We start from the raw sequence: 61,854 nt of genomic DNA, 5'->3' as shown, positions 1-61,854 counted from the left end.
ATTATTTGTGTTTGATTGAGGATTTGGAATCCAATTCCAATTCAGTTACGCAAATACAAGCCTCAGCCCATCCATGTTCCTGATCGAGGGTCCTACATAAGGTTTGATATCTCTCTGTCTCTCTCTCAATTATGTTCATCTGAGTTGGACAGGACAATGAATCTCACTATATATGACAAAAATATACAGCCTCATGAAGACAAACCTTCATACAAATAACAAAAGAAGTTTGTGGGATTTCAACTACTCTCCCACATGTGTTGTCCTCTCTCTACCTGCAATCTGCACCCCTTCATAATGGTGGAATGGATTGTCGCGCACTGGCACGGGGGAAGTGCTCTGTCCGCTAAAAACCCGGGTCGAGTCCTTGGACATCACCTGCCTGTTTCAGACGCGTTTTAGTCCTTGGCCCGTAAAAAGGGCCCGAAGCAAGCTCGAAACCTAGAGAGAAGGTGACGAGGGGGCTGTGGCCTCTTAAGGCGGTGGAATGAACCACTCACCCTAAATAAATAAAAAAAAAAAAAGGATTGTCTTCTCTCACAGCTATGTTCATACTGCAATGGAGAGGTTAGGCCCCTTTCAATAATTAAGCCCATATTTCATCATATGGCGTCCAGCAACTGCTCTCTTTATAGCTAAGCTATTATAAAAAGCTAGAATGTCACATACTATTTGTTGCCATTAATAATGCAGTACACTAATGTATACGACTCCAATTGAGTACGAACTAATCCTATCGAGAAACCCATCAGCTAAAGTCCTATCAAGTCGCTGTGAGAATAATTCAATGTTAGAAGACAACCAAGTACAATGAGAAATTAAAAAAAAATGTAAAAGGAATTAAGCTTGGTAACTTACTTAAAAGGTTGTTTGGTAGAGAAATACCATGTGAGTATTACACACACACATATATATATATATATATATGTGTGTGTGTACAGAATTCCTCTTACGAAGCATGAGCTATTCAACATCCACTAAAGCTGCCATCAACTAAGCCCAAATCTGCCTACAAAAGTATCTAAATCGAATTGATAGAAGCATTTTGTCTGCATATATATGCTTGTAAGTATATAATTATATGTACATGTAAATAAACTACATATATATATTGAAAATTATCACACCAATATATTAATTCTTAATTGTTCATCCTTGCGTTGTTTAAAATTTTCAAGTACATGGTACAAAAATTAAGCAGGTTGCCATTTCGTTGCAATCTTAGGCCAATTGCTCATGTTAGCAATAACAATTGCAAAGATAATGTTATTATTAGACGCAGCATCCGTTGTTATTTAAAACGCTTAGTTAATATTGATGAAACAAGCTTGGAAAGCAAAGAAACTGTGACGCGATATTGGTGCTTTTGCTATCCTAGACCAATTCATGTAAGAGAATGAATATGATAAATATAAGAAAAAATAATTTAATTATTATTAAAATAGTATATACCATGTCCTAGCTAGATTAATAGGTATTGTGGGTCTTTAAAAAATCGTTATACCAATGTAATAGTTTAAAAAAAAAAAACGTCAAGAGGTGGTTTATGCTTTTTAAGACAAGTAGGGACGTATCACTTAGCAGAGGCCATTGGAACTTCTAACTTCACGGTAAGAAAAATGAATAATTATTAACAGAGAGGAGCATAGAACATATGATTTCTTGCTGGATTATCGTAAGGATGCTAAGTTTGTAAAATTCAATGGTGTTCAAGATGCTAGAAATTATATAATCATGCTTTTGCCTAACATATATCAAGTGAGAAACAATGTGCGCAAACTCATTAACTGAAGACTATTAATTAACTTCTATTGGAATACATTAAGGAAACCCAAATGTAAAATCACAAGCCAAGAAGAAATTTCCTCAAACAAACTGGTTAACTTCTATTGGAATACATTAAGGAAACCCAAAAGTAAAATCACAAACCAAGAAGAAATTCCCTCAAACAAAGTGGTTAACTTCTCTTGGAATATATAAAGAAAACCTAACAGTAAATTCACAAACCAAAGCAAAATGATATGAACCATGTGAAGAAGGATTAATTAATTCCAAATTCAAGATGCGTCAAGGACAAAAAAAATGCAAATAAATTAAATATCAGACTCAATCCAAGTTCTTCCGCCTATTTTTGAAATGATACTGATAAACGGTTGGATCCTTCAAGATATCCTCAAATAAAGAGGAGGGACCTCGAAAACCGGTTTTGATTTCATAAAGTATTGAGCATGATACCAAAGAACACTCTCTAGTTAAAAAGATCAATTCATGATTATGTTGAAGATAAAAGTCTTCAAATTCCTTTGAAACTACGCATCTATCATAGCTCAAGAACAAAGTTTTTATGGCTTGTCTAGGTCACGTTATAGAACTATATGTGCCAGAAGCACCATTGTTCTACATAGATGGCATCTTGCTGACAAAAACATTATTAGACTTTAATTCTGTATCCATTGCTTAATACAAACTTTGTGAGTGTTTCATGAATCTACCCAAGAAATTAAAACTTCATTGAACAGTAGTCTTAGTATCCAATAAACATACATCAATCTTTTAAGCAGATTTATGGGATACTCACAAAGTATTTCTTCTATGAAAGGGTCATTTGGCACCATGAATGTATTTGCCCAAAAAATGGGGCAAATTCATGAAACATTTGTGACATTATTTCATGAATCTGCCTCTGTTTTTTTTTATACATTCATGAGATAATAACAATATGTTATTGTTATCAAACTGTACCTGTGGTGATGTTTGATCACTTTGGATCTGAAAACCAAGTTGATTTGCATGGAATTGAAAACCCGAATAAAAGGGATTTTAAAATCTTGCAATGGGAAGCCACTATTTGTTTAAAATAGTATATTTCTCCCATTGCACATAGTAGATCAACTTCATATTTTAGATGCAAGGTTATCAAAGACTCCCTTAGGAGTTGCATAGCAAATTCAGGTAAGTGTCTGTTAGAATGAAAACTCTCCTCATGGAAAAAGCTGAGGAAAATTCAAACATCTTGAAAGAACTTTTCTTCTCCCAACTTCGTTGACAGAGGGTAGGGAGAAAAGTAAAAGTTGGGTAGCTGGAATTGAACCAATCATACTCTTATGAAGATGACAACATTTTTGCATGATATCTGCACCTTTCAATAGAGGCTCTATTTTTTCAATGGTTATTTTTCATTTTTTCCACAGGTGGTTCTTTTAGTCACACCCTTGTATTTGTGAGAAGGAGATGGCATGAGTGTTTATTGGATCAAGGAAAGAACAGTGGCGGAGCCAGAAAAAATAGCTAGAGGAGTACTTGTTTAAAAATACTCAATAATATATATATATATATGTATATATATATAGTTTAAAATTTTAAAAAATAACTTTTCTGATTTTGATGTCTAATTCTTGAGGTCACTTGGTCGAGGGAATAAAAATTACGTAAATGCCCTTGTAGTTAAGAAATAGGACTTTCCTCGACAAGTGCAGAAATGAAAAAAAAGAAGAAGAAGCAAAGTTACCTTTTATGAAAAAATGATTAACATATTTATTTTGTCCATAAATACATACATGTTCTTCCCCTCACATTTATTCTGATCGAAAGGGGAGAATGGTCAAAACAACTAGCTCTCCTCAATTTTCATCCTCCAAAACTAAGATCCTTAGCTTTATTCACTCAATTTTCGTGATTAAATGTAATCTGAGAAAAAGTGCAACCAATCTTTCAGTAGTAAGGTAAGAGGAGGTAAAAAGTATGAATTTTATTAACAATGTCAAATTTTTTTTATTGTGACAAATGGTAGCATTAAGAAAGAAAATTTCCCTTTATTTTAGCTTAAAAGTGGGTCTATAATCATAAAACTGTGGAAGGGCCAGAACCGAATCAGCTAGAGATTAAAACATTTGACACTGAGACTTGTTTTATTTAAAAAAAAAAACTCTAATATAAGCTTACCTTTGATTATAACATCAAATTGACATATATAATCCCATAATCTCTAATATGAATCTTCACTTGAAGGACCATCTCTTGATTAAAATATTCAATATGCATTCTCTCTTTCCATCTGCATGATATACTTTAACATTACAGCAGGGAGATGAGATATCTTAAAGAGGCTGAAGCCCCTCCTCCCTTCCTCTTATCGTTGGGTCTAGACGTGCTTTATGACCTAAGTAAAATGGAGAATAACACTTGTCACCATTTATAATATAAAAAAGTAGTACCTAAAGGTGTCCATATATTCAATTTGGATCAAATATCTGACTGAACTGTTTTGAAAAAGTCGGACATGAAAAAAAAAATATTTGAATAAGAAATCAGAGTAGATTCACTTCACATATAAGAAATAACTTATGATCAAATTCAGCTTTAATAAATATCTTATATCCAATGCTGTTACATTCTCAAAATTGAGCAGATTCAGTTCAAAGTCAGATTCATATTTGAATATAAATGTAAAAATCATATTCGGATTGTGAATTCAGATCTCAGATTCACATATGACTTTCTTTGTTCGTATTTGAATCTAAATTCAAATCTGAATATTGGAAAAAGCAGATACAGTTAAAGGTATGTCCCATTTGAATTTGATTTGTTCACATTTTTAATGACGCCTATAAAAATTGAATTGATAGTCAAACTTTCACCTACCCACATGCCAGTACGCTGTACCCCTTGAAACTCGAAGGTGATACGGTTTAGTGCAAGAGGGCACGAATGGCGCTTCTCCCTTTGTGATGTGCATACAGGACCTCAAACGACAATCAAGTGGGATTGTGAAGTTAACTGCAGTTAAAGCCTGATATCGTAATTCGTTTCTTTTTTGTGCCGTTTTTCTAGAAAAATCGAAGCACTTCCGTGAGAAAAGAAAAAGTACGAAGCACTTACGCAAAATTCTGATTAAAAGCTGGAGATTGGAAGAAATCTTTATCCACGTTCCGGATTATCGGATCACAAATTGGGCCGTACCCGATCCATTCCTACAGCGCACGCGCTGTGAGTCCAACTGTTCCCCGCTACCACTCCGTCACGATTCGAACACGAGACTTTTTCTTCTCTCCCACCGTTCCAAGCGTCTAAGGACTCGAAGGGGAGTCGCCTCTTTTTGTTCTTCCTCCTCTCCTCCTGAGACCGCGCGGGGGAAGAAGGTACACGATCCAGAGATCCAGAGAGACTCCCTCTTTGTTTGGATTGGCAAGACCCAGAGACTCTCTCTCTTCTCGCTGTGATAGCCGCTCGGTGCATCCGGTTGATCGGATCTGAAGGGGTGGCGGCGGGAAGATGGCGTTGTCCGGGATGAGAGGTCTCTCCGTCTTCATCAGTGACATAAGGAACTGCCAGAACAAGGAACAAGAGCGGCAGAGGGTTGACAAGGAGCTGGGCAACATCCGCACTCGATTCAAGAATGAAAAGGTTAGGACATTCCCCCTTTTCTTTCGAATTTCCCTCTCATTTACACGCTTTATCGTCCTTTTTTCGGAACGGATTTCATCTTGGTTTATGGTTTTTCGCCTGATCTTGTCGCCCGTCAACGATCCGCTTAGCGGGTGGATTGATTGGAAAGGTCGCCTTGGGACCGTCCGACCATTTTCCTCTAGGAGCTCTTTTGCGTCGTATGATGAGATCGACGTGTTTGTAGTTACGGAATTAAGGGCTTATGTTGCGACGGAAACCGAGATCGCAGTTGTCCTGTGGATTGCTGATTTTGAAGGGACAGGGAGGTTTTTGAGCGATTTATGGGCGGGCCTGCCTGATCTTGTTTGGAAATTGAAGGGAAATTCAAACTCATTCAGTGGCTCGTGGTATTCCACAGTTTGTGCTTTCTGCTGAGTGTGAAATTTTGGGGGTTTTCTGTGTACGATCCATGTCATTGCTTTGAGATCCGTGAGGCTGTGCCATGGTGGGATGACTGTCGTGCACTTGTTTTGCTGTCATTCCGGTCAAGGTCTTTGACTTATAACTTTGCTGGCTGGTCCATGAAATGCCCAACTTGGCCTGGGTGGGTCGTTCAAACTACACCAAAGGTTGTATTAGCAGTAATGTCATCTTCTGTTGCAGTGCGATCTTCTGATTTCGCAACTTATATCTGAGTGAATGCTCTCAGAGACGTGTTTAACTCATGCTTATGACCTCACTTTCTAGTACCTGTTTTGCTGATGCACTGAGGCACCAGAACCTGCATTGTGATGGATTAATTCCATAAAAGGAATCACTTTTTTGGCAGGTGTTGAAGCACTGGATGGAGGGGTCAACACCTTTCCTAATGCAAAATTTTTATACCGTGATTTCTTGAGAGTGTGGAGTAGTGGTGTCAGCATGAAAACCAATAGACTCATAGTGCTTTCTAAATGATCTTCAAAAGGAAGGAGGGAAGGAGCTACTTATAAGTTACAGTTTTAACCTTCTTATTTATGATAAAAATGATATTGAGTTAACTGATCATCCAACGTGGTTGCATGAAAATTTACCATCTCAAGTCGTTTGGCTTGGATCCTGAAGCTTGGATTGGACCTGGTACTTGATGTTGTAGTCTACAAATATAAAAGGAATTAGTATGAACGCTGCACAGATTGGAACTTCAACTTTGTTATTAAGAGCATGAGGGCATGGCCACTTCCAATGACATATTCTAACTTCTAAGACGTTGTTGTTGATCGTCTTAGTGGCACATTAGGATTATGGTTAAATGATTGACTATCAGTTATCTGATAGTTTCTAGTCTGTGGCCTGCGAACCTTCTAGAAAGGATATGAATTTTTCTGATACGTAGGCTACTTGATTTGGTGAAAAGTGCATATATTGTCTTCGTAGAGACCTTTTCTATGAGAATCCTGTAAATTTTTAGGGGTGCTGTAGTTTAAGACTGTCTGAAAAGAAGGAATAACATACCTATTTGGCGTAATTACAGATTATAGGAGAGGAGCAAATTCTTTCTGCAATTAATGTTTGCTCGCGACTGGTCTTATCCATGTATGCAAGGTTGTGGTTTAATAGCATGAAAGAAGTTGCCTAGGAGCCTTTTTCATGTGGTATGGAGTGTGAGTAATTTCAAGAAAAATAGTTGGAACCCCCTTGAGGCCATCTTAACCTTTAAAGGCTTTCACAGTAGTACCATGCTTAAGGTTTTACTGAACTGTTTCACTCATCTTTGAATTGAGGATGTGTTGGTGACCTTGAAATATTTTTCAGGTGTTCCGAATGACACTTAAGGTAATTTGTTTTGTGAAAGAAGCACAATGGTGTGTTGTCCAGATTATAGCTCCATTTTTTCAACCCTTATCAGCTGCATTCCTCCATTTAATTGTACATAGTCACTTGTTACTGGGGATATGGCATCCCTTTAGGGGTGGAAAAAGTGAGTGATTGTTTAAGTGAGTTGCAGGAAAAAACTAGCAGGTCAAGAAAGGAGCTAGAAGGCTTGTCGTTATTGAATATAAAATCAGAGAGCATTTTGTTATATCATCTTGAAAAGTTTAGAACCCTGAATTCTTCACCTGCAATGGACCTCAAAAGGAAGGAAGAGGGTGGGGGTGGGGGTGTTGGGGGGAGGGGTTTGTGTTTCTTGATAGAAAATTTGGTTGCCAAAAGGTTCCCTTGGCAGCCTGGCAGCTTGGCCAACCGGCAAAACCCACACAGAGAGAGAGAGAGAGAGGTCCTTTCCCCAACAGCTGCATAGTTCTTCAGCTACGATTGTGTGTGTTTGTGTGTGACACACACAGACACACACAAGAGAGAGAGAGAGAGAGAGAGAGAGAGAGTAAAATGTTTGCTTTGGGATGGCAGGATACATGATTCAGCTAATCATTAGCTGGCCAATGTAATTAAATGGGTACATGAATAAGTGAATGTGCATGTTTGGTTATGCAGGCTACATGTTAAAATTGTTGCTCTTGCTAATAATGCTTTCAGCTTGTATGTATATGACATGCATGATAAATGGTAATAAAAATCCAAGAAAGTGGTGGATGGAAAATAATGATGTAGAATAAAAGGTAAATCAATGAATTAATCCCAACAAATCACATGATTTACATTGTTGATGTACATTACTTCTTCCTCCTCTGCCGTTGTGCCAAGCAAGCATCAATATACCATCCTGTCAATTTACTAGCAACCTTGTCTTTGTTTGCAGGGTTTGACACCGTATGAGAAGAAGAAATACGTATGGAAAATGCTTTACATCTATATGCTCGGATATGATGTAGATTTTGGTCATATGGAGGCTGTTTCTCTGATATCTGCCCCAAAGTATCCAGAAAAACAGGTCAGATTTTGTGTCTGTTGATCGTAACACCCAATGTTGTTATTTTGGTTCTTCAATAGTATATTCTAAGAGATACCTATATGTCATCAACTACTTCTTTTCTTTTTTTTTTGGTTTGTGTGAGGTGTCTTGAAATATAACTTTCCAATAGGAAGCTTATCTGATCTCAATCTGAGCAAAGAAAGGAAATGCCATTAATTTTGCCAAATTGATAATGTGATCCTTCTCAACTTGAGACCAAGTTGTTATAGTTAATCACATTGATGACTGTATGTCTAAGCACTTTAATTTGATGAAAGTGTGCCTTCTAAAGAAGCATTTCTTGCTTTTGATACTTTATAATTTATATATGTATGATTGAGGCCTGGTTTGGAATATGAAATTTGTTTTTAGCCAGGTTTTCAGCGTCATCCAAACTTGTCCTATAATGACTGCAAACCTTGATACCAAAGTTTTGAGTGCATTTTATTTAGGTTCAGCAGAGGCTGGCATGGATCTTTTAGAGAACATCTCTAAGAATTTTCATGCCATGGATAAATTCATGGACTATGACAATCCTATGATAATTAATCATTTCAATTTTTACTATGCCCATTTTGAATCTTTGCATACTTTAGAATGTAATTTGGCATGACAAGTCATAACATTTTGTGATTAGCTTTTCATAAACTATATTTCGAAAAGTTCTAATTGGTGCTCGGCTGCAAAAGTGCCTGGCTTGTGTCCAGGTAAGAGTGCATGACTTGTAGATGATTAGTTCAAAAATTAGGTATTGGAATCTTAGGAAACTTGGGGAAAAAAAAAAGAAATTATCACAACAAAGGAATTGAGAGCTTAATGTTTAACAACTAATGAAGGTGTTTTCTTCTGCACCGTTGCTTACACAAGTTGGTGGTCCTAGGTCCTTGCTTGTGTGTAGGGTAACCAATGAGGCTTACACCACTTCTAGAAATATTCTAGGCCCTTGCTTGCGTGTAGGGAACTGATGAGGCTTACACCAGTTTTAGAAGGCCTTGTGCGGTGAATATTTGTGAAAGAATAGAAAAGTTTGATTGTTGTCTTATTGGGAATGACTTTGTTAGTTACTTTTATGGGCTAGATTCACTCCTTCAAAAAAGAGAACCTGGACTAATTCATGCCTGGCTATATGGATACAAGCATTTGAATTTGGCATTTTCTGCATGCATGGTTGCAAACAAATAACCTCCTTGGAGCCAGTGTTGGTGTTCAGCTGGAAGACAACATAATTCCTCCATAGCGTGTCTTTGTGGCAGACACGAAAGCACATTAGTCTTAGACTCTTAGTTGTGTTACTTATCTTACTGTGCCATGTGTAACCAATGTCACTGATAATGGATTTTTTTATTTCCTTCAAAATTACTGTAGTTCTTAAATAATGTTCATGTGTCTACATGGCTTTCCCTGTTTCCCAATATTTAAAGTGACTATATAATTCAAAATCTAATCCTCTCTAGCATAGTCATCCATTCCATATTTTCCCCTTTACTTCTCTAGGATCATTCTTCTTGTAACTTGCGTGTCCTGTTTTCATGAGATTGTTTGCCTTATATGTACATGCCTTGCTTTAACTCCATTGATTACTTTGTGCAGTTCTCTCTTAGTCATTTATTTTTAGACTAAATCATGGCAAAATAATTTCAGGTGGGCTATATTGTTACGTCATGCTTGCTCAATGAAAATCATGACTTTTTAAGATTGGTCATAAATACAGTTCGTAATGACATAATTGGACGCAACGAAACTTTCCAATGCCTGGCACTGACCATGGTACGTTCTTTAACTTTTCTTTCACTTGTGCAACAGATATTTTTATTTATAACTTTTATTAGTTGTTTTTTGGTTAGGAAGCAGTGATATGCATTCAGATACTGTAGTCAAGGGTTTTCTGATATATTACATCCATTCTACCAAGAAATTTGACTGTTTCACCCCTCTAGAGTTGATTGCAAATGCATGCTCTGTGGTCTTAAATAGAAATATTTCTATCTTCTTCTGTTTCTGGTTCCTCTTCAGTGATTCTCTGTTTGTCATGTGATTGCTGTTAATAACATGAAAAAAATGGAGGATTATCGAGTGGATGAAATTTTTGATGTTTCTTCCTGATTATGTCATTCATTGGAATACATATTTTAAAACATTATCTACTTCATGGGCAATTGCCAGCTTGATAGCATTTTCTTTGTTATGAGAACATGAACAAGACATTATAAGACCTCTTCAGATGCATATCTGCTGACAAGGTGCAACTTATCTTATTCTCCATTTTTTAATAAAATGGACTTAAACTGCTATTTTTTGTTTGAGGTCAATCCTTATTTATTTCTTGTTAAATTATCATAAGGACAATATGGGAAGAATGCATGAGGTGGTGACCTTTCAACTTATGGGTGCATATCTTTTGGTACCATAGTTATCTTAACTTGGCAATCATTAAAAAATTAAGCCATTTTTTTGGTAATATGTATATGTTTACCCATTGTAACCAAGAACCTTCCTTCTTTGTGTTCCTACAGTAATAATTGTGTTCTTACACTCTTACAGTAATAATATGTGTTTAGTTTGAGAAATTGAAATGGAAAGGCAATGGCATTGGGCATCACTGGGTTTAGTCGAGCTAATTGGGCCTTAGATCTCAACTGGCACATCTTAGGGCACAACATGGTTCTGAAGGTTTGATGTGATTTTTTATGAGCCCAGGCCAGGTCAAGACCATCTTATCTCCATAATTGGCCTAGGCTTGGGTAGGGCTATTCACATCTCCTTGTAACTACTTACTGAGTACTCTACATTAAGAGTTAGATATTCTGTGCTGTAGTCGAAGCATCACATAAGGCCCCATGTTTTGCCGCTTGCCTAGGCTATTGTAGTTGTTCCTAGATGACTTCCTAGGCCATTGCGTAGCCAACCAAGTTGCTCCAGTGTCTGGATTTTTTCTTATTGACAACTTAAATTTTTGTCTTTTCCTTATACTTTGTTTCTTCTGCTTTTGGGACTTTTTCCTCCTTTTTCTTCTGTTATTATGTAGTTTTTTTTTTTTGCTTTTTAACTTTTTTTTGGGCATGTGATATGCGTTGAAAAAAGAGTCTTGGTGTGTTTATGTGTATGGACACTTAATACTTAATAGTCACAATTACAATTTATATACTATTACACATTGAACAGTTGTATGTTCCTTTAGGCCCTGTTTGATTGCAAGGAAGAATTTAACGTGGTAAATTTACCACAGTAAATTTTTTTGGAAAAAAACACAGGATGAAATTTTACCCTCTTCCGATTTGAGGCCCTCTTTGATTGCAGGGAAGTTTTTTGCAAGGTGAAATTAACTGTGTTTGATGTACATGGTAGTTTTTTGTAAGGTAAATTTAACTGTGTTTGGTGCACAGGGTAAAAAATAGGAGAGACTTTTTTCCTGACCGTTAGAAATTGTTGTTTTATTGGTTCTCCTCCAATTTCACGTGGGTAGAAATTGAAAGATGATGTAAACAAATTATTGATTAAAGCAAAACTGTTTCCAAATACAGTCAAGTTAATATAACAAAATTCCTGCAATTGTGAGGTCTAGAGGGCCTGTACGCAGTTGAAAGCTCAAGACCCTGGATCAAGTCACAACTTAGCCATTTCCTTCTCTAGTTTTTCTCTAGTGTTGTCTTAGCGAGGCTTGGTGGTTGGACTCACTCTCATCATCCTAAAAAAATGGTGCCATGATAGTGGTGAACGAAGGTGCAGGAATAATGATGGAGATGAAAGAATAGTGTTAATAAGAACTAACAATGGTGATCCTTATGTGGCAGTCATGGCAAAGGAAAAAGGATTTGTATTTGGTGGTGGTGAAACTTGAAAGGATGATCAAGAACGATTGGGCATAATGATGATAATTATCATGATAGACAGATAGAAGTCGAATAGATTCAACTGCCCTTCAAACTGGTGTGCCAGTTGGCATCATCACAGGCATCTATCCATAGGCTACCATATGATACATACACAAGCCTTAAAGGGACTGTATATCGCCAGTCAACATCCCTATCAATGGACAATGCCAATAACCTATGATCTCATAGTAACAATCAACAACTCTTCATAACTCTTCCCCAAAACCTGCTATAGTGCCTCCTGATTCCTGAATTCTCACCCAATTTTCCATATAAAGAAGTCCCCAGTGTAGCTAAGTACAGCAAATTACCTTCTAAATGAATTGAAGTATATGCTCCTTGCAAATGTGGGTTGCAGCTGAACCACACTATTCAACTATTTCAACAAACAATCTAACAAAAGTGGGTTGCAGCTGAACCTAAACAGATCCAGGACTCTAGGCATATATATGTCCGCTTTATACTGAAATAATTGGTAAGAGAACCTAATGATTCAGAACAGACATTATCGAAGGAAGCTATAACTTTATTTAAAGTAGTACCCCAGAAATGATGGAGAAGTATCCTGAATCCCTGATGCAGTGTATCATGATTGTGAAGATCCCATAACCATCAATATGATTTATGACAACCATTTATGCCAAAGGCAACAGGAACAACAAAATGTGGCAGTTAACATGTGACCACTGTATTCTTACTTCTTATTGCCAAAGAAGCAACTAATTGTAATATAAAACATATGATTTCCTCTAATAGGCAAATTGGACCACAATTGATGTTAAGGAACATAAATCAAAAAACTCCATCGGGATTAACAACTTTATTCATAAACATGTGTGATTGCCATTATCTTGCTCCCAAAATGGTGATGTTCAACACCTACCTCCATATATACAAGTCCTCAAAGAAACAGAGACATTGTTATGTACTCAGCTAGACTATAAACTACAACAAAAAGGGCGTTTCTCAGGATAATACACGCTTGAATTGCAGAAAGCACAAAATAAAGATTCAGTGAGAGGCATACCTGAGTAAAGCAGTAGCCAAGAGGGATAAACCCAAATTTCCTGTTGAAGATGGTGCCTAAGTCCTGCGTGTGAAGAGAGAGAGATGGGTTATTGACAGAACGTGTGTGTGAGAGAGCGACAGAGAGACACATAGTGCTCACCTGGGGCTGCAAGCGGGCGACGTTGGGGAAGGAGGGAGCGAGACAGCAGCGAGAGAGGAAGGAGGGGGCGAGAGAGCAGCGAGAGAGGAAGGAGGGAGCGACGTTGGGGAAAGAGGAGAGGAAGGAGGGAGCGAGAGAGCAGCGAGAGAGGAAAGGAGGGAGCGACGGTGGGGAAAGAGGAGAGGAAGGAGGGAGCAAGAGGGCAGCAGAGAGGAGAGGAGCGACAGAGCAGCGAGAGAGGAGAGGAAGGAGAGAGAGGAGAGGGGAATCAGCGCTTCGACGGAGGGGAAAGCAGAGAGAAAAGGAGCGGAACGAGAGACCTCTAACGGCTCTCAAGAAAGTCTGTGGGAAAAAGTCCGACCTCCTGAGGTCGGAATTTTTTGCGGGTGAAGTTTTCCTTCGTCGTACCATTTTACCGGGTGGATTTTAACAGCGTTTGATGCACCAACCACTTACCGAGTGAAATTCTCCCTCGCCGTACATATTTCACTCGATGCACAGGATTTTTCCTGTGCATCAAACATGGCCTTAGGTTTATAACTTTGTTTGTGAATAGGTGTATATTATCTTCGTAATTCGTTTTCTTGTTTATTAGATATATAATAGAAGACAGTTTTGCAAGGAAGAACCTTAACATGAAGTGATTATAGTGAGGATATTTCTTCCTTCCTCTGTTTATAATTAAATTAGTAAATTTAGGTTCTGTTTAAGGATTTTAGTTTTGGAATTTATAATTAAAAAGTTAATAGGAAATGGAAAGATTTTGCATGCTTTGTAACGTTGAATAATTGAAAAAACATTGATATTTACTTGTAAACTTTTCTCCATATGGTATATAACTTGTAAAGTTTGATTGTTCATCTTCTCCTAAATTTGTTTTTTAATTTTTAGTTATATTTGTTATCATGTTACAATATGTGTAATGTGTTTATGTTATCATGCATTTTAATTGTTTCATTATTGTGAATTGGTAGTTATAGATTGTTTATTGAGAAATACTTCAATTTCATTGTTAATTTTAACAATTAGTATTGCATGTTACTGGTTTTCCTTTTTTTCCCAAAAACCACTTAATGTGCCTGCTCATGCCTAGTCTTGCTAGCTGCTAAGCTCATCTAACTGCCTAGGCTGTGCCCTAATGCTTTGAAAGCAGAGCTTTGAGAATGAATGTTGTATTTTTTCCTCCATTATATGAAGTATAAATACTAATCATCTTCACTTCATATGGCCTGAGTTATTTGTGGTAATCAGCTGCTAGTTAGTGTTGGAAGAAGCTATTGTCTGAACATCTATTGTTTAATTGTCCGAGTTTTCAAGATTACTTGGGTGAAACCCAAGGTGCAGTATGCAAATAAAATGGAGCTTGACTGATTCACAAGTGGAAGGAGGGTATGCTAAGAGATGTGGTATTGTTCATGCGGGGTTAAAGAAGGAAGCTGATTGAGATGTATATTTTATTCAAACATGGATCCGACACCAAGCAGAAGAAAGAGAGAGAGGAGATCTGTTGGTGTATTTGTCTTGGAATTTGGAACATAGAATCTATGAGCCTGAAATTTTTATTATTATCATTTCCTTCACCCCTAAACTAATTATAGTACCCCTCTTGCATTGTATGCTGCAGATTTTCAATTGATTTTTTCTACTAGATTTTAAGATTCTCTTCTCAAAAGAAAATATTACAAAATCATAATATAAGGATGGCTGTAGTTTCCGTTCTTTTTTATTCTGCCATGAGGAAAAAGCAGGCTCCATGAAGTGGTGACCTCTAATTTGGGGTGTTTGAGTGGTGAAGTAAACTGTCTCACTACACTGATGTTTGAGATGTGACATCCTTCCATACCATTCTCGGTTAAGCACAGGACTCAGCATCACAAGACATTCAATCTCATTTTCAGCCATTTCGCATTTCAAGTACACCCTCAAAGTATGTTTTGTTTGCTATTCACTGAACGGGCAGGACAGGAGGTCCTGTTTTTGGAAGAAGTGGAAGAAAATGGCCTCGAGTAACAAGCATGACTTGAGGCTTGTGTTCTGTGCATTTTGCATCCAATATTTATATCCATTTCTGTGGAATGGCCCTGTGGCATTCCATTCCAGCACCAGAACAAGTGATTAGACATACCCTTGTTCCCAAAAGGAGGATGAGTAACATATGAGAACTTTCAAAAGCAAAGAAGTACATAAATCATAATATTGCCCTGAAGTGAGAACAATGTCTCAACAATTACTAACTGGACTGTATTTTTTTACTTTTTCTTGGATGATGAATATGCTGGGGTTTCTAACGTTAGTCAAGAGACTCAACAATCGAGTGGCTTTGTCTTTGTGTTCTTATTCATGCTACATGATCTAAAATATTGCCTTTCCTTCACATCTTCCTTCTATCTTCTTTCTTTGCGACAGTAGGAAGATGCCTTTAAAGCTATGAGTGTGTTCTGTCACTTCTGTGTGTGTTCCTGTTTTTAGTAGTTGAGGTATCCTGTTAATAGCCGAGACAGAAAAATCAAAATTGCCTCATTCTTTGAGTACAAATTTTTTCTTTTACATAAAGTTCTTAAAAGACTCTATTTCTGCACTGCTGCAGATTTTCCGGCCGGTTGAACCTAGTCTGCTCATTTATTTTTGTTCATTGGTTTCTATATCTTACTCTGCTCTCCAATTGGACTTGCAGGTTGGAAACATTGGTGGAAGGGAATTTGCTGAATCATTAGCACCTGACGTTCAAAAGTTGCTTGTAAGATATCTCATGTTTATCTTATTCCATGTATTATTTGCAGTAGTACACTAAGTGATTATTGTATCTCCTTTAGATTTCTAGTAGCTGCAGACCACTTGTAAGAAAAAAGGCTGCGTTGTGTCTGCTGCGTCTGTACAGGAAGAATCCAGATGTTGTAAATGTGGATGGATGGTAAGTGGAGGCATACCTCTGTTTTTGCACAATCTTTCTTTTTATGCCAAAATTATGGATTTATACATTTTCTTTGTTTTTTCAGGTCAGACAGAATGACTCAGCTTCTTGATGAACGTGATCTTGGTGTTCTGACATCTGTTATGAGCCTCCTTGTTGCGTTGGTTGCAAACAGCCATGAAGCATATTGGAGCTGCTTGCCAAAATGTGTTAAGGTTTTGGAAAGACTTGCTAGAAATCAAGATGTTCCACCAGAATACACTTACTATGGAATCCCATCTCCATGGCTACAGGTTTGTCACACCGTGTTTTTAGAATTGTTTGGGTTCCATATATGGCCGCAAACCTGGTTTCCTTAGGCTTGCCTTGAAGCTGGTGCAAGTTGGGGATAGGCCATCCTTTTAAAAGCACGGGAAGGCTTTTTCATCTGATATAATGTGCCGCCTTTTCTCAAGGAGAATCAGTTTGTAACCTTGCAATGTTGTTAAAAATGCCATTGTTTTTTTCTAAAATATCATGCTTAAACAAAAAAGTAAAGAAAAATAGAATTGGCTAAAATGGTAGTAAAGTTTTATGTTATTGTTCATGTTTCCGAGCAAAAAAAATTTAATTTATTTTAATTTTTGAGATTTCTTTTAACATTTTAATACATTGTGAATTTTATCAATGTTCTTAGAAAATCATTTGAAAACTCGAAAGTTCATTATTGCTTCTTATCTTTTTTGTATTTCTTTCAATTGTGAGATTTTGATTTTTCCAAGGAAGACAAACTTTTTGGTTATTGCCTGATAAAGAAGCTTCGTCAACAAGAACCTGAAAATATTGTGACAATGCTTAACAAATGTGGTATTTATGTTTTCTAGCCAAGATGACATAAACAAACACTGTTTTTTCATGCACGAGGAACTTTATTTTTGAAAGCCCTCTGTTGTGCTTTTCCTATGGAACAAATGCAGCTACTTTTTCTAGGGTGGCTGTACTTCCATGCAGGAGTCAATATTGAAAGGCATTTTGAGGTCCCACAATTAGGTGATCTGTGATTGTCAAGCATAGGTTTGCTATTGGCCAACCAAACCCTTGCAAGTCTTGTACAATTTTCGAGTTTGAGGGATTCAAAACTTTTTAGAGTGCTTCTTCCATTCCAATCAACTTTTGAGGACAAAATTTTCCCTGCCGAAATGGTGGACTTCTAGATAACATGTATCCTCATATGACTTGTCCGTGAACAGGTGAAGACAATGAGAGCCCTTCAATATTTTCCTACAATTGAAGATCCTAATACAAGGAGGTCCTTATTTGAGGTTTGTCATTGTGTTCTTTAAGTATGTTCAACTACTTTAATATCAGTATTTGGGCATCATATTCTTGATCCTTTTTCAGGTCCTGCAACGTATCTTGATGGGGACTGATGTTGTAAAAAATGTAAACAAAAATAATGCTTCACATGCAGTACTGTTTGAAGCTCTTGCATTGGTGAGCTTTTACATTTGTTTGTTCTTCCAATAGTCTCAGGTGCTGATATTCTTTAATATCATCAGGTTCCTGTTCCCTATTTTTAAGAGCCTACATATTATGTTGCAACTTATACGATTATTTTACTTATCTTGAATTTTTTTTAGTGACACGAAAAAGTAAAATCCAGGGATGGTTAGAAATGGATTCGTGATGGAAACTTCTTATTCATAGTCAAGCCTGCTAGCAATATCAAACTTGCAAACTGTTACTGCTTTAAGTTTTCTGTATTGATCTTAGTCTAAGACTCTAACCAATGTTGTTAAATGCGATGAGGCAAAGCAAGGCATTAAGCCCATCATGAGGGGAGGCGTAAGCCACGATGCATTGGGGCATAAGTTTCAGGATTAATATTCATAAAAATAATGACAAATAACAAAAACCAACTAAAATGACAATATATAAGTAAAGCCCAATGCAAAATTACATTTAACTCTAATTATCTAAATCATCCAAATGTCAGATGGTCTTTAAATAATTTCTATTTTTTCATGCAACAAGTGATAGTCTACTTTGCAATTTGTACAGAATTTAGGTCGCCAAAAAAACTATTAAAAAAATATCATGTCTATTTTTGAAAATTTTAATGTTGCCTGTTTAAGTTTTTTAAAATGCAATTTGTTAAGATAAATTGTTTGGTCATTATTTTTGAAGGTAAAAAATACTCTTATGTAATAATTAACCATAAAAATATGAGTTTTATGAAGAAACAAAAGAAAACTATTAATTTTCTTATTGTAATGGGTTGGCATTTTGCATAAGAAAAGCATAGACAGATTATTTGATTCAAGAGCAAAACATTTTCTTTTAGTGTTTCTATAAACAAAATGTGCAAAGCGTTGGTTTAGCTCAACGTATGTCCTTCTCATTTACCTAAGCTGTGAATTATTGTTTTTATTTGAAAAATGTATCCAAGGCTCCTATTTCATTTAATAATAAAAAAATCTAATCTTTGCAACATGAGTATTTTATCCTATAAATTTTAAGTACTCTTATAGAGTAAAATTTTGAAATACTGATGCTCTTCAATTATATTTAAGTAGTAATTAGATAAGTAGCACTAAATATGTATACAGCAACATTGAAAATGTAATTTGGATGAGGCTAATGAGGAACCAGACTTGTTTTTACGATATATAAGTAAAATTTTTAAAATTGAGTAAATTAAATTGTTAGATCAATTATATGTGATAGGTATCTGTTTTTATTTATCATGAATATTTGTTAGTATAAAAAGTTCAAGTCTGTACAATATTTTGTTTACACAAAAAACATTTTTCTTTGTTTTTCCTCTACAACAAGTTTAGGCTGCCCAAAGGAAAGTTTAGTATTTTAATCTTGGCACTGTAACAGACAAAAATAAGCCATGTGTTCAGTAACATGTGGCTGTTTTTTTGCTGTTGCTGTGAAGTGAGAACGTGATACCACCAGAACATCATCACAGTTTTAATTTTTAATAAAAGATAACATTGCGCCTGACGCATCAGACGTGAAACAGAGTGGGGCGTGTGCTTCAGCCAATGAGGCACACACTCCATGTCGATAGTGCCTCATTGTAATGCTCGTAAGCATTTGTTGTGGTGAAGTGTACTGAGGTGTACTCCTCGTGCTTTTAGTTGTACACCTCTAATAACATTGGGTCTAGCTTTTATTTTGAATCAATTCTTTCACACTATAGGCAGGATTTGATTTGAATTAAAAAAATTTGTTGGAACTGATATTATTGCAAAATATTCTTGCTTTGGGCATAATGTCTGTACTTTATTCCAAAATATTTTCTTTCTAAAATTTATTTTCTTGTAACTGGTTGTCATGCATATGTGGTTGATAAATGATTGACGAAGGCACTTCATATAGTACAAATTTCGTTTGGCTTTTTTGTGTGCTTATTTGCTTTGATTTTGTGTTTTGTACTTGTCATCTGTCTCAGGAGGTACTTTTTATTGTTTCTTGTTCATTGTTTAGTTTGTAATACAAACTGAAGCTTGAGGTACATGTATAAAGCTTAGTCTTCTCACACGTTACTGTCCATGTTGGTCAATTCTAGGTGATGCACCTTGATGCTGAAAAAGAGATGATGTCTCAGTGTGTTGCTTTACTTGGGAAGTTCATTGCAGTACGTGAACCAAATATCCGCTATCTTGGCTTGGTAAGAGCTTTATAATTTCAAATTATTCGCTTTATGCCGAACAGTTAAAACTTAAAAGGCTTTTACTGACAATAGTTTTATGTTGCCAAATCTACAGGAGAACATGACGAGAATGTTAATGGTTACAGATGTACAGGAGAGCATAAAAAGACATCAAGCTCAGATTATCACATCTCTAAAGGATCCTGACATCAGGTAAACCATGGTGGTCTCATTAATTTTAAATTTTTGATGCTCTGAAGTGCATATTTGACTTCGTGAGTCTCTGATTTTGTAAAACTGAAATCTGTGGAAGCATAGGAATAAAAAAATTGTCGCGTTCCTAAAGCAAACACCAGGGCTCATAAATCTTCCTTTTGTTGAGAATGTAACACACCTTTTTCATGTCAGTCATGGAGATGAACAATAGCTATTTTAGTTAAATTCTTATTGCTCCAATTTTTCCTTACCCTTTTTCATGAGGCATATTTGAGATATGGTTTCTCGATTAACTGCTGCAACATGTAACTGTTAAACCTTCTCAAGTATTAGCACAGGCAAGGTTTACTTCTGTTTTGCAGTCCCTGGACTATGAAGGTTGAGCTGATGATTTTAATGCTTGTTCCTCCTATGTTTGGGCACCACCCCATTTATCTATAGGGAATGTAGCACCCCTTTTATCTAATTGTTTTGGAGCAACCATGTCAAGGAAAGGGCTATCTTGGTTGCCAGTATGATTGAAAAGCAAAAAAGGGCTGAATGAAGTGAAACATGTTTGCCATGGAGATAAACAGTATCACTTAACATTCTTATTGCTGCAAATTTCTCCAAGGAAGTTGTACCTAATAATGGTTTTTATTGCTATATAACAGTTATATAGTAAGCTGAAGAGAGTTAACTACATGTTGAAAATGAAAGGGCATACTCGGTTTGCAATTGGTTATATGATATCTGACCCCATCTCCAATATATTTAGCTCTCATTAATTCAACCTGCTGTCATCCTTGCCCCATATTAATGAATTATGCAAAATTTATGCATGTAATTGTCAGCTTGTTTACCCTTTGTGCTAATGTAAAACACTCAAACTGGATATTCCTCTGTCTTAGGCTTTCTTTTGAACACTGGCTAAACCTGATTCTTTAAGTTCACCTTATTTAAGTAAACACAGAGCGCTGTATATATTGACATCTCACTGTGAGTCTTGCAGTATCCGGAGACGTGCTCTTGATTTGTTGTATGGAATGTGTGATGTGACAAATGCTAAGGACATAGTGGAGGAACTACTTCAGGTATTGTTTGATTTATTTCCAGCTGAGAAGATTTTAGTATTTTACAATGGTCCCAAAATATTGGATTGATGTCCATCTCACTTTCCTTGACTTATTCCTAAACTAAGATTTTCTTCACAAAGCTCCTTGACTAGGAACCTAAAAAATCGAGAAGTAGAAATATCTTCCTTTCCTTCTTTCTGCTTTTTCATCCTTTCTTTGTCTTTTTTTATTTTCTCTTCTTGTTTCCTTTTCACAGGTACTTTTCCTATTTTACAAAGTAATCTGTCTAAATTCACCTTTATGGTAATACAATTAATTATGAATTTAACATTTCAAAAAAGTAGTGTTCCTGGTCATGTGATGGATGCACTCAATTTGGAGTTTGGGGTCTTTCAGGATCCTTGTTAACAAACATTCACCAATGCACTCAGATTTCACAGAAGTCAAATCTTCTGAAGCTTGTTTTTTCGGTTTGGTAGTTTCTATTTTCATGAAGTTTTTGCTGCAATGCGTCATCAATGTCCAGATAGTACCATGGTATATTAATATACCTAATGTTTGTTTGAAGATATCATGTTTTCTTTCTTTTTTATTTTTCATTGGCTGAAACCAAGAATCTGTTGAAAACAGAATAAATTTTGAAAACGATGACACCAAATTTGGTGAAAATGACCATTTGTCTTCTTTTGAAGTAGTTTTCTTAGACTTTTTGCTACATTGGTTGCAGTATCTGAGCACAGCTGACTTTGCAATGCGGGAGGAACTGGCTTTGAAGGCTGCCATTCTTGCTGAGAAGTTTGCTCCCGACCTCTTGTGGTAAAGTCGTTTAATTCCTTTTTTCCATCAAAATGTGTATTACTCTATTTGCAGAGCATATCTCAGCATTTAATGCCCACACGTTTTTCCAGGTATGTTGATGTAATTCTTCAGTTGATTGATAAGGCGGGCGATTTTGTGAGTGATGACATATGGTATCGTGTCATTCAGTTTGTGACAAACAATGATGACTTGCAGGTCCTAAATTGTGAGATTTAGTGTTGATTATTGACTCATTCTGAAATATATTTTGTTTTTCCCTGTAAGGATTTCAGGGTGTATCACCTGACAACCTTTATCTTTTACAGCCATATGCAGCAGCAAAGGCGCGAGAATATCTCGATAAGCCAGCCTTGCATGAGACAATGGTCAAGGTGTGCTATTCTAGAGAGATGTTCATTTCATGACTTCTTTTGTGATGAAAGATGTTTTCTTTTCACATTTTTTTCTCTTCTATGGGAGGTTTGCAGTCTTTGTTCTTCAGAAACATACATGTTTATATTTGGCATGAAAGAGGACTTTGGCAGGTGCTTATAAAACCAAAGCTATTGTAGAAGAAAAAAACTGAGAAAGCAAGAGAGGAGTGGGAAATTGGGAGTAGTAAAAAGAGGGAGATAATACTCACACTGTAAGAATTAGTGCAGTGTGTTGAAAAGGATCTCTATGAATAAGTGGATTGCGTCTTGGAAGGGGCATGGACATGGGTGCAAAGCAATTCTTAAGAACTTGAGTGCAGGGTGGACATGGCTGTCATATACATGCATACATATGTTTATATATATGTGTGTGATACAGTTTGCTTTTTATGTCATTAAATCAAACTCGAAAGAACATAAAAGCAAATGAGCATTGAACAAGCCATTGAATTTTAATCCAGAGACTTAGATGGGAAGAAGGAAAAGGCAGTACTTACTGTGCATTATGGATGATTGTTCGAAAGACAAGATGAGCATGCAAAAAAAAAAATTGTTTCAAAAAAAAAAAAGTGAGATGCCTTATTAAAGTAAAATGTATTAAGGTCTCTCAGTCGTGTTGGATTACCAATCAAAGAGTAGGTTTTGTACCAATTCCAGCGTAAACAAGCATGAAAACATTGAAAAGAGATTTAGGCTTTCCAATAAAAGTTTACCGAGATAAGTTACCTAAAATGCATGAAGGTCTCTCTCTCAAGACATGCCATACAAACATCTATAGTTAAAAATTAAGAAAAGGGCAATACAATTTACTGAATACAAAAAAAATACGAAACATTTTAAAAAGTTTATTAATAAAAAAACATGATGGGGCCTATTCAAAGTTGACTCTGTCCAAAATTAGGGAGAAAATTGGAAAGAGTACAACATGCATCAACTGCACCAGCGATGGCTTTAACGATAGCCAAGCTTTGTCCTGTATCTGCACCTGGTTCCTGGCTTGTTTACATGGGCACGGCTACCTTTTAAGCAATGCCCATTGCATAAGTTCTTTTCTTAGTAATTTAAGTGTTACTGTACTCATTAATTATTTAAACATTAGAATTCTTGTATGATGTGAGATTCACTAAATGACATGCAATTTTTTTCAAATTATTCTGGAACTTTTGCAGGTTAGTGCATATCTCCTTGGAGAATACAGCCACCTACTAGCTAGACGGCCTGGTTGTAGTCCTAAGGAGATATTCTCTCTGATAAATGAGAAGCTTCCAACTGTATCGTAAGATATCCCAGATTTCCGTCTATTTTATCATTTCTGTGAGTTTTTTATTTCCATCTCTGAACTGATATCCTTGTGTCTCTTTTTTCTCTATAGAGCACCAACCGTTGCAATACTTCTTTCAACTTATGCTAAGATACTTATGCACACACAACCTCCTGATCAGGAGTTGCAGAATCAAGTTTGGGCTATATTTAACAAGTAAGAACAGATTTTCTCTGTATTGAAGGTCTTTGAATGTGTTTAATTTAATCCCAATTTTGATCTTTATTTGCATGTTGGCAACTGAAGGGATACAATAATGACACTATTTTATTGCAGATACGAGAGTTACATCGATGTAGAGATACAACAAAGAGCTGTCGAATATTTTGCATTAAGTCGTAAAGGTGCAGCATTAATGGATATCCTGGCTGAAATGCCGAAGTTCCCTGAACGCCAGGTTATAATATTCTTTGAATCATCTTATGTACATAGTAAGAGTCCTTCTTGCTAGGTGTTTTTTTTTGAATTATGCTTGAGCTAAACATACTGCCACAAATCAGTCTTCCTTGCTCAAAAAGGCCGAAGATGCAGAAGCCGATACTGCTGAACAAAGTGCTATAAAATTGCGTACTCAGCAGCAGACATCAAATGCTTTAGTAGTAACAGATGTACATGCTCCCAATGGATCTGCATCATATGGGCCTGTTAAGATTCCAACGAACCATAATACGGTGTGACGGTTTGATGAATTTTAATCATTAAATTTCTACCGTTTCTGATGTTAGGGCCACATCTCGTGTCTAATTCTATCGTGTACTTTTGAGAATAGGAAACTGCTTTAGTAGTTCAAGAGACAGCACAGCCTAATGGAACTACGGCCAAATTGGATCCTCAACAAGCACCACCTTCACCGGATCTTCTTGGTGATCTTTTGGGTCCACTTGCTATCGAAGGCCCACCTGATACTTCTGCTATTATTGATCAAAATCTAGTCTCGGGGCTTGGGACGTCTTCGAGCACAATAGATGAACTGGCTCTTGCTACCCTTGGTGAACAACCAAATTCCGTTCAGGTATTGCTTTCAACAAATTATCCATTGTTTTTTACCATTAATATGTCCTTCATAAATGAGGATAGTATTGCTCACGTTTTGCAGTTGTGATAACCTTGCATTGTCATGAAAACCTAATGGACTAGGGTCTTCCTTGTAAGGTCACATGCAACAGCTGCTTTTGCCTTTTTTCACGAAATAATGTTATAGTAATTATTATATTTTTATAATTTACTTTTTCTCTTTATTTTCTTTTGTATTTAAACTTAGAATAAGGTTGTTCAGTCGGGGCCCAGCGGTCTATCCTGATGTAAATTCTCCTCTTTTAAGTCAAGTTCTCGAACTCTCTTTTTTTTACCCTATGGAAATATTTTGTATCCATAATGGGTCAATCTCTCTCTCTCTCTCTCTCTCTCTCTCTTTCTCTTTCTCTCTCTCCTGGAAGTTTAATCTGTGCGAATAATAACTAAGCTTCTGAATAAACTGATGGATTTTCTTTTAAGACTTTATGTGTCTATGCAGTATGCACTAAACATTTTCCATTTTCCATGGATTTAGCGGCAACTTTACTCCTCAAAGCTGTCAACATTCTCAGTCAATAGACCCTAAACTCCATATGATGCCATGCTAGAACATCTTTTGATGAAAAGTCCATGGAAGCAAGAGTCTGCCTAGATGGTCTCTTTCTTGTGCTTTTATGTGAGCACTAGGAAAATAAGATCAGGATGAGGATTGTAAAACCATAATGGCTGGAAAACGTTGCAAGCTTCCTAACAAGTAAGATGGTTCAAGAGACTCAAACCATATAAATGCCACACAAAAGTATTTCCGATTTTCAAGTGTTCATTTATTGCTGTGTATTAGTTTGGAACAAATATATGGCTATAAGTTTCCTGCGATGGTCTTAAGTTTTTGAAAATTTCTTTTGAGATAATGGATCGTTAACCTTGAGACCCATCGTTATAACCTGTATGCTCTTCAGATGCATAAAATGGTGATGAAGTCTTCTAATATTGATGTTTTTGTGCTGGTGATTGTCCTAATTCCTGAAATTGTGTTAGCTTCCAGATGATAATTGGATTGTCAGCTTCTGTATGTGTCATGTTTGTAATATTTTTTATTTGTGATTGACACGATTCTTTGTGAGCAGCCAATTGGAAATATTGCTGAAAGATTTCATGCTTTATGCCTAAAAGATAGTGGTGTTCTGTATGAGGATCCCTACATTCAGGTATCCCTCCTGTACGATTTACATAAGCTTATTTTACTTAATGTTCATGAGAGAGCCATATTAATCTAGTGAATTGTATTAATTGTATGTTCTTCAACTTTTAATGAGTAATGACTCTTGTTTAATAAAACCTAAGAAGCTTTGAAAAATTTTATCTCTTATCTGTTATAGATTGGCATCAAGGCAGAATGGCGTGCTCACCATGGGCGCCTAGTGCTTTTCTTAGGAAACAAAAATACTTCTCCTCTTGATTCAGTTCAAGCCCTCATATTGCCACCATCTCATTTGAAGATGGAGCTTTCAGTTGTACCTGAAACAATTCCACCGAGATCACAGGTGAGTTTGTGAACTCTCTCTCTCTCTTCTATGCAGTATGGATTGGGTGGCATGCTCTTCTTATAGCCTCTTGTTGGCCTGGTTTTGGGTGGCGTTCTCTTTTTTTTTGCTGTTTTATGGCCTGGCCATTTTGCAAAGTTGATCATTAATCTCGGCTCTCTTTCTCTCTCTCACACACACATTGTCATTTTTATCTCCATGGCAGGTGCAATGCCCACTTGAAGTTGTCAATCTTCGTTCAAGCAGAGATGTAGCTGTTCTTGATTTCTCTTACAAGTTTGGTGCTTCAATGGTATTCAAAAGCTACTTCTAGTGTCTTTGTTATTTTGTATGTCTAACCAAGTTCATAGATTGATTTGTCTTGTTACTGTTGCATTTGTTTAACAAAAATCAGGTCAATGTGAAGCTACGCCTTCCTGCAGTTTTTAACAAGTTTCTGCAGCCCATATCAATGTCTGCCGAGGAGTTTTTCCCCCAGTGGAGGTCTCTTTCAGGACCACCACTGAAGCTTCAGGAAGTGGTAAATCTTTTTCCTTTTTTTTCATTCATATCAATTTGTTCTTCTTTTATCAGTAGTTCATATAAAAAATAATTATGAATTCAAATTAGGCATTTAGGTTCGATGTATGTTTTAGCTGGTCAAAGTTTGCTGATCACAGTCTGACTTCAAATTGGTTCATATGCTAGTTATTCATTCTAATTTTACGTTTTATCAATAACGTTTCTGTTCTAATAAAAGAATAATTTCAGCTCAAAATTTAGCTTCTAATTTAGGTGTGTTTTTATCTTATTAGTGCCACTATTTTCTGACCACAAATTCTGATATCTATGCACACACACACACACACACACAGAGAGAGAGATAGAGCATTCATATAGGAGTTCAACATTTATTTGATGCACGCCTGCTAGATATGATGGAATGGTATCACTAACTTGGTACTTAGAAAAGTTAATTTTCCCTTTGCCAATAATGTAGAACCAGATAATTTAGCAGTGCCGTAATCCAAGTACCATTAGCAACAAAGTGTGTCTGCATTCGATGAATCAATAGGTACTTTTGGGACATCTGCCTCCTCACAGCTGTTATTGGTGGGTATAAATGAAAGTTGATTACAGCCAGCTGTAGAAGATAGTTTTGGCAGCCATCATTTTTATTGAGTGCCTATTCTCTTGCAATGACTTCTCCTTTCACGGTTTGGGTTTGTAGGATTTTCTGTTTTGTTTTTTCAATCTTTTTGCTCTAGATTAACTCTTCTACTGCTATAACTTCAATGAAGTTATGGATGTTGGATGTCATGGTTTGATCAAAACATGCTCGAACCAGCTTCATATTGTGATTTTACTGGGATGCACGGGGTAGGACATGCTTATTGTACAAGATTTTCTATGATGATTGTTTATGCATCTTGTCCACTGTATTTGTTATAGGAAAACTTGGCCAGATTACTGAACTTCTGCTTTACTCGTTATAGGAAAACTTAGCCAGGTTCTTGAAAGACTGCTGGTGGTTTCAGTTTCTGCTTTCTTAATGATTGATTTATACTTCTGATATGTATCCTGAAAGCAGCTGGCTAATATTTGTTTGAACAACGGGTGCACAGGTTCGAGGTGTAAAACCTATGTTGCTTCCTGAAATGGCAAACCTATTCAGTAGCTTCCACGTGGTGGTTTGTCCTGGATTGGTATGTTAAACTCAGCTATTTTGACTCTTGGGTTATTCTGGGTCAATGTCAAACATAGATCTCTTTTGCAGGATCCAAATCCAAACAACCTGGTTGCGTGCACTACCTTTTTCTCTGAGGCTACCCGAGCCATGCTTTGTTTGGTAAGAAGCAAATTCACTTGTACCTTGAACGCTTTCTGTTGTATCATTATGCAGCTGATGTCTTTGATCATGTACTTCAGATAAGAGTTGAAACAGATCCTTCTGATAGGACCCAATTACGAATGACAGTCGCTTCGGGAGATCCTACACTAACATTTGAGTAAGTGCAATCTGTACCGATTTCTTTCTGCAACAATTTTTTGCTTTTGGTACTCAATTGCCTTGTTTTGTACAGACTGAAGGAATTCATCAAAGAGCAGTTGATTAGCATGCCTGCAGTTTCAGCAACGCCAGTGGCTCCAGCGCCAGCTTCAGCTTCAGCTCCAGCTCCAGCTGCACAACCAGCTCCGTCAACGACGGATCCTGGTGCATTGCTTGCTGGTTTGCTTTGAGGAAAGTGGTTAAACGTGTGTGGATTCTTTCCTGATATTATCAAACCCTGCCTTTGCCAGATTATGAGCGATACTGCCATATTGCGTGGAAGGGATGGTACATGCTGCAAGGGCTGGCCAAATGACCGATGTCCCGTCGGGATGGTGTTGTTGTCTGAGTGGGCTTTGCGGCGGGCTTTTTGATTCTTTGGGCATGTGGATATGTGCCCTTTCATTTTCTTGTGATTGGAGAGAGTGTCGCGTGGGCAATTTCTTTTCTATGTAATTCAAGCTTGAAAAGGTAGTAAGGTATAGGAGAAGGGTCATGTCACATAGTTTTGTAGGTTATGAATTTCAGCTTTATTTAATAAAAGCAAATTTGAAATTGTGTTTTGTTTCCTTATCTTCTATTTAAGTGACATTTGCACCGTCAGTGTTGCTTTTATGGTTCATTTTCCTTCTTTTCTCTCTATAATGGGACAAACTGATGAATAACGTTTGTAACTGAAGCCTAGAAGGAGTTATTCATCATGGCCACCTCAAGATTTCTTCCACATAACTCATCAACTGCCAACTCTTCCCCTTCACATGCTCTACATGAAGAACTGTATCTTAGATGCAGTTTGTGTTTTTCATATTTTCTGTTTTAATTCTCTCAAGAAGGTGTAGCGTATTGGGTGGCAAGGCAGTTCACTTCAAAAGGGTTTGGTCGCTGTTGTTAAGATTCAATGTGCTTATTTTCTGGACCTGGATAGGTTTTGATTTAAGTTTTGTGAACCTTTAATTGAAACGTTTAAATTTTAAAGTGATATGGAAAAGCTGATCCAGTTGACCCTGGCTTGACTCTCTTCGAATTATGAAATAAAGTGTTTGACATAGGAAGATATCTTTGCTTTTGCGTGCTTGCATTTTGACTTTTAACCTAAAAAGTGGACCTTGCAAGTTAATGTCTGTCATTTTAAGAAAAAACCGTTTGTTCTTAAACTGATGAAAGAGGAAATATTTACTACCATCATCTCATTCAGCTGAGCTGAACTTGTATCACAAGCTGAGGTGCTAGGATTTTAATATATTGGGTTTTCTCATTGTAAAAAGGCAAGAATTCAAACTGAAGCACATCAAGATGTCCAATATTGCAGGCAGGCCGCCGCCCTTTGCAAGCCAAAATTAAATTCTAACTGTATGAGAAAGATAGATTGGTGTTTATTTCTATTGGGGCCATCAAGGTGCAATATATCATAATCGCCAAGTGCTACTCCAGAATACAGATGCGTGATCATGCAATTGGATCAACTAGTTTGGGCTTAGGTATGCGACCCTACGTTACGTGAATGAACCGAATATCATTCAGATTTCAATTCAAGAACTTGTTTTGAGGTATAGTAGATGAGGGACATGATACGTGTCGTCCAATCACCCATTCGTAGTTTGAAGGTCTGATATTCTTCTGGGAGGCAAAAGGATACTGTAGTTAAGATTTCTGCCCATAACATTACAGGAGAGCTAGAGTACAGAAGCTCGGGCTGCAGAATGACGAAATGGTGAATCTCTCTCTCTCTCTCTCCCTCTCTCTCGCGCGCGCGCAATGCAGTGGATTCGCGTAAGTTCATTCCTGACCTTCGACCGAGTCATTCGGCTCCGGACCACAAGAATCAGCACGCTTCTCTCTGCAACTTCAATTTGTCGCGATTGGATGCTAGGAAGAAGATGGTTTTCCTCCCAGTCCGAGGATCCCCGGTTAGTGGAGTTCGTGGACTATCTGGAGACGCTCAAAAACTATGAGAAATTGGGTGTGCCCAAGGGAGCAGGTACCGATTCGGACGACGGCTTCGATTTGGGCAGGATGCGGCGATTGCTGCACTCCCTCGGCAATCCACACCTCGAATTTAAGGTACCCACCACCTCCTTTCTCCTTCCTTTCTCCCCTCTCTTGACTTCAGCAGGCTTCTTTTTCTGAGAAACCAGGTAATGTTGCTTCAATCAATGTAGTATCAGGATTCCCATACTTGACTTCAATTGTTCAAATATGCTCTATAATATCAAGGTGTATTCGATTTGTGCACTGCGTTCCTGCAGAGTTTATCGTGGATTTGATGTTGGTATATTGATGTTGCTATATGGCCGTCATGATGTTTCTTATCTTTCATGCTCCTTGTGGTTCATATTATGGTCTAGATATGTGCTTGTATTCATCGGAGGTTCGCGCCAAAAGTCCATTTTGAACAAGATCAGCGAGTCTTGGGTCTCTGTTCTTGTACCTGGATTCTTTCTTCTTCTTTTTAGTGTATTAGTTATTCTTTAGGGAGGGGATGGGCTTCGAGTATTAATTGCATTGAATTTTTGAAAGGGCAGTGCTGGTAGGATCGCACATATGAAGTCAAAAACATTGTGATGCTCATGGAAGGGAATAGCAGTTTGAGATTTGAACAACTATCAATTTTGTGGAAATTAGGAATGCACCAAATGATACATAATGCATTCTGAATTCTTTGATTTTCTATATAAAGTCAGATGTTAAGATGTAAGAAGACACAACAAATACATCAGTAAAATGAATATGACAAGATTGTCGTGGATGCATACAAATCATAAGCGAGGCCCCATTTTCTTTGAAACAAAGCCCTTAGTAAAAAGAAAATAAATATTAGAAATCTGGCTTTTGTTTATGTGACAATCTGGCTCAATTTTTAAGATAGTGGGGGATCAGCATGTCCATTGTCTCCAATGGAAGACCTTTTACATTAATGACTAGACTTGGTGGTTTCTGTAATCTACTTAGAGTTATGGTCTTCTTTGTATTTTTGTATTCATGGAAATAAAATCATGAACTTTGAGATTGTTGGACTGTTCAACATGGCCATCTACAGTGTTTTAATAGTGATGGAGATCCAAGCTCTTAATTTTACTTGAAAATTTTTTGAATTTTGAATAGCAGATTTCCTGGTTGTTTGCATGGCTGTGTTTGAAATTATATTTCTGTTTCTTATAGTGAGTGGCATGAATATCATGAATCTTTACACTCCTCTAAACTTCACGCTCATTCATGATTTTAAAGGCTGTCCACATTGCTGGCACCAAGGGAAAAGGATCAACAGCTCAGTTTATTTCAAATATATTACGAAAACAAGGATACACTGTTGGTTGTTATACTAGGTAAGAATTGGTTGGACCCTTTTCTTTTTTTTTTTTTTTTTTTGCCCTTAATTCTTTAAGTGGGCATCACTTGCACCAGTTCTTGCTTTGGTGGCATGTATTTCCCATTTTTCCATTTTTTTTCTCGTCTCACAAATTTGTCATTCTTTGTTGTTTCTGTATCTGCTTCTTCTCTTCCATTTGATAATGCCTACTTTCAAATCGGAAATGTCTATTGACTTCATATTTTCTTGTCTATCCTTCATTTGATAATTGAAGTCAGTTGGACTAGTTTAATACCTTAATAGCATCTTTCATCTTATAATTAAGTTGCCTGTTTTTCTTCTTTCTCTATTTTGCTGTTAGTTGCATTCTTGGGGATACTGAATCTGGAAAACCCAGACGATCTTTCCATTTGTGGGTGACTTGCGCATATGGTGGCTTATTTAATGTAATTTCTTGCAATCTGGGTGTAGACTATACAACCCTGTGTAAATTTGCAAAATCAGATTGCACTTGTAGATCCTCTTCATCACACAAGCATTTGTAATTATATAAAAGTATAAGCACACGGGAAATATGTGGGTTCAGACATATTTTATCATGCGTCATTAAAAGAAGCTAAATTCTTGGAAAGCTATGATGTGGGGATATGTTGAAGTTGATTCCCTTATGTGTCATGTGTTGGTGGTACTTTTCAGGTAATCTAGAGTCTGCCCTATGACAGAGGAATAGTTAGATGCCCTGCCATTTTTGCTGACCAACGGTCAAAGTTTTCAGCACCATAAGGCGTGTTTTTGTCCTTTTTTTTTTTGTTGCAAGCTTATAGTCGATCATTCCTGGAACAATGATTTCTTGAACCCTTTAACCTTACCATTTCTTTTCTGGCACAACTTTCAGAGGCCAATGCCCTTTTCTCATATATGCTATTGATTTAAAGTATCATAAATCTACATGTTAACTAGGGTTACTCCTTGGTTCACATGCCTTCTTGGGGGCCTTTCTTCTTGTAATAGGTGTATTCCTTTAAATTTCCATTCATGCAACTAGACATTTATGCATCCATAATACATGTAAAAATGCATATCATCTTCTTTCAAGCACATGTCTGTGTTTACATGCACAGGTGTGTAATACATGCATGTGCTATTGTTACTTGTGTGGTATGTTAGGCAAATTTGAATACGATCAACTGGGATATTGGCAACTCCTTAATCTCATTATAGGAGGACCTTGCTTTAACTGGTCATGTTTATTGAAGTACTTGCAGCTCACAAGAATTAATGCAAAAAGTAATTGTTCTTTGTTTTTTTCTCCTATTCCTTATAGTCCACATTTACGAAGTATAAGGGAGAGGATGTCCCTTGGAAGCAATGGAGAAATTGTGTCTGTTGAGACTCTAAATAATCTCTTTTATGGTGTTAAGAGTATTGTTGATCAATCAATTCAATTGGAGAAAGGATCTCTTACTCATTTTGAGGTACTGATCTCTAATAACTATTAGCAATTTCTTGATCATAACAATGGTCTTGTCACTAATGCATGAAGATGATCAATTTTCCTATAGAATGAAATTTTGTGCTAGGTTCTTTTCCGCATTAAGCCTCTAAACAGAAACAGCTTAAATGTCATTGTTAGCTATCTATTGATCGTAACATCAGTGTTTGACTGATACACGAAGATTATCGATTTTCATGGGAATGAAAATTTGCACTAGATGCATGGTGAAGATTCATTTGTCTGGACTTGCATGTTTTTTTCTGCATTAAGTCTCTAAACAGGAACACCCTAAACATCTTAGGTGCATTCCTGATAATTTTTTTTTGTTGCAAGTGACATCCATACAAATGCAGATTAGAATTTCTTTTCTATACTCTTAGAGACAAACTTGGTTTGCATACATCATTCTTCAAAATCTTTATGAACAGATTGTAAACTTTGCTGAATATTCCTTTACTTTGGTCTAAATTACCTAGATGTAAATGTCAATGCCTATATTGGATATTGGAGGGTCAGAGGAGACATTACTAGATTATTTATATTTATATACATATTTCACATTAGTGATGTCTTTTTCATCCAGAACCTCCTGCTATTTGCTTCTTGTGTTGGTATTTGTGAGCCATAATAGAGGAGATTTACTAGGTAAATTGGAGTTCTTGGGGCACATCTGAAAAAATTATTCAAGATTTACTATAACAAGCATAATTTATTTTTTGCTAATTTGCTACATAAGCTAGTGAGTTTTTTTGTTTGGTACAGGATGGAGGATCCTGGAATTTTACAATGTTGACTCTGCCCATGTTGTTTTCTGCAGTTTGGCAGCATTATTTTACAAATTTATTTTTGACCTTGCAACAGGATTGTGCTAAAAATACTCTTGATGGAATGAATGATAATGAAACAATTTCAGGTCCTAACAGCTTTGGCATTCACACTCTTTGCCCAACAGAAAGTTGACATTGCTGTGGTTGAGGTATGCTTCGAAAAATACTTATTGCCTTGTGCATTTGTCCTTTTCGGAAAGCCTTGAGAACTTTCTAACCATTATGAAGTGTGATGTATTTCAACTGTAAACCTAGTAAAATTGAAACTGTTTTGAAAACATTTCTTTAGAAAGACCCAATGAGCAACCCTTTTAGTGTGAACTTGCATTTTCAGAACCTGGACCATACTTCTTCTGGAAAGACATAAGAATCTGTATCAAATGAAAAGAGTGGCACAATTTTTGTCAAGTTGGGTAATCAGAATGAATGCTATTCAGATGTAATTTGACATGATCATGATATTTTCCATGAAAATAATAGCCAACATGCATCAAATGTTCCTTTACATCATAAATGCTAGAAGGTCAAACATTAAAAGTTTCATATAATAAAAAGTTAAGGTCATTTTTGTATGTCTTCATTTGATAATCTGCAAAGCTCTTCTATACTAGAAAGATCATTAAGGTGCTAGTGATTCCCTGGAAAATTGTATTTTAAGATTGCATAGTTATGCTGGGCATTGTCCTTGACAAAGTTCGTCTTTCGTAAGTCTTTGATTTCACTGAATAAGTACATTTGAAGAAGCCTTCTCCTCTGTCACGATTTAGCTTTCTCCACTCCAAGGATAAACATAAATAGGTGTGGTGTTTGAACCTTTTCGAGTCCAGTTCTCCACACAATAGAGTTATCTTTCCCTTTTATTGTACATGATCACTGATTAATGAATGTTAAAAAATGCTGCATTCTTTGCTCACAGACAGGTCTTGGAGGGGCACGCGATGCGACAAATGTTCTACCTGGCACAAGTATAGCTGCTTCAGTTATAACTACGATCGATGAGGAACATTTGAGTGCACTTGGAGGTTCTTTGGAAAGCATTGCCATAGCAAAGTCTGGTATTATCAAAGAAGGATGCCCGGTGAATATTTCTGCAAATTTTGCACATCCCACTCCCTATAAATAATGAAATTTGTGGCAGATTGTAGCTATATGACTGCATCATTTATATTATATGGTGGCAATCCCATGGTAAAAGGAGAATTTTTTCGTTGCTTGGATACTATTTTGGAAGAACCTGAATTCTGGTCATTTCTACTTTCTAGTTTGTGCCTGTATAAATGATGATTTTTTTTAATAAATTTTTATCAACATTAAACATGCACCAAGTCTGACTACTTTTATAGTCTTATATATTTTTCTGTTCTAGTTACTACAAGATAATGCAAAAAATAAATAAAATCTAGGTTCACAGTGTGAAAGTTTGACCTGCCAGATTGAAAACGTTCACCACAGCCTTAAATCCTGCAAAAAGAAGAGATAAGAGACTAGAAACGTACGGAATGGAAGAGACAGCTGCTTAATCTCAGCCCTCAAACCTAATTGATTATGATAATAACAAGATGGTACAACTTGGACAAACTGCCCTCTCTTACATCATGAGCAAATAAATTATGACGGACAAACTGCCCTCTCTTACATCGTGAGCAAATAAATTATAACAAGCCATCAGAAAAACAATTAAGCACACGTTCAATTAAAACGTGTGCCCCAAACCTGACAAGTTGACACGTTCTCCATCTTAAATCACAGGAGCCCGTTCCTCTGGGAGTATTGTCATGGCACGTATATGTTGGTGCCTCCCATCAGGTATGTAGCATGAACAGAGTTTTGTTGAAATGAGCACAAAGAATAAGTTATTTCTTTAACAGGGTTAGGCCAGAAATAGAAGTAGGACCTAATGAAGAGGACAGAAGTTTAGGCAGGCCAGGGAAATTCTGTGAGACAAACAGGGATTGCAAGGGGTCTGCTTGTGCAGTCCAATGGTTTGTTGCATGAGAGGATGTATGCCTTCTCACCTATGTCACAATAGGTGCATGTGCTGGTGCAGTTTCCAATTTTCCAAGAAATTGAGATGCAGGAATGGTGCATATATCAAAAGAAAAATTAAAATGATATACATCTGAAATGTAAATTATAAAAAAATTTATGAGATTAAATTAATGAATCTGTGGGTTTTTATATCTGACTGAACCTTGCTTGTGTCAAACTCGAGTAGGATTTGAGGTGCATTTGACTGCACTTGATTCTATTTGGTGAGCTGATGCAGCGCCTACACCTATGCCAGCACACTATGAAGGTGCTACACCTGGCAACCTCCTTAAACTTAAGATAGTCCTTGTTATATAGTAAATACATGTAGCTTCATACTTGCCCATTTTCTTGACTGGAGGATGGTCTTTAGTGCTATAGCAGCTGGAAGGAGCCATTTTGTGCTTAAAAAGAAAGGAGGAAAGTGAAATAGTGAACAGATAGACCAAGGCAATCAAGATGGATCATAAGAAGACCAAAGGTCTGTTGGGAATCCAGCATGTAAAGTTAAGAACTCCTACTTAAGATGATGCTAGGATTTTTTGGGGAAAAGATATCATTCATGAAGTGGAAATATTAAAACTAGCCAAAAGAAAGGAAACTAAACTTGTTTAAAGGAACCTGTAAAAATTTCTTTGGCTAGATATTTTGGAAAAAGGTGATAGTCGAGGCACATTATGGGTTTTCTTTGTTAAGTTTGTTCGTATGGGGGATCGGGTCTGTTCAGACCCGATCCACTTGTCTTATATCCACACGCCTAAACATACTAGGCAGTGGCATTCTTGTAAATGTTCATATATTTTTGTACATTTTGTTGTAACCTGATTAGGTTAATTTTATAATAGAGATTAAGGAACGTAGGGCTGCATTGGCCGACTGCTCCCTTTCCTCCATTGTCTTCTCTCCTATCCTCTCTTCTCAATCTATCTGATTTTCAGACGGAGAGACGTGATTTTGTGAAGATTCTTACATGGTATCAGAGCCAGGTTGCATCGTCCTCCGGTGAGTGATTTCAGTTTGATGTGATTAGCCCTAATCTGCCCTAAATCCTCTTTTCTGGCGTGGTTATCCCTCATTTCAGTTTCTGCCCTAAATCTTGCGTGATTTGCCCTAATCGATTTGCCCTAATTGATTTGCCCTAATCGATTAGCCCTAATCTGTCGCTGCCCTAAATCTTGCCTCACGTCGCCTGCCCTAATCATCTCCTTTTTAGTTATGGATCAGCCGACTCCCTCTCTTCTATCATCCAGCTTTCTCTCCCAACTTATCTCTCAAAAACTGAATCATAGTAACTATTTGACTTGGAAACGTCAAATTGTCCCATTTATTAAAAGTCATAGACTCTATGGGCATATCGATGGCACCACTCCAGCACCTCCAAAGTATATTGACCGTGAAGTGAAGAAGACCGTAGTGGGAGATCAAGCTGCTGGGGCTTCGCCTGTGAGTGAAATCAGATTTGAATATGAAACTCTTATTGAAAACAATTCTGAATATGAAGTTTGGCTGGCTCACGACCAGTCTCTTGTTGCCTATATTACTTCTACCTTGTCAGAGGAGGTATTAGGAGGCATTGATGATGATTTAACAGCCCTAGAGTTGTGGTCTACCCTTGCCACAATGTATTCTCAAGTATCGGAAGCACGGTTTCTGCAATTAAGAAGGCAATTTCAGGGCATCAAGCGTGGGACATGTATAGTTTTGGAATATTTGAATGAAATTAAAAGTGTAAGTGATCAGCTTGCTGCCATTGGACATCCCGTCAGCGACAAGGACAAAGTGCAACAAGCTTTGAGTGGACTGGGAACAAATTTTGACATTTTTTGCACAGCCTTGGAAGTCCTACCTGTCCTCCCATCTTTTGAAGATCTGAAGGCCAAGCTTTTTCAACACGAAGCTAGTCGTGTTTAGCGACAGAATTTGATTCCTTCCAACAGCCACAATGTACTGATCACAGGGACACATGCACTACAAGGGAATCGCACTAGTCCTTGGACTTCTCAGGCAAGAATGGGAAGAGGGATTCTCCCAACACCACCATGCATGAATACTACCTCTGCCACATCTAGAAGGGTTCCAACTTGTTTCTATTGCAACAAGAGGGGGCATGTAAAATCAGAATGTTGGCACAACCCTCAGAACAAAAATAATCAGGTTAGGCGTGAGAACAAGGCAGCAGCAAGGTCAGCTTCATCATCATCTGGCTCAAATCAGACATCAAATGTTTCAGCAAACGTGCAACAACTTCTCATGACAGCCCTATCTAAGCTCCACTTGAAACAAAACGAGCAAGGAGAGTGGTATGTGGACTCTGGAGCAGCAGCCCATGTTACTGGTGACACAGGTAATCTCTCTAGTGTTTTCCCTTATTTAGATCAAGGATCAATTGTCACGGGAGATGGTTCCCATCACACAATATCACACATTGGAAATGCACAAATATCTATGGGCTCTTCTTACATTCCATTAAAGAATGTCCTTGTTGTTCCAAGTCTCAAGAAAAAATATTATCTTAGTGTCTAAACTTATTGATGATACTCACTCCTCTGTTGAATTCACACCGTCTTCTGTTTATGTCAAGGATACTCGAACCAAGAAGACATTCGCGGAGGACACTTGCAAAGGAAATATGTATGTCCTTGAAGAAGCTCCACAGCTGTCAAAACCTCACCCTTCATATTCATGTTTTCCAAGTCATAGTGAAGTCAATGTCGCAGAGTATAATAAGCCATCCATTTGGCATGGTCGGTTAGCTCATTGTAGTCAGACTTTTGTTCAAAGTCTTGTTGCAGACGGACTCTTAGATAAGTCCAGTCTAAGTTCAGTTAGTGAGTCCAACATGTGCTCAAGTTGTCATATCTGCAAGAGTCATGCCCTTCCCTTTCAATTAATCAATAAAAGAGCTTCAAAGTTTTTTGACATCATATATTCCGATGTTTGGGGGCCTGCTCCAATTCCTTCTTCTTCTGGGAGTAGATACTATGTCATTTTTATTGATTCATATTCCCGATATACTTTGATCCATTTCATGAAACACAAATCAGAAGTTTTTCGCATGTTCACTCAATTTCAGTTCCTACTGCAGTTCCACGCCAATCACAACGCATGTGACATCCTATTGATAGATGGGTGAACTATAACAATTTTTCTTTGGATTTTCAGCTGTTTATGACAGAAGTCAGCAAAAAGGTGGAACCAAAATTTTATCACCATGCGAGTAAGGAAAAATATTGGGTTGAAGCTATGAATGAGGAAATGGAAGCCTTGCATGAGTGTCAGACTTGGCAGATTGTCCCTCGTCCTGCTGATAAGAATGTTGTGGGGTCAAAATGAGTTTACAAACTGAAATATAAGCCAGATGGTAGCATTGATCGACATAAAGCACGTCTTGTGGCGCGCAGTTTCACTCAGCAATATGGGGAAGATTATGATGAAACATTCAGTCCGGTCATCAAGATGGGAACAATAGGTGTGATTATTTCTCTTGCAGTCTCATATGGATGGCCTCTTTATCAGTTAGATGTCAAAAATGCTTTTCTTCATGGGATTCTTAAGGAAGAGGTATACATGAAGCAACCTTCCGACTATACTACTCATGATCCTCAAAAATGGGTTTGTAAATTACACAAGTCTCTATATGGGTTGAAGCAAGCTTCTAGATCATGGTTCGATCGGTTTTCTCATCATATACAACAAGTTGGTTTTCTCTGAAGCTCCCTCGATCACTCCTTGTTTATCTATCATACCGGAGAAGCTACCACTTGGTTACTTATATATGTTGATGATATTGTTATAACTGAGAATTCTTCTTCACAAATATCTTATGTTAAAGGCATGTTGAAGCAAGAATTCAAGATGAAGGATCTCGGCGAATTACGGTATTTTTTGGGTGTTGAACTTGATAGGACGAATGATAGATTGACTCTTACACAGCACAAGTATACTCTTGATGTTTTGGACAGGGCAGGTATGACTAATTGCAAACCATAACTACTCCTAATGTTCTGAACACTAAATTGACTGCCTCTGATGGAACTGCTGCATATTCCAATCCTACATTCTATCGCAGCATTGTTGGTATGTTACAATACCTCACTTTTACTCACCCGGACATAGTATATGCTGTAAATCAGATTTCTCAGTTTATGCATGCACCCACCGAAGGACATATGGATGCCGCTAAGCGGATCTTACGGTATCTCAAAGCTACTCTTGGCGATGGACTAGTCTACACAAAATGTCCCAACGTTTCTCTTGGACATAGCATATATATATATACTGATGCAGACTAGGCAGAAGATCCCGATGACCGACGATCAGTTTCAGCTTTCTGCCTTTTTCTTGATTCTAATCTCATTTGTTGGAGCAGTAAAAAACAGCGTGCGGTTGCACGATCTAGCACTGAGACAGAGTATAGAGCAATGGCTGTAGGGACAGCTGAAGCGTCATGGTTACAACATTTGCTTGGAGAGCTCAATCTTCCTATTGTTCAGTCATCATTACTATGTGACAATCAAAGTGCGATAAAAATTGCCTTCAACCCCATTTTGCATAATCGTACCAAACACATAGAGATTGATCAACACTTCATTCGTCAGAAGGTTGAAGAAACCGAGATCTTGCCTACTTATATATCCACCAGTGAACAGATAGCTGATCTCTTTACCAAAGAACTCACAGGGCAGCATTTTTGAGAATTGAAGAACAAGTTGTGCATGATCAAATCTCATGCACAACTTGAGGGGGGCTGTTAAGTTTGTTCGTATGGGGGATCGGGTCTGTTCAAACCCGATCCACTTTTCTTATATTCACACGCCTAAACATACTAGGCGGTGGCATTCTTGTAAATGTTCATATATTTTTGTACATTTTGTTGTAACCTGATTAGGTTAATTTTATAATAGAGATTAAGGAACGCAGGGCTGCATTGGCCGACTGCTCCCTTTCCTCCTTTGTCTTCTCTCCTATCCTCTCTTCTCAATCTATCTGATTTTCAGACGGATAGACGTGATTTTGTGAAGATTCTTACATTCTTATGATGAGACCACCAAATTTCAAGTCAAGTTGAAAGAAACAACTGTCTTTTGAAGCATTTCCCAATTCAAATATTTCTCTATCTTGTTACATGTGGAATCCGAAATAATCCGACACCATTTTGCAATCCTCAGGCATTATTCAATAATCTGTGCACTTAGAACTCATGCCAATCATAGTATATCCTATTCTTAACATAAATGATTAAAACATGATTATCATCTTAACTGCAAATTCTTGAACACTGAAAAACTGTAACTTGGGCATCAAAAAAACAAAACCAAATAGAATGTCAAATATGATGTGTAATTTATGATGCTATGAATATAAACTTATAAAGTACACAAACGTGGTAATGAAAGACAAAAATGATCCGTCAAGTGTTGATTGTTTGCAGGCATTGGTTTGACTGTATGAAGTGGCATGGGGTGTGTATGACCTCTGTGATGCGTCCGTGGGGTTCACATTCTAAGAAACGTTTGTGATACATTTGTATCTTTTTGTATATCATCTATCTCCATGTTTGAATGTTGTTCTTGTATATCACAGATTAAGTTGGCTGTTTGGTGGTTCTCATTAGGGCTTCTCACATCAATTAGGGCTTCTCACCTTAATAAAAGAAGAGAAGTCAACTATTAAACACATTAAAGGACATTTGGGACTTGAGGTTCTGAGTCCAAGATTGGTCATCATACAAACATCAACTTGGAAGGAATATGAAGAGAGTTAGATTCCCAACTCAGTCTTGCTTGAAGAAAAAAGCAGCAGCTTTGAGGGATATAAATGGATCAGATATATGTACTTTCAAATCAATGTACATGGTTCTGGGAAAAAAGATCAGGTCCAATTAATGATTGATTCAAAGTTCAAACTTGATATGCCATTTTCTCTCTGAATCAAGTCTTGATACTCAATTGGGATTCAATAATGATCTGATATGATTACATATCAATGTTGGATATTATGCTAGTCAGATTTGAGTTTATTTTTAAAAATTAGGGTCTAAATCTAACACCAATTCATTTACATGAAATCCAATTAACATTCAGTAAAAGCTGAATCCTACCTGAATATTAATGGTTCACATCCCTGTAAGGGATAATACTGCTATTCTATATTGAGTTAACAAGCGGTAAACTATATGAATTAACCACCTGAATCTGTGTACAAAGATGTTCATTTTTTTGCCAGCTGGGATTGACGTTTCATTTATCCAAAGGACCTATCATTTCCTTACAATGCCAGTTGTCCTGATCTTTCAATGTATTCATAGATCAATTTTATCCACAGCAATTTTGATGGTAATACAGATTGATTCATACAAGTACTTTTTTTCATGTATAAATTTTTTTATCATGATTTCTTGAAGTTTGTAATGATCAGGTAGTGATTGGCGGTCCATTTCTATCACAAATTGAGCAAATCCTTTGTGAAAAGGCTACAATGATGGGTTCACCATTAATTTCTGCTTGTGATTCTGGAAAAAAAAGCACCCTGAAGAGTTTTTTGACTAAAGATGGAAGAATTTATCAACTATGTAACATATTTATAGAATGTCCAGACATGCATATGGTATGTATTTGCTTATCCAAGAGCCACAGCTTAATTAAACAATATATCATGTCTCTTAAAGGTGGTGGTGTAAAATTTGCTGGCTTGCCTGAAAAGATAACTTTCTCACTATGGCTGTTCTTTTAACAGTTTGCTGAATTGCTTGATGTTAAGTTGCAAATGCTGGGAAGACACCAGCTCCAAAATTCCATTACAGCTGCATGTACTGCACTTGTTCTGCGCAACCAAGGTGAAAATAATTAATACTTTTTTCTCGTATTTCATCTGCATGGAAATTTGGTTATCTTTGTTCTCAATTTCTGTTGCATGTATTAGCTTTTCCTTTTGTTGTTTGTTCTTGAACTAAACATCATAATTGAAAGGTGCCCTTAAGATTCTCTTCCACGTATAGAAATTTTTTATTGTTTCTACTTAAGTCCTGAATTTTCTAAGCACTTACAGGACTAAATTAAGGATGATGAAAAGCAAGAGAGTCAAGTGCTTTGCATGCTTAGAAGCAGGCTCACGAGGCTCACTTGGTTGATATAGCCTATGTGCATCAACAAAAGTTAATAAAAGCTTGTGAAATAGATCATTCTTCCTTCCTACATAGTACATATGACATACCAACTTTGATTTTCAGGGATCTTTATTTTTTGAAAATAACTGTAAAAAGTGCAAACATGAAGTACAAGCTGATGTTTTAGGAATTAACAACTTGGCCTATCTCAATATTTTATCGCACATGGACAAGCTTCTTAAGGCTTAAAAATCAAATCAACAATTGAACACCTCCATGAATATTCAAGCCTCAAAAATTTATCTTTTTCATCAATACATGATTGAGGTGTTGATTCCTGATGGACGTGTCTATGTCATACGTGTAGAAAGGGCTGCAAATGGCTCATACTGAACACTATGCACGTCATTGCCTACATATATGTATATGTGCATGTGCATGAAGCCATGAACAGTTAAACTTATAAAGTACTTCTATTTGCACTAATGCAAACATTGTCTAAAAGGTATCTTTTCTGTGTTTATGTTGCCATGCTTGATGTAGTGTTTGAATGTCAGGATGGGAAATATCAGGTGAGTCCATCCATGCTGGATTGGAAGATGCCTTCTTGCTTGGAAGATCTCAATTCCTCTCAAACAAAGAAGCTGAGTTGCTTGGGATTTCTGGCACCTCTGTATTGATTGATGGAGGTATGCTGCTTAATAGATTATACTAAACATTGATAGCTATGTCGCATGAGTGCAGGTGTGGGTATGGATCCAATATATATATATATATATATATATATATATATATATGTTATGTTTTTGTATATGTCTGTTCTGGATATTTCAACTCTATTCCCCATCTGTGACACACCCTTTAAAGCACACCCTCTGCTGTAAAAGGGTATGCAGGTTTTATTCTCTCTCTCTCTCTCTCTCTCTCTCTCTCTCGCATGCGCGCACGTGTGCTCGCTGTATATATATGTATATATATATATATATATATATACTCTTTCACCCATGTGGCTTGGATTGATAGCATTTTAAACTTACATGTTGGGGGAGACAACTTCCAGCACACACTGAAGCAGCTGTTGTGAGTTTAGCAAACATGGTTCAGATGACGCACATGGATTACAAGTCAGCTGTAGTGGTTGCCATGGCAAGTGACAAAAACCATTCAGCTTTTGCAAACCAACTTTTGTCCGGTAATTTTCCCTCACTGCAGCATGTTGACTTTTTTTCATTCCAAGTTCTTCCTATTGCTCTTACATAGCATTTTGAGCTTACCTAAAATTGTGGTGCTACTTTCATGGTATTTTCTGCAACGATGACATATCAATATTGAGCCCTATCAGCTTGTATCAGCCACGTTGTCCCCAAATTGTCTGACATTTCAATATGATGGAAATAGCAGTCACTAGTTTCAAAAAAATGGTGTATATTGTCATCGTTGTTGCTGTTGTTTTGTCTGTTCAAACATTTATTTAGCAATGCAACATTGGCAACCACATCCATATAAACCTTATTTGAGCTTTTGCAGGTCTTAGGCCAGATATTGTGGTCTTCACGGAAACTAGCATCGCTGGATCAAGGTCCAGGGCAATGACTGTGTCTTCGTTAAAGGAGATATGGACGCAACTGGCCAAGAAACTGGAAATAGATTTCCAGGACTTGGGGATGATCAAACATAAGAATCAGTTGCCTCCTGACGTTAACAAAAGTAGGGTTTGCTTTGTGGGATGCAAAAGTGAGTCAGTGAAGGTGCCAATAACTTTAGCATCTGCACTTCTTAGATGTAGAATGGGACATGGTCATGGTGTTATCATTGTCACTGGCTCTTTGCATATTGTTGGTGCAGTGCTAGGATGTTTAGATTACTGAATCTGAAGGCCTTGTTGATGTCAATAGATGAACTAGATGGCTAGATTTTAGTTGTGCACCTGGAGTGCTGCCTACATAATCTTGACTTGTACACTGCTACCATACCGTCTATGTTCTATTCTGGTGGAAAGTACCCGAGTTTGGTAATGGTTTAAATCTATTGGTTTGTTATTTTCCAATCATTCATGCTTATTTGAGATTTTCCAGTGAAGGTAGCACAGTAAATACGGTAAACATGGGATCATGGTGGAAACTGTGCGCCTACTTCATTTGATGTTCTTCCTCCCGGGACTCGACGGATAGATGGGAAGCCGTGGAGAAAGTACTGGCAATGCCGTTTTACTAACATGTTTTTAGGATTCAACAGATGCACTTCTATTCATCGTGTATAGAATATCGTCTACCTCATATCGATGTAAAATTTGGTTCTGATTAGTAACCAATCAGATGATTGCATAAACTTTGTTTAGGTTTTCTCACTGAAGGTTTTGCTGAGCGTTTGCCAAGTAGATGACAATTTGAATTGCAATGTAAGTGGTCTCGATTTGAATATGAATCATAATGATAATTCCGTGTTTCGCTTCCCCCGTACAGGTTTTTGAAAGGGACGTCCCAAAAGGCACCCGATTTTTGGTGGTCAACGGACACAAGTCTCTGATGTTCAGAAAACGTACTCGCACTTAACTAAGCGAATTCCCCTAGGAAACTTGCTATAAAATGCTTCTAAGAGTGCTAGTATCTCTCGTTCATCATTTTTTATAAGCCAATTGCGGTAGAGCAGAATGCACAGTGGTTGTAAAATTGGATTTTTACTGTCCAAGAGATCTGTTTGAAAACTTTGAAGTTTAATACGGGCATGCTTCCCTGACCTGATATGATTTAAGCTCAGCATGGCAATTCAAAAGGGAAAAACATAAAATTTGTCCACTTACCCCTACTTCATATGCTATTGACATATTCATCTATATCTAATAGTTACTGACAAAAACCACCCTCTTAACTATTCCAAACATCCTTAGGCGAAAACCATTTTTCTTCTAATGAAACGATACAAGTACTCCATTCTCATCTTAACAATTTGCGGTCAACCTAAATCCACCTTAGAATCAGTAGGAACCCGAAGGGAGCAAACATGCCTTAGAATATATTTTAATTCAATATTATATTGAAGACTATTGATCTCTGATGTATTAAGCTTTAGACCGTCGTCAATCTTCTCAATCTCCACAGGCACCCAACCCAAAGCAGTGCGCTTGGGGGCCGTATGCTTAGTTCATGTTTCAGCCTATGCTTGTGCAAGGCAACGTAGTTGAGAACCTTTCGACTTTTATGTTCATAGTGTGCTAACGATCCCAATCTGGTACGAGCATCCCACTGAAACCCAAAACACAGCAAAAAGCGATCATTCCTTTGTTCATGTTTCCAGGTAGACATGACCCACCAGGAATGTTTGCCTTTTCTGTGACGTTCCCATTTTTTCCTCCTCTCCCTGTAGCAGTTCATACCGTACTCTAACCACCAACCTCTTGACCTCCAGCTACCCCTGATTATATATAGACTCATATCAAACCATACCAACTGTTGGAGGTCATGTAACATATTGTTTTATGTATCTGCCCTAAACTTTGAGGCATATTCATAGAAATCAGGTACTGTATTATGTAGTTTAAAGAATCAGACTCAATTATTGTGGCAGATAAATAGAATAGTATATTATTGTTCTTATTGCCAAACAAACCCTTAAAAAAGGAAAAGTAATCTTCCACTCTTTCGTTATGTTGAAATAATAAAGGTTTCGGGTCTCATTCATCAAATCAAATAAATATGAATTACGTCGAAACCTCTTTGAATTCATAAAAAAAAGAGAAAGATGAAGGATAAAAAAAGAGGGGCAAGAGAAACTCAATTGAGCAAATGGAATTTTTGCAATGAACTTATAATTTTCAATGAACTTATAACCATTAAGTACCAACTTTTTTGACCCCCATCGACTTGGAGGTCTTAAGCCACAGCCAGCTGGTAGGTATACAGAACTGCTGTCGCACAACCTTGCCAGGATAAGATCCTATATAACGCACTGTTTTCAATGGATGAAGAGGGCTGCCTCAAGATGCATAGTATAACTGGTTAGGTTAGGGGCTGCGAAAAAGTAGGCCTCTAGTTTGATTCCCTTAGATGTCATATTTCTGTGGCTTAAGTGGTGGGGCACGGTACCTAAGTTGAAGTTGAAGAGTGTACCAGAACACTGAAAGCAGAGGAAATAGGGAGCTTTCAAGCCTCATTTTTGAGCTGTGGGTTGTTAACATATTGCTCACCTGGAATAGATGAAGGACAGAAGGAGGGGTAATTGTCGGTTTAGCACCAAGTTAGCGTAATCACAACCCCTGCAATTCGAGTAGAAAAGCGGGCAACTAAACCAAGAAAGATGACATGATATTCCAACTTATCTTCATATGTGATGGCATTTGTGCAACAAATCGGAGCACATCTGGCCTCTTCTCCAGCGTTTGACTGGCTGTGGTTTCTCCAGACTGGAAAATTTCCATAAATTTTGCAATATTGGGGATAACCATCTCCCTACAATACAAATGAAGCAAAGGCACCTTGGATAAAACACTACCCTTCTGAACATCTAAGCCCTCGGGCCGCCTCATTCGATATGGTTCTCCTGTTTCTGGATCGATGTCTATCCTATCCATCTGCTTCCATTTTTTGTGCACATACCAACCATACTTGTAATCTCCCACGATTGGTGTACCCAAAGCTTCAGCACAGTGAACACGGAGCTGCCATGAAAGAACAATTCTAAGCCACTAAATCAGAGAATACATTGCAATAACCGACATAACTTATCTGGAAAAGCACATCCAAGGCTACTTTACAGACCAACGACCATTAGTCCAATATGTGGAAAACTCTCTTCAACTCAACAATTTTGCAGTGACTAAGTATTGTCCAGAAAGACAACCATGTTACAGATATGATTCAATTTTCCAAGCCCAGAAAAATAAATGATTCAAAACAAATGGAGTTTATTGAAATAAAATAAATTATAAGCATGTTCAGTCCATGGTCTGAGAAAATTCTACATCTCATGCATATGAACTACTGGAGAGTCGCTGAGGATGTTATACCTGATGCTTCCTTCCAGTAACTGGCAATAGTTCAATCCACGAACATCCATTGACTGTGGGGCCTAATACACGGTATTCTGTGATCGCTTCCTGAGAAGCATCTATTCCAGAAGAATGTGCCAAAATCACTCGTTCTGTTTTTCCATCTTTTAATATAACCTGCAATTAGAAGATGGCAAGCAATCAAGACCAGTTCACTTACTATTCATTCCACTTAATCCAGACATTGCACACAAACATGTGTATTTGTGTGTGAATGTGAGAGTGAGATTCAGATAGAAAGAGAGAGAGAGAGAGAGAACATACATATGGGATTGACTTGGTACCATAGCACTTGCATTGCCTAAGCAGAACAAGCATGGAGGCATGGGATTGATTTAATCAATCAGATGAGAATCTAACCACATATAAATCATATGCAGCTGGACAAGATCCATTTGATGCATCTGATAACAAAAAAAGACCTGCCTGCCGTTGTAGAAGCCTTACAAGCGAGACAGCCTTAATTTGAACGAGTGTCACCAAAGATGGATTCATGCCGCTGAAGGCTACCTTAAATGTAATCCCCTTCTAGTAGGATCTTAAGACACCCATGACACTTTATTTAACGCAGGGACATTATATAAACATGAAGATCTCCCTGTCTTGGCATTTTTTTGTTTATTCACAATCCAGAATCAACTCTATAAATTCAACAAAACTCCCTGTCTCATAATTCGTTTAGTTTCAAACTTTCATCCCTAATTCAGAATCAACTAAAATGACTGAATGCGCCTCTTTTGTGAAAAATGGCACATAAATACGTTAAAGTGACAGCATGTACCTTTGCTAAAGGAGCTGAAATTACACCTTCCTTTTCCTTAGGTGTACCAATCACCAATGCCCAGAACCTCTGGGCCGTTGCTTCAACAGCATAATTCCAACTCTGCACAGAACAAATACAAAGTAACCAAATATTCAGTCAGTTCTCATAAAAAAATACAGCAGAAATTGTTTGAACAACACGAAACCAGACACTTCTCAATCCCAGTCTTCTGAAGTACTACATGTTTTTCCTTCAAAAAGCACTACTAAAAAGAAATCTGCACAGATAGAATGTAATATTACACCTACCTCCAAAGAGGTTTTGGCTCTGTTTCTGTCACTAAACAAAAGATGTAGACGAGCTATACTTTCACTTGATCTTCCCAACAGATGAATGCCACTACTTTCACTATCAAGACGATGCACCTGAAATAGTCATGTCAGCTACAGAACTCATTAATATAAACTTTGAATTTACTAAAGAATCCATAAATCGTGTCAAGTATTGATGTAGAGAAGATATTTATTTAGCACGAAACATGCCCTTCTGTGCATTAAGTTTCAGTATCCGTAAGGGGAGAAAAGAAATGGCACTGCTTAGAGATCAGTTTATGAAAAGCCAATATATTCATAGCTTTAATCACTGACAGACTGGCAGTGTAATCTGGTTTGGTAACTAAATGAAAAAACAGTGAGAGAAGCAAACCAAAGTCATATTACATATAACTAACAGTTGAAAAGACATTGGAGCTGAATGAAAAAGGGCAGCTGATTTTGACGCTTTGAGAGTACTTTCATCTGATGTACCAAATAAATAATGTACAGTGAGTTACCAGCTTGGGACCCTCACGATTGCCATAGGATAATGCAGCTGCAGCTAATGCATCCATGCTGTTGTGAACAGGTAAATTTCCCTGTCATTGTCCATATGTTAAACACCATTGAATGCAACCACACCAACAGCACATCTAATAGACCAATAGACACATAATGAAGAATGAATTTGCAAACCTTGACTGGCATTCTTGGAGGCTTATTTATCACAATTATTGCAGAATCCTAGATGTCACAAACATGAATATCATAAGGATTTTCTTCAGGAAAGATCTCATAAAAGCATATCCATGGAAAGAACTTAAGACATGCCTTGTACATAACAAGCCGTCGTATATACTCTATCTCATCTGCATTAGGATACAATGTTCCATGTGGAATGGTATCATATCTCTTCTTCACCTTACCCTCACACACTGACACAGGTACACAGACTTTCATGCCAGTCTCCATAACTTCATTACATCTTATCTGTATAGGCACTGTAAAGTTAAAAAAATAAATCAACTGGAAAAAATTGCAAAAACAGAAAAACGCAAGGTCAGAAGTGGCATATAACATGAATGACATATAAACTAAATGGACATCCATACCCTTTTCAAAACTGGCATTTGACAATTCCTTAGACCAAGTGAATCAATAAGATCGAAGGACTCCACTTTTACCTGTAAAACAGAACAAGTAAAAATTTTTGTCACTCAGTCTTGCAGCACATATGCATTCATTTTATAGAAAATTGCACTTGACTGCTACTAGCATGGACGTGATTCCTCACTCCAGAAAACTGTTGTGATAGGTACAGACGTGTGCCTAAGCTCTTATTCCTGGCCCTGTTGCAGAAGATCAATTTGGAAGGCCCCAAGGGGCATATCATAGCCAGTTGGGCTGGCGGACACGTTAACAGCATGTTCATCAGTTTGATTCCCGTGGTGCTATTCTCCTCTACTGGAAAAGGTGGCCAGCGACACTCTAGTTGACAAATATATTCATCAGTTTGATTCCCGTGGTGCTATTCTTCTTCGGGTGTCTTCCTCTCACCCAAAATCAATTTCGAAGGAGAGTTTCCAAGAAGACTCAACAATTTTAAAACATTCATTTGAAGTAAGTTAGTAAGATAAATTTTTTAAGATGAAAAAGCTATTTAGGTCCACAAACATTGACACTTGACACTTGAGTGTGAATTGATTTTAGAGGATTGAAGACTATAAAAGTGCAAAATTATGTATCTTATCTACAACCAAAGCTGTCAAGGCTTCTATGCAGATGTCTGTAAGCAGCAGCGGAGACAAGTGTAGCTAGCCAGAAAAAATGCCTTGTTTCTACATTGATACCTCCGTAATTTTTATTTATTTGTATATAAGTGCCCCTTAAAATTTAAAGCATAAATACTTAGTCTCTCCCTTAGCAAAAAATTTTTGGCTCCACCACTATCCGTAAACCTTCATTTCTCATTCAAGAGTAATGCTCCACTAAATTGAACTACCATTAGAAGCATAAAACTAAACCACCTTACTTGTTACCAAAAAACCACATACACAACATGTCATCTTCCTAACTCCTCTAAACAGCTCTGTAGATTCTTCCAGAATAATAATTTTTCTCCTCTTAGTTGTCTTCTGCTCACCATATCTCTTCTTAATGAGATTGGACAACCTCTCATGTTTCGGAACCTAATCAAAACTATGACTTTGTAACGGAATTTTCTTATGCCACTGCGGTAACTGATGCTGGGGCAAGTTCCTGCGGTATCCCACGACAAGAAGTTAAGGTGAAACAACAAAATGAAGTAGACAAAGATCAGAAGGAACCAAGATCTTCCATTGTTCACACCAACTGGGAGTCAACCCTGTAGCCTATTCTATCAAACTGCTACGTCCATCACCAGTCAGGGCTGCAAAACTTCCTGTTTATCTCTCTACTCGTGAACATAGATGCCATTCAACATCAAAAAACGCAGTGGTGGCCATTACAGAAAATAGTGGAATCTTATTCCAAAACAAGCATCAAAACGAGTAACTACAACTCAATATCGCGGACTTAAGACGTCCAACAAAAGGAAACAACAGAAAAGTGGGATAATTGAGGCAACCAACCAATCGGAAAATGGAGACAAAGCCAAGAAACAAATCAAAAAACACAAAGTAAGGAAATCAAGTGATAAGATGAAAGGAACGCAAAGTAAATGAACAAAACGAGAACAATCAACCCATTGAAGAATAAAGACTGAAAAACGATGGGAAGTCGGGAACCAACCTGGCCTTTGTTGAAATGGCGGCGGATCACTTTTGGTGGTACGTCTTTGAGGTAGTATCTAAGCCAAGTGATAGCGGTCACCCGGGGGCTGGAAGAAGCGCCGCCCTCCTGCCCTTCCGCAACAGGAGGAATCCTCCGACCGGGCAGCCGGGAGGGGACGCCGGGAAAGGGCGGGAGGGAGAAGAGCTGCCGGGCCCTAGGGGTCGTTCTGGCCGGCTCCAGCTTCGCGACGTTGTTCACTACCCTCAACACCACCCGGGCAGGCGGCGGAGGGGACGCCCTTGTCTTCGAGTATCGCCTGACCAAAGCCAGAAAAGCCTGCCGGATGCCACCCCTGCCCACCATTGCTGGACGCCGAACTCCTCCACCTCCCCCTGCTTGTTACCTATACTAGTTGGAAATGCGCCAAGGATACCTAAGAGAGATTGTTATCCGTTAAGCGTGTTCCTTTCCCTGTAGTGAGAGAGCCTTCCTAAGATTGGGGTAGAGGAGATAAAGGTTCGAGCTTAGAACAAATTTCATCACCCGCATGCAGCATGCACCTAATTATCATTGGCATGAGAAGGCAAACTCCCAACTCTACAGGACATGACCAAGAAATGATCAACTAGGAAGAAGTTGTTGTCTATGCCAATCATATATGAAACCATTGTCCATCCATTTATGACCAGCAGGACTTATCAAAATATCTTGGACGGAAGCAGTCAATTCTTTTGGTCACAAGGAAAAGAAGAAATGATAAAATGGACTGGGCCAGATGGAGCACGAAAGTGCTTTCTCACATTTCCAATTTTGTATTCAAAGGGAGTGCGTCGTTAAGGACCCGAGAATTCAATCTTGGTGCATGTTCGGGGGTCGAACATACAATGGTGTGTTCAGTATTCTAGCAATGCATAGGCTTGTGACATTTAAACGACTTGTTTAAAAACGGTCGCATATGGGAAAAAAAAAATAGCATCTGATTAAGAAATTTGAATATTGGATGTGGATTTAAGAAACAACATATGGTCGGATCTGAATTTGGTTTGAACTAAATATTGAATCATTCAGTTTTAAACAGATAACCAATATCCATATATTGCGAAAGTCATTTTCTTAATATACTATAATGATGTTCGGATTTGTTTGTCATTCAAATATTTTATAAGCTTTTGAACATAATATATGATAAGAAAGTACAACCCATTTCATTAAGGTCCTTGAAAGCTCTAGCAACCCACAACTCAGGTCTGACCATGTCAAAATGAAAAAACAACATTTAGCTTTTTCATTCGTCCATTCAGTGTCTCCTTTTTTATAAGCATTCATATAACTTTGAACACCCGAACATGGTTCTAGCCCAAACATTTAACCAGCTTCGCCCGCTTATGCCCCCAACGCATAGGAACCAGGAGCAGGGAAGGATGAACATGTGGGGAGGCACAGTAACTGTTGGCTAAAGCGCGTAGGATGCTCCATGATTTTAGGGAGGCCACGGTTCATCTTTGCCAAGGGAGGAGGAGACAGAAAGGGAAGGTCAAAGTAAAAGGTCTTCCCCATGAATCCCGCTTTCCGCGACCAGCCACTCCTCTCTACCCCATGCCCACATAGTCGGCGTCCCAAAACTTCAGTTGTGGAGAAGAAAGGAAGAAAAAGAAACAAGAGGAGAAGGGGAAGATCAGGCCGAGAGACCGAATCTAGCAGCAACAGAGACAAGGGGAGAGACAGAGAGAGGTCGCCTCGTTGCCTCTCTCCTGGCTGGGCCGAAAACTCCAATTACCTGATCTCTAAGAGTGGGAGGGAAAGAGGAGGTGGTGGTGGTGATGTGGACGTCGAAGCAGGTGGAGAAGAAGGGGGAGGGTGGAGCAGCGGTGGCGCTGGCCGTGGACAAGGACAAGGGTAGTCAGGTAGCCTTGAAGTGGGCGGTGGATAACCTCCTGGGCAAGGGACAGACTCTCATCCTCATACACGTCAAGGAGAAGCTCCAATCCGTCCCACAAAGTAAGTGCAGTCTCTTATATATATATATATATATATATATATATATATATATATATATATATATATATATATCCTCACAGATGGAAATGTTGAGATTCATACACCTTTTAAAGTGCCAACAACGACCATCTTTGTTATTTCTGAAAATATCAAAATTTTTCTTATGGTAGTTTCATATGATTAGCAAGGCTAGCAATTCGAATGTTTCAGCCATCTGTATCATTTAACCAAAGAAAGGCATAATTTTTGTAATTAGAGTAAGTCTCTGTCGCTCTTTAAAATATAAGGCTATTGTTGACATTAAACGAATACCGTAGAAGTACAGCCGGGACATGGTATTCTTAAAGGGTGTCTGATAAGGAAGATAATGTGTTAGTCATAATCATGTTTTCAAGGCACGTATTGTAAGAACACCATAGTTCTGTTACAAGAAACATGATGCGCTTACAAGTATTGTTTCTAAATCTAACATGCAAACATCGGACACAATCACATTATATTCTTAGAACGAAGATTGGGTGATTAAGAACACGATGATCTTGGCTCTCCTAAGAACGCAAACTGGTCGGATATACTAAGGCCCAAGGAGAATTGTCATTTAATTAGCTGTACCATGTTTAAGTCTTATCCAACTCGCTACGTACCTAAGCTTCTCCATATTCCAACCTTCTGCAACGTCTATCTAGTTGGTGAAAACAAGCCACCTACGATACCTTAGCCTGAACTGACAACATTCTCCGGGAAGAAATATGCGATGCCGAACATCTTTTGAACACAGCTTTGAGGACAGAGATCTGATATTGGACATCTAAGGACGTTCATTCATGTCGAAGAAGAACGGGTGAGCGTGCATAGTCACGGCACCCAGCACTTAACCGAGCAAATGCGTGCATCCATCTTCCTTTTGCTATATGCAGTACACCCAATGTTGATCCGTCACTGTGGAAAACTTTCAGATGCTAGCGAAGAGGAAGCCAAGGCGTACAAGCAGCAGGTCGAGAACGAAGTAAAGGAAGTGCTACTTCCATTCCGATGCCTTTGCATGCGTAAAGATGTAAGATTCTCTCTTTTGCATTTGTTTCTGCTCTCTTTCTCTCTCTCTCTTATATATACATATATATATATATAGGCCCACACACACACGATAATAGCTAATCGTAGTGAAAACCAAAACTCGAAAGTCAAGGAATTAACTCTTGTGCATGCAACACAGTTGTATAACTTGTTTTCATCTTTTGTGCTTTTCAAGTGTTCACATATAGCGCTTTGGATGCAGATTTCTTGCCATGAAGTCGTTATAGAAGACAGCGATGTAGCAAAGGCGATCATCGAGTATATTACCAATTATGCAATTGCAGTTCTTGTACTCAGCGCCTCGCCAAAAACTGGATTCTTTAGGTATTTTCATTGCTCTATTAGTGAATCTTTTATGCATGAGTAGACACAGAGAATAAACATTTTATATGCACACAATCTATGTGACGTTAACATACCACGAGTGCTATTCATAAGTTTGAATTTTTTTACGGCGGCATCAAGCAGCCAGGGAGGTGATTTTTTATCTATAGAAAATAAACTCTCGATGTTCGAAACCAAAATGAATTTGAGTAGTAGGGTCGTCTGCGTAGCTCGTCCTTTGCTTCTGATCGAAGTAATAGTTCGGCATGTAAGAACGTATTGTGGATGGAAATAGCTGCCTTTATAGATACTCCATTTTGAATTTGTTATGTTTATCCCGTTACCTAATCAGCTCCTTCGTGACAGAAGATTTAAGAGCACAGATGTTCCAACTACTGTTTACAAAGGTGCACCGGATTTTTGCACTGTATACATCATTTCGAAGGGCAAGGTCTCCTCCGTCCGGCAGGCGACCAGGTCGGTGCCGGCCGTTGTCCGGCAGACCACCAATCTTCTGACGATCCAAAAGCTTGAGCCAGTAAAGAATCCACCTCCCGCGCCAATCTCAAAAGGTCAGTTGTCATCATGTTCTTACCTTGTTGGTTGATGGTTTATGAGTTTGATCAGAACTTAGTGGACCATGTTTTTCGTGCTTACTTGGCTTCCTTGTTTGTTTGAAGTTACAGTTGATAACGACGAAGTGGATGCAACAATGAAGTAAGTAAATAAAACTGTCTTTTGTTCTTTACGGGATTCAACACTTGATCCTTTTATGAAAGTCAGATCCCAAGAATATTTTACTGTAAATATGAATGGTTCAAGTCAGCTTGAAAAATTTTGCTGTGAAGGTGGATGCTTTAAATTAGCAGAAGTCTCGCATTCAAAAATTTTGGTGGTTTTCCAAGTGAATGAAAACCCAAAAAGTTAAACTTTCAGGATATGCAGAGTATTTGATGAAGCTTAATGCCGATCTGCTAGCTAGCTTAGAGCCATCAATGCCCTTCCCTGCAGGCTGTACAGTTAACAAATCTAGTTGTTTGAATTATAAGTAGCTGAACTGGTTCAATCTCTTGATGAGTTTAGGAAGTTGGTCATTGTTGAATTAAGTCATCATCTAAAGGAGGTTCTTATCCTGTCTTGGCACAAACAGATCGCCATTACCAAGAGGAGGTGCAGGCCTAGGTTTGCGTCATGTTAGCGAGAGGTCTCTGACGGATGTCGACTCATCTTTTACTCCCAGCAGCCAAGATGGCGCAGACAGAATGTTTCCTTCGCCGAATGATAGTTTTGCTTCAGCAACTCCTTCAAGGCTCTCTTACACTCGTAGTGCTGATGAAGAGTCCACCTCCTTTGAACAACGCATAAGTTTTGAGTCCCCTTTTCGTCTGCTAAGAAAATTTCCTGAACAGAACTCGATTGACATGGACTACTCTTCACTATCTCGCGCCAGCGGCAGTTCTTGGTCGTCGCAGACAGCGGTGGGTGAATAGCAGAAAAAGAGTCCATTCTGCAGGAGAAACTCATTTCTCATCAACTATTTAACATTGCATGGAATATCTTCCTTTTTTTGTCTTGTAGGAGGAAGTGGAAGCTGAAATGAGGAGATTGAAGCTTGAACTGAAGCAAACAATGGATATGTACAGTAATGCATGCAAAGAAGCAATATCTGCGAAACAGAAGGTATATGAAAATTATCTTACCAACTGAGCAAGCAATTTAGGAAAACCCATGAAGGAAATAAAAGCACTAGTGACTAGATTTGAAGTGGGAAAATATATACACTGGGGAGATTAAAAAAAATGACATTGTTCCCTTGGTATTTGTTTGGTAACTACCAACAGGTTTTGGCAAAACCTTTTCCGGAAGTGGTGGGTCCTATGCAAAACTTCATAAGTTCTCGAACACGGCAAGCGGTCTTTACTGTTTTTTAGCAAAAATTGTATCCTAATTCCTTTTAATTTTATATCGGCTGTTTTGTTCTTATGATGACGAGGAAGGCGAGAGGAGATAAAGATGAAAAACATGCTTGAACATATAATAAGAGATTGTTCCATGCTCTATTTTTCCAAAATCCTTTCTACAAAAACAATTCTGCATGTAATAATCGGATAATTCTATTAGTGATGCATTGAGTGGTTAACTGTATGCGTACTGAACATAAAAAACACTGCACGCTTTAACTATTAGTCTTTTGACTCTTGTTATCTTTTTCTCCGTTAATACTTAAAAGTATTTCAAAGTGAAGCTAAACAGTTTTACATTTCGGTTACTTAAAGCAGTTAATCGTTGTAGATGAAAAAGAGTAAGTCATAGTATGAAATAGCTAAATAATTGACTCATAATTTGTTACTGTGGATGGCCTTCGATTGGTTAGTTAAAACCATTGTGCTTGGTAATAATTGGATATTGATTTGATTTAGAAATTTAGTGTTTATAAATCTTGAAAAGGACAACATTTTTTTTTAGAACAATCATTCATGAAAATGCTTTTTTGCCTTTTATTTCCATCAATCAAACAAGGTAAAACCTGAGTGCTGCAAAACTTTTGCCTCAAACCAGACGGGGACTCATGGTTTCCAAACAAGAGAAAATTTGTCACATGAGAATGATCCACAAATCTCATCTAGGGATCTTCTTCTACTTAAGAATATTGTTTATGTGCTTTCTTTCTGCATACTTTCATTTCTCTTCCAATTGGTGTTATCAGATTTACAAACAAAAAATCTAAAACCCAATAAGTAAATTTTCCTTCCTCCATGCCCTCAGAATTTTAGTAGCAAAGCTACCGTAGGATAAACAAGTTCAGCACCTTAAGCCATTTGTCAAACTACCTCCTGGGATTTGTTCATATACGGTAGAATTTGTCAAACTTCTTATTTGAACTGGAGTGAGCTCCACTGATTGTGGTGCTCAATTCAATGTTAACAGCATATTTAATTATTTTGTTATTCTCTTGTTTTTAACAACGGTATCCTTGTATCTAAACGTTTGCATGATCAATCTTATTAGATTTATGAATTCACTCTTATTAGATTTGTGAATTCACTTGCAACCATTCTTGCTGAAATACGTTTTCCTAAGTGTTTGTGGTGTGAAACTATTTTTGCGGACTGTCTTCAAATATTGGAACTTGCATGAAATTTTATCAAAAAATTTTGACATGGCAATAGTCCTTTGAATGTGTTTCTTCTCTTTCATTTCAACAGCAATTAGCAGTCATCGTGATAGCAGATAAATATTTACGTTTCTAAGTGCAGATTGAAGGCTAGGATTGCTGAAGTGCATGATATTAATAGAATGAAAAAAAGCTTCCATGTTACTCACATGTCCATACTGCGCTTACACGTTCTAGGCACAAGAACTGCATCGTTGGAAAATGGAGGGGGAACATAAGCTAGATGCCGCAAGGATAGCTGGTGAAACGGCTTTAGCAATTGCAGAAAACGAGAAGGCAAAGTGTAAAGCAGCTATTGAGGCAGCAGAGGCAGCTCAAAGGATCGCAGAGCTGGAAGCACAAAAGAGGTTAAATGCAGAGAAGAAAGCACTCAGGGAAGCAGAAGAAAAGAAGAAGGCCTTGGATGCATTGGCAAATACAGACATCAGATACAGAAAATACACCATTGAAGAAATTGAAATTGCAACGGAAAACTTTTCAGAGAAAAGAAAGATTGGTGAAGGCGGATATGGCCCTGTGTATAAAGGCTATCTGGACCACACCTCTGTTGCAATCAAAGTCCTGAGGCCTGATGCAGCTCAGGGCAGAATGCAGTTCCAGCAGGAGGTAGATAACCATCTGTTTCTTCTGTTTTTCTTTCAACAATTTTTAGTTCCAGGGATCAAACCCTGTCCTTGTTGATGTTTGAATTCAGTTCATATGTTTTGGATTCAGTTCATATGTTTTGGATTATTAGGTCAGAATATGATTACACCCATCAATTTGGTGCAGGTTGAAGTTTTGAGCTGTATAAGGCATCCCAACATGGTTCTGCTTCTGGGAGCATGTCCAGAGTATGGCTGCCTTGTCTATGAGTACATGTCCAATGGCAGCTTGGAAGACCGTCTCCTCAGGCGTGGGAACTCTCCATCTCTCTCATGGCAGCTTCGATTTAGAATTGCAGCAGAGATCGCAACTGGCTTGCTCTTCCTTCACCAGACCAAACCAGAGCCACTGGTGCACCGGGACCTTAAACCAGCAAATATCTTGTTAGATAGGAACTTTGTTAGCAAGATCAGCGACGTTGGACTTGCTAGACTAGTGCCTCCTAGTGTAGCTGACCATGTGACCCAGTATAGGATGACATCTGCAGCTGGTACATTCTGTTACATAGATCCAGAATATCAGCAAACTGGGATGCTTGGAATAAAGTCAGATATATACTCCCTTGGAATCATGCTACTGCAAATTGTCACAGGAAAACCAGCAATGGGTCTAGCCCACCATGTCGAGCGGGCTCTTGACAAGGGAACATTCAAGGAGATGCTGGACCCAACAGTTCCTGATTGGCCTGTGGAAGAAGCCATCACATTTGCAAAGTTGGCCTTGAATTGTGCTGAACTTAGGAGGAAGGACAGGCCTGATCTTGGCTCAGTGGTCTTACCTGAGCTTAAGAAGCTTGCAGCCATGGGAGAGAAGAGCATGATGCCTTACATGTTCGTTGGAAGTGCTACTCCTTCTCCTAACCACAGCATAATTTCATCGCGCCAGGTAACTTTTCAGGCAGCTGCCATTTTAATCTATGAATGTAACAGTTATTTACTTATCACGGTTGGACATTATCTCTATCTCTTTTCCTAATAAGCAGTGCATCTTGTTTTCATTTTCTTTTTTCCTTGCAGGAAGTGATAAGTGAGACTCAAATGTCATCTGGATATTCCAACAATGGAAGCCTGAGGAGCCAGGGTTCAAGCATATCATCGTTGAGTGAAAGGAGAGTTGGCTAGAATAGAATGAAAGGATGCAGTCTACCAGCAAGCCTCTTAAGGTTTTCATGAGCTCCACACCTGAGCTTGAAGAGGAAAACAAGGCACCGCTCGTCGATTTGTTGTCACTTGTTCACCAACAAGCAACTGAATCGAGTAGTTCTGTGCTTGGCTTGGCATTGTTCCAAGCAGTTAAGAAGTACGGGGCTGCAAATTCTATTGTGTAGTATGTGGTATCTTATAGTTTCTGTTCACAGAAACTTAGATGTAATCGTGGACATAGCATCAACCATGGTCGCACTTGACCAACTTGGTTTAGCATGCTTTGGGATGACATGGAAGAAAATATAATATGGCCAGTATTGAACATCCTTTCTTTTTCTGCTCCTTGATTCTAAACCTTCTGCCATCAAAGGGCATCTGCAATTCTCTTGAATCTGGACCGACCATAGTGAAGCTGATTGGCTATTAAAGGCATGATCATGGCTTACCTTGTTGCTAAGGGCACCCATATTCCAAGTCAGTTTCTGCACCTGGGCAGAACTGATGAATCAAGTTGAAAGTTCAAACCGAACTAAGTTGGTAGCCATTTGAGACATGTCTCTGCTTGCACTGCAGGCGTGCAGTGATTTACTTTGCAGATGGAGCCTCGCATCGCATATTTATGCAACATCATAAAACTTGCGTCAATGGCTCCTGGGGAAATTCATGCAATTTTTCTAACAAGATCTGCAATGTCGTTTTTGCACATCAAATATTCCTCTTTTAAAAATCTACTAAAAACGGGCACCGCGTAAAGTAAGAATGCATCAATCAAGGTAACGTTTGTTTCCTCGAAGCTTTCGAGTCATTTAAAAAATTAAATCTGTTTGATACCTCAATCAGATTTTGAACAACGTATTTTCTTGGCTGACGGTTACAAACAGCAAAAGGAAGACAGCATTAATGAAAGAAGATTTTCAGGATCTGGCTACGTCTCCTCATAATCGCACAGCTCCCCATAATCGCCTTTTGAACATCAACCAATGTTCTTTTAATCAAATGCCTTCTAAGCGAACATCTTTTGAACATATTATTATTTAATTTCCACAGACTATTTACCAAATTATCATGTCAAGAGAAAAACAGTTATGATTTCCTGAACTTCAGGCTTTCTTTAATTGATGGCCATGAACTAAGTCTTTGGGCCAAGTGGACTAGAGAAGGTCATATGTTGGGCTTAGTAAGGGGCTGCTGTGTGTGTATTTGAAAACTTTGAAAAGGAGAAAGACAAGTCACTGTTTGACATATGATGGTAAAATTTAGTGTCTGTTTACATTAAAAAGAGATCTTCAATCAACATCAGATCTTAGAGAACAAAAAGTATGGGTTAAAGTATGAGTAATCAAACATACTTTAATCAAACACACCCATTAGTTTTCAGATGCATTTTGTTGCTGACAACAAAGAGCATGTTTAACTCAAGATGTGATTGTTTAAAAATTTTAATACCAACTTAACAAACTTCTAACTAAAGTCCAATGATTCTTCCCAATAATGTGATCCCAACTTTACTAGTTCTTATCTTCAATCGGCTCCAAGTCAGAATTGGAGAGCCTTGCAGGTGGACAGGGAAAGACCA

The 61,854-nt window shown here is 37.8% G+C and overlaps 4 protein-coding genes across 10 annotated transcripts; 3 read left to right on the top strand and 1 right to left on the bottom strand.

Annotated features, from left to right (window-relative positions):
* The first annotated feature begins 5,054 nt into the window (after positions 1–5,054).
* On the top strand, positions 5,055–28,853 carry LOC116264178 (AP-2 complex subunit alpha-2-like). Its single transcript, XM_031644249.2, has 27 exons — positions 5,055–5,403; positions 8,123–8,254; positions 9,917–10,042; positions 15,990–16,052; positions 16,129–16,226; positions 16,312–16,519; positions 17,456–17,527; positions 17,607–17,699; positions 19,786–19,887; positions 19,985–20,082; positions 21,077–21,158; positions 21,868–21,956; positions 22,049–22,154; positions 22,265–22,330; positions 23,542–23,648; positions 23,745–23,849; positions 23,970–24,090; positions 24,194–24,364; positions 24,463–24,705; positions 25,835–25,915; positions 26,087–26,251; positions 26,457–26,543; positions 26,646–26,771; positions 27,856–27,936; positions 28,008–28,079; positions 28,160–28,239; positions 28,315–28,853. The coding sequence occupies exons 1-27, from the start codon at positions 5,272–5,274 to the stop codon at positions 28,469–28,471; spliced, it is 3,063 nt and encodes a 1,020-aa protein (XP_031500109.1). The 5' UTR covers positions 5,055–5,271; the 3' UTR covers positions 28,472–28,853.
* Positions 28,854–29,696: 843 nt separating this feature from the next.
* On the top strand, positions 29,697–45,444 carry LOC116264282 (dihydrofolate synthetase). 4 transcript variants are annotated; one of them, XM_031644418.2, is made up of 10 exons: positions 29,698–30,341; positions 31,506–31,603; positions 32,912–33,062; positions 33,996–34,058; positions 34,826–34,987; positions 42,355–42,543; positions 42,673–42,772; positions 43,600–43,731; positions 44,103–44,234; positions 45,118–45,444. In XM_031644418.2, exons 1-10 carry the CDS (start codon positions 30,036–30,038, stop codon positions 45,132–45,134), a joined length of 1,350 nt encoding a protein of 449 aa, XP_031500278.1. In that variant the 5' UTR covers positions 29,698–30,035; the 3' UTR covers positions 45,135–45,444. The 4 variants fall into 4 exon arrangements, with proteins under 4 accessions (XP_031500277.1, XP_031500278.1, XP_031500276.1 ...); XM_031644416.2 differs by lacking the exon at positions 45,118–45,444 and adding an exon at positions 44,570–45,089 and having other exon boundaries at positions 44,133–44,234; XM_031644415.2 differs by lacking the exon at positions 45,118–45,444 and adding an exon at positions 44,570–45,089 and having other exon boundaries at positions 29,701–30,341.
* Positions 45,445–46,816: 1,372 nt separating this feature from the next.
* LOC116264705 (RNA pseudouridine synthase 3, mitochondrial) lies at positions 46,817–52,554 on the bottom strand. 2 transcript variants are annotated; one of them, XM_031645057.2, is made up of 9 exons: positions 51,936–52,554; positions 50,276–50,347; positions 49,995–50,189; positions 49,860–49,907; positions 49,682–49,762; positions 49,158–49,274; positions 48,868–48,969; positions 48,045–48,203; positions 46,817–47,696 (listed from the first exon to the last, which is right to left on the bottom strand). In XM_031645057.2, the coding sequence occupies exons 1-9, from the start codon at positions 52,278–52,280 to the stop codon at positions 47,322–47,324; spliced, it is 1,494 nt and encodes a 497-aa protein (XP_031500917.1). In that variant the 5' UTR covers positions 52,281–52,554; the 3' UTR covers positions 46,817–47,321. The 2 variants fall into 2 exon arrangements, with proteins under 2 accessions (XP_031500917.1, XP_031500918.1); XM_031645058.2 differs by having other exon boundaries at positions 49,995–50,153; positions 51,936–52,553.
* Positions 52,555–53,596: 1,042 nt separating this feature from the next.
* Positions 53,597–60,601, top strand: LOC116264704 (U-box domain-containing protein 35-like). 3 transcript variants are annotated; one of them, XM_031645056.2, is made up of 10 exons: positions 53,597–53,915; positions 54,872–54,969; positions 55,192–55,313; positions 55,680–55,885; positions 56,000–56,030; positions 56,464–56,791; positions 56,892–56,993; positions 58,666–59,094; positions 59,260–60,018; positions 60,150–60,601. In XM_031645056.2, the coding sequence occupies exons 1-10, from the start codon at positions 53,738–53,740 to the stop codon at positions 60,252–60,254; spliced, it is 2,358 nt and encodes a 785-aa protein (XP_031500916.1). In that variant the 5' UTR covers positions 53,597–53,737; the 3' UTR covers positions 60,255–60,601. The 3 variants fall into 3 exon arrangements, with proteins under 3 accessions (XP_031500916.1, XP_031500913.1, XP_031500914.1); XM_031645053.2 differs by having other exon boundaries at positions 55,994–56,030; XM_031645054.2 differs by having other exon boundaries at positions 53,598–53,915; positions 55,683–55,885; positions 55,994–56,030.
* Positions 60,602–61,854: the final 1,253 nt, after the last annotated feature.

The sequence above is a fragment of the Nymphaea colorata genome, chromosome 11 (genome assembly GCF_008831285.2).
Source record: "Nymphaea colorata isolate Beijing-Zhang1983 chromosome 11, ASM883128v2, whole genome shotgun sequence".
NCBI lineage: Eukaryota > Viridiplantae > Streptophyta > Magnoliopsida > Nymphaeales > Nymphaeaceae > Nymphaea > Nymphaea colorata.
Note: the sequence above shows the minus strand (reverse complement) of the source record. Positions and strands in the feature narration are given on the sequence as shown.

What these genes read in the sequence shown, in the direction of transcription:
- LOC116264282 (XM_031644415.2), top strand. Translation starts at nt 30,036, where the DNA reads ATGCAGTGGATTCGCGTAAGTTCATTCCTGACCTTCGACCGAGTCATT. An exon ending in ATCCACACCTCGAATTTAAG is followed by an intron (nt 30,342 to 31,505) that starts GTACCCACCACC and finishes ATGATTTTAAAG; the next exon opens with GCTGTCCACATTGCTGGCAC. An exon ending in TTATCAAAGAAGGATGCCCG is followed by an intron (nt 34,988 to 42,354) that starts GTGAATATTTCT and finishes TGTAATGATCAG; the next exon opens with GTAGTGATTGGCGGTCCATT.
- LOC116264704 (XM_031645053.2), top strand. Translation starts at nt 53,738, where the DNA reads ATGTGGACGTCGAAGCAGGTGGAGAAGAAGGGGGAGGGTGGAGCAGCG. An exon ending in GAAGTGGATGCAACAATGAA is followed by an intron (nt 56,031 to 56,463) that starts GTAAGTAAATAA and finishes TGGCACAAACAG; the next exon opens with ATCGCCATTACCAAGAGGAG. An exon ending in CTTGGTCGTCGCAGACAGCG is followed by an intron (nt 56,792 to 56,891) that starts GTGGGTGAATAG and finishes TTTGTCTTGTAG; the next exon opens with GAGGAAGTGGAAGCTGAAAT.
- LOC116264705 (XM_031645057.2), bottom strand. Translation starts at nt 52,280, where the DNA reads ATGGTGGGCAGGGGTGGCATCCGGCAGGCTTTTCTGGCTTTGGTCAGG. An exon ending in AAATGCCAGTTTTGAAAAGG is followed by an intron (nt 50,190 to 50,275) that starts GTATGGATGTCC and finishes AATTTTTTCCAG; the next exon opens with TTGATTTATTTTTTTAACTT. An exon ending in ATCGTGAGGGTCCCAAGCTG is followed by an intron (nt 49,275 to 49,681) that starts GTAACTCACTGT and finishes TGACTATTTCAG; the next exon opens with GTGCATCGTCTTGATAGTGA.
- LOC116264178 (XM_031644249.2), top strand. Translation starts at nt 5,272, where the DNA reads ATGGCGTTGTCCGGGATGAGAGGTCTCTCCGTCTTCATCAGTGACATA. An exon ending in TCCCATCTCCATGGCTACAG is followed by an intron (nt 16,520 to 17,455) that starts GTTTGTCACACC and finishes GTCCGTGAACAG; the next exon opens with GTGAAGACAATGAGAGCCCT. An exon ending in CGAAGTTCCCTGAACGCCAG is followed by an intron (nt 24,091 to 24,193) that starts GTTATAATATTC and finishes GCCACAAATCAG; the next exon opens with TCTTCCTTGCTCAAAAAGGC.